At 36.0% G+C, this 72,089-nt stretch overlaps 1 pseudogene; it reads right to left on the reverse strand.

Moving 5' to 3' along the window:
• Nucleotides 1–21,305: 21,305 nt before the first annotated feature.
• Nucleotides 21,306–39,710, reverse strand: LOC122477094 (annotated as a pseudogene).
• Nucleotides 39,711–72,089: the final 32,379 nt, after the last annotated feature.

The following is a 72,089-nucleotide window of genomic DNA, read 5'->3' on the forward strand; positions in this document are numbered from 1 at the left end:
AACAAAAACTGAAGGAATTCATCACCACCAAAGCAGCCCTACAGGATATTCTAAGGGGGATTCTGTGAGTGAAATGTTGCAAGGAACACAAAGTACCAGAGACATCACTATGAGCATGAAACATACAGACATCACAATAACTCTAAACCCATATCTTTCTATAATAACACTGAATGTAAATGGAGTAAATGCTCCAACCAAAAGACATAGAGTTTCAGAATGGACAAAAAAACACAAGACCCATCTATTTTCTGTCTACAAGAGACTCATATTAGACCTGAAGACACCTTCAGATTTAAAGTGAGGGATGGAGAACTATCTATCATGCTACTAGAAGTCAAAAAAAAGCTGGAGTAGCCATACTTATATCAGACAATCTAGGCTTTAAATTAAAGGCTGCAACAAGAGATGAACAAGGCCATTATATAATAATTACAGGGTCTATCCATCAGGAAGAGCTAACAATTATACATGTCGATGTGCCGAATACAGGAGCCCCCAAATATATAAAAAAATTAATCACAAACATAAGCAACCTTATCGGTAAGAATGTGATAGTTGCAGGGAACTTTAATACTCCACTTACAACATTGGATAGATCATATAGACACAGGATCAAAAAAGAAACAATGGCCCTGAATGATACATTGGATCAGATGGACTTGACATATATATTTAGAACTCTGCATCCCAAAGCAACAGAATATACGTTCTTCTCGAGTGCACATGGAACATTCTCCAAGATAGATCACACACTGCATCACAAAACAGCCCTTCATAAGTACACAAGGATTGAGATCATACCATACACTCTTTCAGACCACAATGCTATGAAGCTTGAAATCAACCACAGGAAAAAGTCTGCAAAACCTCCAAAAGCATGGAGGTTAAAGAATACCCTACTAAAGAATGAATGGGTCAATCAAGCCATTAGAAAAGAAATTTAAAAATATAGGGAAACAAATGAAAATGAAAAGACAACAATGCAAACGCTTTGGGATGCAGCAAGGCAGTCCTGGGAGGAAAATACATTGCAATCCAGGTCTATTTCAAGAAACAAGAAAAATTCCAATAGAAAATCTAACAGCGCACCTAAAAGAAATAGAAGTAGAATGGCAAAGACACTCCAAACTGAGCAGAATAGAAATAATAAAGATCAGAGCAGAAATAAACAATATAGAATCTAAAAAAACTGTAGAGCAGATCAATGAAGCCAAGAGTTGGTGTTTTGAAAAAATAAACATAATTGATAAACCTCTAGCCATGCTTCTCAAAAAGAAAAGGGAGATGACTCAAATAGATAAAATCATGAATGAAAATGGAATTATTACAACCAATTAGTCAGAAATAAAGCAATTATCAGGGAATACTATGAAACATTATATGCCAACAAACTGGACAACCTGGAAGAAATGGACAAATTCCTAAACACCCACACACTTCCAAAACTCAAACAGGAAGAAATAGAAATCTTGAACAGACTCATAACCAATGAAGAAATTGAATCAGTTATCAAAAATCTCCCAACAAATAAGAGTCCAGGACCAGATGACTTCCCTGGGAAATTCTACCAAACATTTAAAGCATAGCTAATACCTATCCTTCTCAAGCTACTCCAAGAAATAGAAAGGGAAGGAAAACTTCCAGACTCTTTCTATGAAGCCAGTATTACTTTGATTCCCAAACCAGACAGAGAAGCCCAATAAAAAAAGAGAACTACAGGCCAATATCCCTGACGAATATGGATGCAAAGTCCTCAATAAGATACTAGCAAATCAAATTCAACAGCATATAAAAAGAATTATTCACCATGATCAAGTGGGATTCATTACTGGGCTGCAGGGCTGGTTCAACATTCGAAAATCAATCAATGTGATGCATCACATTAATAAAAGAAAAGATAAGAACCATATGATCCTGTCAATAGATGCAGAAAAAGCATTTGACAAAATTTAGCATCCTTTCTTAATAAAAACAGTCAAGAAAGTCGGGCTAGAAGGAACATACTTAAACATCATAAAAGCCATTTATGAAAAGCCCACAGCTAATATCATCCTCAATGGGGAAATACTGAGAGCTTTCCCTTGAGATCAGGAATGAAACAGAGATGTCTACTCTCACCGCTGTTGTTTAACATAGTGTTGGAAGTTCTAGCATCAGCAGACAACAAAAGGAAATCAAAGGCATCAAAATTGGCAAAGATGAAGTTAAGCTTTCACTTTTTGCAGATGACATCATAGTATAAATAGAAAACCCGATAGACTCCACCAAAAGTCTGCTAGATCTGATACATGAATTCAGCAAGTCTCAGGATACAAAATCAATGTACAGAAATCAGTTGCATTCTTCTACACTAATAATGAAGCAACAGAAAGACAAATAAAGAAACTGATCCCATTCAAAATTGCACCAAGAAGCATAAAATACCTAGGAATAAACCTAAGCAAAGATGTCAAAGATCTGTATGCTGAAAACTATAGAAAGCTTATGAAGGGAATTTTAGAAGATACAAAGAAATGGAAAATCATTCCATTCACATGGATTGGAAGAATAAATATTGTTCAAATGTCTATACTACCCAACGCTATCTACACATTCAATGCAATCCCAACAAAAATTGCACCAGCATTCTTCTCGAAGCTAGAGCAAGCAATCCTAAAATTTGTATAGAAAAACAAAAGATGCTGAATAGCCAAAGTAATTTTGAAGAAGACCAAAGCAGGAGGCATCACAATCCCAGACTTTAGCCTCTACTACAAAGCTGTAATCATCCAGTGAGCATGGTATTAGCATAAAAACAGACACATAGACCAGTGGAATAGAATAGAGACTCCAAAATTATACCTACAAAAGTATGGCCAACTAATCTTTGACAAAGCAGGAAAGAATGTCCAAAGAAAAAGACAGTCTCTTTCACAAACGGTGCTGGGAATCCTGGACAGCAACTTGCAGAAGAATTAAACTAGACCACTTTCTTATACCATTCACAAAAATAAACTCAAAATGCATAAAGTACCTGAGTATGAGACAGGAAACCATCAAAACCCTAGAGGGGAAAGCAGGAAAATCCCTCTCTGACCTCAGCACAGCAATTTCTTACTTGACACATCCAAAAGCAAGGGAATTAAAAGCAAAAACCAATTCTTGGGACCTCATGAAGATAAAAAGCTTCTGCACTGCAAAGGAAAAAATCAGCAAAACTAATAGGTAACCAACAGAATGGGAAAAGATTTTTGCAGATGACATATAGGACAAAGAGCTAGTATCCACAGTGTGTAAAGAACTCATTAAACTCTGCACCTGAAAAACAAATAATCCAGGGAAGAAATGGGCAGAAAACATGAATAGACACTTCTCTAAAGAAGACATCCAGATGGCCAACAGGCACATGAAAAAGATGCTCAACGTCACTCCTCATCAGAGAAATAGAAATCAAAACCACACTCAGATTCCACCTCATACCACTCAGAGTGGCTAAAACGAACAAATCAATGCTGGTGAGGATGTGGATAAACGGGAACCCTTGTGCACTGCTAGTGGGAATTCAAACTGTTGCAGCCACTTTGTAAATTATGTGTGGAGGTTCCTCAAAAAATTAAAAGTAGACCTACCCTATGACCCAGCAATAGCACTGCTAGGAATTTACCCAAGGGATACAGGAGTACTGATGCATAGGGACACTTGTACCCCAATGTTTATAGTAGCACTTTCAACAATAGCCAAATTATGGAAAGAGCCTAAATGTTCATCCACTGATGAATGGATAAAGAAATTGTGGTTTATGTACATAATGGAATACTACGTGGCAATGAGAAAGAATGAAATATGGCCTTTTGTAGCAACGTGGATGGAACTGGAGAGTGTGATGCTAAATGAAATAAGTCATATAATGAAAGACAGATACCATATGTTTTCACTGTTATGTGGATCCTGAGAAACATAACCAAAGACCATGGGGGAGGGAAGGAAACAAAAAGTTAGAGAAAGAGGGAGGCAAACCATAAGAGACTCTTAAAACCTGAGAACAAACTGTCGGTTGATGTGGGGTGGGAGTGAGGGGAGGGTGGGTGAGTGGTATTGAGCGGGGCACCTGTTGGGATGAGCACTGGGAGTTGTATGGAAACCAATTTGAGAATAAATTTCATCTTAAAAATAAATAAATAAATAAATAAATAAATAAATATAATTTTAAAAATAAAAAAAATTAAAGTTAAAAATATATTAAAATTAAAAACACACACGCAAAAAAATCGAATAAATCATGCTCGATTCTTGGTGTGTTTTGGTCTGGGTGTTGAATGTTGTTTGATAGATTAGAGACAAAAAGAGGGAACAAAAAGGAAATTGTTTGAGAATTTGAATAAATGAATACACTGAAGTAGACTAGGATAAAATTATGGGAGTAAAATAGAATTTGAAAAAAATATATACAAAAGTAAAGAATATATAGAAAAAATCAAATTATTTTTAATAAAAATTAAAAGTAAAAATGATTTTTATCTTTATTGAAGAAAAAAAACAAAAAGGAGAAAAAAGAAAAACAAGGAAATCAGTTGAAAATTTGAAAAAGTTAATACATTGTAGTAGACTAAAATAAAATGATGGAAGTAAAATAGAATTTGAAAAAATTACATAAAAGTAATAAATATAGTAAAAAAGAATGAAAAATATTTTTAATTAAAATTGAAAATAAAATTATTTATTTCTCTTTATGTATTCAATGAAAAGAAAGAAGGTAAAAAGAAGAAAAAAGAATGAAAGTTGAATAGGTGGACCCGATAACAGATTGAAATACGAGTGAAATTACTTCGTTTTCCCCTAAAAGTCAGAGTATGAAATGCTTTATAGTCCTTAAACTAAGCACGTGGTGAGACTTGTGTTCTTGAAGAGCGAGGTTGGCCCAGTTGGGCGGGGCTTAATGTAACGGCTCCATTCTCCACTAGATGGCGCTGCTATCCTACTGGGGTGGAGTGTTGTGGCACTCATAGGTGTGTATGCGCATGTGTGGGAGTGGTGAAAATGGCTTCACACAGCTACCCAGTCTCTAGTGTCAGAACTCTCTTCTCCCCAATCAACAATCGCACACCCGTCCTCTGTCTTCAGCTTTCATCCACTGCCCGCTTTTTCACTGTCTGTGACAAAGCCCCAGGCAGTACCTCTCTCCCGAGTTCTAAGATGTGGCTGTATTCCCCGGCCCCTTCCTTTGAAGGACTGCAGCTTTGACCCATTCGCCCCTCTGCAGCTGGGTCTCACCAAGCAATGGCCGAATGCTGGCTGCACCCAGAAACGCCTACTGGACCCTGCTGCTGCTGGTGCCCCAAGACTGCGGCCAGGTGCCAGCCCGCCCCAGAAAAAGTTTACAAGATAGTGTAGCAGTAGCATTACAGGTATTATGGAAAATCACAACACACATCTGGCACCAAGCTTCACCCTTAATGACCTTGTTCCAACACCAGCAAATGTGGCCATTCCCTGGGGTCTGCTGGGGCCTGGTGGCCTCAACAGTCTCTACCAAATGTCCTTCCATCAGTGGAACTGCTTTTCCCCGTGTGGCCCGAGAACCTCCGAGATGCCACTCTACTCCTGGGGATTCGACCTTCCCACCAGAGCACTGCCAGGTATCGAGCTACAGAGTTTCAGACTCTACACTCCACCTATTTACAGTCTTAATGGAATTTAAACCCTCTTCTTTCTACTTTCTCCCTTTTTAGTTTAGTCCCTGTGGCTGTGTCCAATTTTCCACTTTCTCTCCATCTGATTTTGGGGAGGGGTGCTTTTCCCATAACCCCATCCCCCATCTTTGTTCTCTCTCTGCCTACAAAAGTGGCTCCCTGCCTATTGCAGCTTCTCTCCCCAAGTTCACCTCTCCATGCCGTGTACCTCCTGAATTCTGTGGTTCAGTTTGTGAAAATTGTTGTGTTAATCCTCCATTCAGTTTTCTAGGTGTGCAGGATGGTTTAGCGTTGGTCTGGCTATATTTCATGGACACGAGACACTCAAAAAACTTCCGTGCTGTTCTGCCATCTTGGCTCCCCTCATAAAATGGTTTAGTTTTAACAGTCACATATACTATTTAAACACCAGTTTATTTCTACATGGAAGACTTATATTGGAGACTATTGATTATATCAAGGGGTCAAGTAGTTTTTCCCTGCAGAGCAGAATTCCATTTTAAAAATACTGGATGAAAAGAAGAATAAAAATATTTGATGTGGGAAAAACTAATAAAAGTGTCAATTTCTTCCAACTAGCCAGCAATTCTCTAGAATATCTTGACATCAACATTGTTTCTAATTATTAGATAATTTCATAAATATTTTTGATTATGCTACCATGTTACCCATCCTTAGCAGCATGTTTTAAAGAATATTCTTTTGATAAAAAGGGAAAAAGGATTTGTAATGTGTCAGTACTTCACTCAAATTATGGAGGTATATATGAGCCTGAATATCTTAAAAACTTATACCCTATAAATGTTCCATGACAATGTTTGTCTTGCCTGGGATCTGCCTGAATAAAACACGTTGGCCAAAAGCCAAGCTATAAACCATATTTCATTGAATTTAAGAATAAGGCATTGAAATGTGCCATTATATAATTTATCACTGTGAAAAAAATAAAAGCTACCAATTAAGCTAGTCCAATTCCTTTTACCCATGTGGGTAAACAATAACATCCTGATTTAACAAATTTTAAAATACAAAAATACATCTGCCTTCTCCAAACATTGAAATATTTATTTGTAAGTTTATATGGTCCCTAAGACACAGATTGTGATAATATTTTGAAAGATAAAACTAAAAAGTAACACATGTTCCTAGAGGTCATAGGTAAGTTTTCATATAGCTGAATAACAATGACTTTTGATAAGGAGGTTACTGTTTCAAATTCTGAAAATGAGTCAAGTATCATATCATATAATGCATATCATATTTTAATATTATATTTTAACTGGATATCTGGAGTTTGCAGGGTAGAATAAATGATAATTTGATTAGAAGAAAAATTCTCAAAAAATATGACCTAGAAATAATCAAACAGAAAAAGTGGTGAGGGGAAAGTTTCTAAATAATAAATGATTTCTTAGTAAAGAGTATATCTGTTTTATTTGTGTGCTTTCATGGAGAGATGGAACTTGAAAAATGAGAGAAGAAATCAGCAATAGTGGAATAAAGCTATTCTTGGCATATATTTAATAGAAACCATCATAATTTCCTTAATGTCAAGTCAAAAGTAGATACATGTGCATGTACCCCTTTTAATTAATATTTTTGAATCCTTTCAATAAATACCTAGTATCGCAATTGCTAGGTTGTAGGATAGCTCCATTTTTAACTTTTTGAGGAATGTCCATACTGTTTTTCAGAGTGGCTGCACCAGTGTGCACTCCCACTAACAGTATAAGAGAGTTCCCCTTTCTCTGTACCCTCACCAACATCTGTTGTTTCCTGTGTTAATTTTAGCCATTCTGACAGGTTTGAGATAATATCTCATTGCGGTTTTGATTTCAGTTTTCCTGATGAAGAGTGATGCTGAGCACCTTTTCATGAGTCTGTTGGCCATGTGATGTCTTCTTGGGAAAATGGCCTATTCATGACTTCTGCCCATTTCTTAACTGGATTATTTGGTTTTTTTCGGGGGGGTATTGGGTTTGATAAGTTCTTTACAGATTTTGGATACTAACCCTTTATCAGATATGTCATTTGCAGATATCTTCTCCTATTCCCTAGGCTGCCTTTTAGTTTTGTTGATTGGTCCCTTCATTGTGCAGAAGCTTTTTAGTTTGATTAAGTCCCAATAGTTTATTTTTGCTATTGATTCCCATGCCTCCAGAGATGTGTCTAGCTAGTAAGAAGTTGCTATGGCCAATGTCATAGAGGTTTAAGAAGTTACTGTGGCCAATGTCAAAGAGGTTGCTGCCTGTGTTTTCCTTCAGGATTTCGATGATGATTTCCTGTCCCACGTTTAGGTCTTCCATCCATTTGGAATTTGTTTTAGTGGATGGTGTAAGAAAGTGGTCCAGTTTCATTCTTCTGCATGTTGCTGTCCCGTTTTCCCTACACCATTTGTTGAAGAGACTGTCTCTTTTCCATTGAATATTCTTTCCTGCTTTGTCAAATATTCTTTGGATATTCTTTTCCTGATTATTTTACCATATACTTGTGGGTCCGTTTCTCAGTTTTCTATTCTGTTCCATTGATCCATGTGTTTGTATTTGTGCCATTACCATACTGTCTTGATGACTACAATGTTTTTTTTTTTAATTTTTTTTTCAACGTTTTTATTTATTTTTGGGACAGAGAGAGACAGAGCATGAACGGGGGAGGGGCAGAGAGAGAGGGAGACACAGAATCGGAAACAGGCTCCAGGCTCTGAGTCATCAGCCCAGAGCCCGACGCGGGGCTCGAACTCACGGACCACGTGATCGTGACCTGGCTGAAGTCGGACGCTCAACCGACTGCGCCACCCAGGCGCCCCGATGACTACAATGTTTTAATATAGCCTGAAGTCTAGAATTGTTATGACTCCAGCTTTTTTTTTTCAAGGTTGCTTTGGCTATTCAAGGTCTTTTTTGGTTCCATATAAATTTTAGGATTTTTTGTTGTAGCTCTGTAAAAAATGTTGGTGGCATTGTGATAAGGATTGCATTAAATGTGTAGATTGCTTTGGGTAGTATAAAGATTTTAACAATATTTGATTTTCCAATCCATGAGCATGGAATATTTTTCCATTTCTTTGTGTCATCTTCAATTTCTTTCATAAGTGCTCTAGGGGTGCCTGGGCGACTCAGTTGGTTAAGCGTCCAACTCTTGGTTTCAGCTCAGGTCATGATCTCACAGTTTTGTGAGTTTGAGCCCCACATCAGGCTCTGCACTGACAGAGCTCGCTCTCTCTCTCTCTCTCTCTGCCCCTCCCTGGCTCATGTTGTCTCTGTTTCTCTCAAAAATAAATAAACTTAAAAAAATAAGTGTTCTATAGTTTTCAGAGTACAGATCTTTTTACCTCCTTGGCTAGGTTATTTCAAGGTATTATTAAGGTTTTTGCTGTAATTGTTAATTGGATCAATTCCTTGATTTCTCTTTCTCCTGCTTCATTATTGATGTATAGAAATGCAACAGATTTCTGTATGTTGCTTTTGTATCCTGCAATTCTGCTCAATTTGTGTATTAGTACTAGCAGTGTTTTCGTGGAGTATTTCTGGTTTTGACAGAGTATCATGTAATATGTGAATAGTGAAAGTTGGACTCTTCCTTGCCCATCCGGATGCCTTTTACTTTTGTTGTTGTTGTTGTCTGATTGCTGAGGCTAGAACTTAGAGGACTGTGTTAAATAAAAATGGTGAGACTGGACATCCTTGTCTTTTTCCTGACCATAAAAGAAAATTCTGTTTTTCCCCATTGAGGACGAAATTAACTGTGGGTCTTTATATTGTTCTTTATGATGTTGAGATGAGTTCCTAATATCCCTTCTTTGTTGAGGGTTTCTATCAAGAATGGATGCTGTATTTTGTCAAATGATTTTTCTGCATCTATTGACAGGGTCATATGTTTCTTACCCTTTCTTTTATTAATGTGATGTGTCTCACTAATTGATTTGTAAATATTGAACCACCCCTTCAACCCAGAAATAAATCCCACTTGATTGTGGTGAATAATTTTTTCAATGTACTGTTGTTTTCAGTTTGCTCATATTTTGTTAAGAATGTTTGCATCCATGTTCATCAGGGATATTAGCCTGTAATTCTTCTTTACTGGGGCCTTTTTATGGTTTTTGAATCAAGGTAATTCTGGCCTCATAGAATGAGTTTGGAAGTTTTCCTTCCATTTCTATTTTTTGTAAGAGTTTGAGAAGAATAGGTATTAACTCTTTTTTATACATCTAGTAGAATTCCCCTGGGAATCCATATGATTCTAGACTTGTGTTTTTTGGGAGATTTTTGATTACTGATTCAATTTCTTTACTGGTTATGGGTCTGTTCAACTTTTCCATTTCTTCCTGTTTCAGTTTTGGTAGTGTATATGTTTCTAGGAATTTGTCCATTTCTTCCAGATTGCCCATTTTATTGGCATATAATATTCTCTTATTGTTTTTATTTCTGCTGTGTTGGTTGTGATTTCTCCCCTTTCATTTGTGATTTTATTTATTTGGGTTTTTTCTCTTTTCTTTTTGATAAGTCTGGCTAGGGGTTTATCAATTGTATTAATTCTTTCAAAGAACTAGTTTTTAGTTTTGTTGATCTGTTCTAATGAATTTTTTTTCTATATCATTTATTTCCGCTCTAATCATTATTATTTCCTGTACTCTGCTGGCTTTAAGATTTATTTGCTGTTCTTTTTTTCTACTTCCTTTAGGTGTAACATTAGTTTGTATATTTGAGACTTTTCTTGCTTCTTGAGTTAGACCTGTATTGCTATATACTTCCCCTCTTATGGCCATCTTTGCTGCAATCCAAAGGTTTTAGACTGTCGTGTTTTCATTTGCATTTGCTTCCATGTATTTTTTATTAATTTATTCTTTAATTTCCTAGTTAGCCCATTCATTTAGTGGATGGTCCTTAACCTCCATGTACTTGTAGTCTTTCCAAATTTTTTTCTTGTGGTTGACTTAAAGTTCATATGACTGTGGTCTGAACATATGTGCAGTATTATCTCTATCTTTTTTAAATCGTTTGGCCTGATTTGTGACTCAGTATGTTATCTCTTCTGGAGAATATGTGCTCTCAAAAAGAATGTGTATTGTGCTGCTTTAGAATGAAATTTTCTGAATATATCTGTTAAGTCTATCTGGTCCCATGTGTCATTCAAAGCCATTGTTTCCTTGTTGAGTTTCTACTTAGATGATCTGTCCATCGTTGTGAGCAGGGTGTTAAAGTCCATTACTATTATTTTATTGTTATCAATGAGTTTTTTCATGTTTGTTATCAATTGGTTTATGTATTTGGGTGTTTTCAAGTTGTGGGCATAAATATTTACAATTGTTAAAGTCTCTTGTTGGATAGACCCCTGGATTATAATATACTGCCCTTCTTCAGTATTTGGTTTAAAAGTTACAGTCTTTGGTTTAAAATATAGTTCCTCAAAATAAGTCTGGCCACGTTGCCTTTATTTTGATGTCCATTAGCATGACAGATGGATTTCTATCCCCTCACTCTCAATCTGCATAGATCTTTAGGTCTAAAAATGAGTCTGAGACTGTTGGGTGGCTCAGTTGGTTGAGAATCTGACTCTTGATTTCAGCTCAAGTCATGATCCCAGGGTAGTGGTATTGAGCCCTGCATCAAGCTCCATGAAAGCATAGAGCTTGGTTAAGATTCTCTCACTCTCCCTCTGTCCCTTTCCCCTGCTCATGCTCCCTCTCTCTCTTTAAAAAGAATGAAATAAAGTGAGTATGGTTTAGGCTGAATATAGATGGGTCTTGTTTTTTTATCCATTCTGACACTTTTGTTTGTAGCATTTAGTCCATTTACATTTAGAGTGATTATTGAGACGTATTAATTTAGTAGATTGTATTACCTGTAAAATCATTGTTTCTGGATATTTTCTCTGTTCCTTTCTAATATTTGTTGTCTTTTATTTTTCTTTCCCACTCAAAGAGTCCCATTTAATATTTCTTGCAGAGCTGTTTTAGTTTTCATGAACTCTTTTAGTTGTTGCTTGTCTGGGAAACTATCTCTCCCCCTATTCTGAATGACAGACTTGCTGGATAAAGTATTCTTGGCTGCATATTTTTCCCATTCAGCATATTGAATATATCATGCCCTTCTGGCCTGCCAGGTTTCTGTGGAGAGGTCTGCTACTAACCTGATTTGTCTTCCCTTGTAGTTTTGGGATTTCTTTTCCCCTGCTACTCTCAGGATTCTTTCCTTAAGTTTTTCACTTTGCAAGTTTTCCAATGATATGTGTTGGTGTCAGCCTGCTTTTGTTGATTTTGATGGGAGTTCTCTGTGACTTCTGTATATGGATATATGTTTCTTTCCCTAGATTAGGGAAGTTTTCAGCTATAATTTTCTCAAATAAACCTTCTTCCCTGTTTCCCTCTCTTCTTCTGGAACTCCTATGATACAAATGTTATGACACTGTATGTAATTGCTGAATTCCCTAAATCTATGTTTATGACCCAATATTATTCTTTCCCTCTTATTTTCAGCTTCATTATTTTCTAAATTTTATCTTCTATATTACTTATTCATATTTCTGCTACTTCCATCATTCTGGTCATTACATCCAGTTCATTTCACATCTCAGTTATAGCATTTTTTATTTCGATCTGACTAGTTTTTAGGTTTTTTTTTTCTCTGTGATAAGGGTCTTTCTGGTTTCTTCTATTCTTTTCTGAGCCCAGGTAGTATCTTTATTATTCTTGTTTTAAATTCTGATTTAGGCATATTCTTTATGTATATTGTGATTAACTCCCTAGCTGTGATCTCTTCTTGTTCTTTCTTTTGGGATGAATTTCTCCAGCTTGGCATTTTGTGTAGGTCTCTGTCTTTTGTGTGATTGTAAAGCCTGTTCCTGGTCCTATTTCCACTATAGCTGAAGTGTTGCAGCAGTCTATGATCAGTAGATCTGGTTTCTGAGGTGTGGGGGGGGGGAAGGGGGAGGTTGTGCTAATATTATGGGGGGGGCTTGCTGCTGTTCTGTTTCTTAATCACACTTGGCCTAATAAAAATGCACCATCAGAGAACGGGGAGAGCAGGGTTGGTGTAAGCCACTCAAGTCTCCACTGTATGCAATGTGTTGCTTCCTGAAGTCCATCTGTGATGAAAGGGGTGAAAACTGACATTGCTTCAATCTCTTCCCTGAGGAGAGGAGTGCCAGCCCCTGTTCGGGAAGCCCTCATAGAAGAACGAACAATCTGCCCTTGTATGTCCTAGACTTCCATCAGATCTCTGCCTTCACTCTGTGTCCAAGCCATCTGGCCATCTGGCAGTGCATGCTTCTGTGTTTTATCTCATGCGCATGCCTGGTTTTCAGAACTCCAAATTTTAGGCTCCTGGCACAGTGCAGACTCACACTGATCCTCTGGAGGTGGGTCTCACCCTGCTGTTATTAGTGCAGGTTTGTTCCAGAAGGGCACTGCATGATTCTGCAAGGTCTTGGATTTCACAGTAAAGTGTAGCAAAAAGCTGCCATCCGGGTTAGCTGCCCTCAGCAGGCATCCCTGCTCATATGCTAATGAAAGGGGTAGCCCTATAGCACCTGTCAACTCTTTTGTTCCCTGAAAAGTAGTGCCACCTCTCCCAAATATACCCCAAGAAGGGTAGAACTATTATCTCTCAGCGCAACCTGGAGATCCTCAGAGCATGCTGTCCAATCCTGAACCTCTGACTTTCTTATCCACAGGAGTACGACTATGCCTGATGGTCTTGACAGACTTTGAGCTCTGCTGCTTATAAAAACGGTGATCATCAGACCTTCTCATTTTCTCAGTCAACAGTTTTTGCATGTGTTTTTCTTGTGCAATCCCCTGCATTCTGCTCTCTCTCTCTCTCTCTGTCTCTCCTATCTCTCTGAGCAGGGCTCCCTGCCCTCAACAGCCCCCATGATTCTTTTCTCCTCCAAGTCACATCTCTGTACCTCTAGCTTCCACAATGTGGACTCCTTTCTCCCTCCAGTTGTGCAGTTTGTTCTCTCAGTCCTTAGATAGATTTCCTGTGTGTTCAGAATGATTTGATAATTATCTAGCTGTGTTTCAGGGATGAGGCAAGTATAATGTTCTCCTACTTCTCCACCATCTTAACTCCTCTTCCTCCCAGCTTTCATTTTTTAAATCAGCTAAACAAGAAGAAAAAGGTTTTGAATTTTTATACTTACCCATATTCATCTTTTCTTGGTCAAGAAAGTAGTATCGTGTATTATTAAAAACCTCAGCAGGACTTTTATGACTCTGGAGGAAGGTCCCTCTTTTTTGGAAAGACAAGTTAACATTTGTTGTAAGATACCAATATGTAATTACATATTTTTAACTGCGTATTGCCATGCAGTGAGGAAATGTTCAATGGATTTGTCATCAAAGCATGGAGTTTTCTTTAAAAGATTTATTTTTGCAATTGGGCTTTCTCTTCTCTTTGAGCTAATTACAAAGAACAGTAATAGGCAAGAACAATATCAATAAAGAAAGATTATTGATGTAGTAGATGTTTATACATGTGTTTGTATGCACTTGACAGTGTGGATACAGTAAATTAATTTGGACATGTGTCAAAAGTAATCATTGAGATTTAATAACATTTAATAAATGAAAATTGTATTTCATATAATTAAATTTTAAGTTAATATGAACATAATTACTGACAATTATCATAAGATAATGTCATTACAAGTAGAAATTCAACCCTGTGACTCCAAGGGTTTGCATCCCTCAGAGGAGTAGGGAATTTTCTGTGTTCGGAATCAAGTAATAGGAATTAATTGAACTATAGCTCTCCAATATGTCCACTTAGTATCCCAGATCACCACAATTACTATCAGTGCCATTTATAGAGTTTGGGAAGCCTTTACAAAGCTTTACAATTGATCGTTATTACAAGAAAAATAGTAACTGGGGAATAATCAGGATACAAATTTTTCAAAATAGAAAAATAGAAGGAAAGGTGATAATCATATTTCAAAAATTACATATTATAATCCAATCCTTTATCATATGGAAAATTAATTTATTTCTGTGTTCTTTTCTGAATTTAGCTAGTTTATGTAGCTCATGCTTAAATATGGGGCAGAATCCATCACTCTATTATAAGAAATCTAAGTTGTTACTTCCTGTATCCAACTTTTCAGAACAGAAAATGTCATCAAGTGTGGGTTAACGTTTATTTTATGGAATATTTTCTTGTATGTGAGAAATTCAGAAAAAGAAGAAAAACACTATTGCATTATTATGCCACTATTGCTCAATTTTATATAAAATCTCATGTACTTTGAAGTTTGGAATAGAATACTAGACATCCTGAAAGTTTATTTTCCTATATCACTCCTCTTAAATATTGAGTAGAAGCATGTAAAAGTGTCTACCTATACTTCCATGGTGGAACTAATTCATAAAGCACACTACAAAATAAAGCACACAATAAAATTAGACTGGTAAGCAGTCTTTTGAGATACTCAGGCTATTGTTCCCTGCTTCATCCCTGGGAAATATAGAGATTACTGTACAGTTTCCTTTCAAAATATGTCCAGTTGCTCCTTTGTCCCACATTGCTATAACAAATGGTGGTTAGTTGTAACCATGTTAACAGAATGGAATGTGATTTACATGATGACAAAGCAGATGGTTTAATGTTCAGCAGTCAGAAGGAAAGATCAGTAACTGATTTCTTGGCTTCAAGACTTACTTAACTCATTCAAGTTAATTTTACCTGCAATGAAATTCTTTGGAGATTATCTAAGAACAAAATTTAAAAATCTTTGTCTCCCATCTCAGAAATATAAACCTTTCTGGCATGTGTACACTATTCATTAAAATGTCCTTTATTTCTTCTTCTTTCCCAATATAATGAAGTTAGATTCCAATAGGTCTGAACAGCATAAATAGAAGGAAAAAAGCCTTCAATTAATTTATTTACTAAGTACCCCAGAACAATGTGTTAATGGATGGCAAATTTTGAGGAAATTACATTATAATGAAAATAATTTAATTGTACTGGGAATGAAAAAATACCCAGTTGTGAAAATAACTGGGTCTGCTTATGAATGTAAACTAGATATAGTCTTACTCTACTTTCTGTGATATCATAGTTCTGGCTAACTAATTCTATGTTCTAAAACGTTATCACTTTTTAAATATTCTTTTCATTATTTATGTTATAGTTATATTGAAGTTGACCTAAACTCATGGTTCAAATAATTCCCTTTCAGTGCTCTTCTTTTTTACCCAGAGAAATATGGGTGGCTCTCTGTTCTGTGAAGGAAGCCAATGCAGCTCATTTTCATATCTGTTAATTATTACAGCTCTTGTTAGGCCTTACCATCAATATATATTTGCAATTAAAGCTCATTGCCCTTTCTTTTTATTCTTTAGCATTCTACAAGAAAAAGCTTAAGTATTTATAAAGCCATGAAATCCAAATAACCCTATCTTTTGGTCTTTCTTCTACAATCTCATTTTTCTGGCCCCATTAATAGAAATTAAATATAAGTACTAAGGATGTGTAATATTAAAAAAAAAACAACTAATGCCTGGACAACTGTTTTACCAGACATCTGGTTCCACACTGGCTGATTGCATGGTAAGCCAAAAGTTAGGGAAATTACATTACTATCATTAGGTGGTTTATCACTTAAGTATTCTAAAGAGCAGGAATTTCCTCAAGTTCTTTCATAGTTATTTAAATTCAAGAATTGGTAGCTGGTTGATTTTTTATATTGACTCTGAGGTAAGTTATAGTTGTGATGGGGGACTTGAACTATTTGGACAGCTGCTTGGAAATGTCATTCTATTAATAGCAAGACATGTGTCTGACTATGCCCGCCATTCCCTTCCTTCATTACAATGTATTATGAGATGACATGGTCACTTTTTTCCAAGGCTTCTAGGTCTTCTAAATAGCTCTTTTTTGTTCAAAATTTGGACCAGAGAAACTTCCTTTCATGGTTTTCTTTTCTGAGAAATGAAATTGCCAAGAGTGCAAGTCTTCAGACTCAGGTGAAGTTTTTCTCAGGGTATGGGGATGGGAACTAAATATTTAACATATTACTTCAGAAGAAGGGTCAATAATCTTATGGGGGAGATGCCAGAAGTTTAAGAAGTTAGAACTTTTGTCTTAAAGAGCTGTTTTACAAAGTATCTCCAAACATAAATATTCTGTGAGATATAAAAATGTTGGATGAATATAAACACAATTTGCAGATGATTAAATAACTGCACTAAAATACTAGTATTTAAAGCATTTAAGCTTAATTCCTACAGAAGTAGAATTGAAGCTCATTGTGCATTAATTATAGTTCACCTTATCTTGGCTTTCTTAACAGCTTAACTTCTTTTTAAAATATAGTTTCCTCTTCCTTGGCTGTATATTCTTCCTAAATTATTTTGATTTTTTCCTCTTAGAATAAAGTTGAAAGGCAAGATATGCCAGGAGAAGATCAGGTAAGAAAATGATAGTAACAGCAACAAAATTATATTGAGGAGAACTAAGTAAAAAGTATTTGTCTTCACACTAAGAACCTAAGTATGATGAGACAGAATGTACTCAATTTAATAATTTTATGGTCCAAAGTATAGTTACTGAATTGCTTTGGAATTGCTACTATTAAGAGCTGCCTTCAATGTGGGAAAAAGTGAGTCAAGTGGGATCTTTTCTTCTCGTACACCAAATATCCAGCTGGAAACATCTGGATGACTAATTGGTTCACTTTTCCTGGGTACTATTTAATTTTGTTTCTGTAAAAGTTCTAGCACCTGATCTTTTTTGGCTCTGGGCTTTTGGATGTCACGGTAGTTGGATATATTGTCACCTTCTTTCTCTTCTGTATTGTCTAAGCTGTGTGTGTGTGTGTGTGTGTGTGTGTGAGAGAGAGAGAGAGAGAGAGAGAGAGATGGTTATATAATGTCCAAGTTATTTTTTGTTTCTGCTAGAGTATGAGTTTCTAGACAATTTTTTAAAAATTCGTTTGTTTATTTATTTATTTATTTACTTATTTATTTATTTATTTATTTTACATTTATTTTTGACAGACAGACACAGAGAATAAGTGGGGAAGGGGCAGAGAGAGAGGGAGACACAGAATCTGAAGGAGGCTCCAGGCTCTGAGCTGTCATCACAGAGCCCGACATGGGGTTGGAACTCACAAACCCTGAGATCATGACCTGAGCTAAAGTCAGATGCTTAACCAACTGAGCCACACTGGCGCCCCTAGATAATTGTTTAATGTTTATTTATTTTTGAAGGAGAGAGAGACAGATCACGAGGGGGGAGGGACAGAGAGTGAGGGAGACACAAAATCCGAAGTAAGCTCCAAGCTCTGAGCTGTTAGCACAGAGCCAGTGTGGGGCTGGAACCCACAGACCATGAGATCATGACCTGAGTAGAAATCCGACACTTAACTGACTGAGCCACCCAGGTGCCCCAAGAGTTTCTAAATAGTGGGAATTTTTTCTGTTTTTGTTCATTTTTTGTAAGGAGTATATCTCTTTACCAGGAAATTTTTTATAAGTAATTTACCATTGTCTTAAAGATGTGTTTTTGCAAGTGAGAAAAGTTTGTAAGTGAATAGACAGAAGGACTATTAAAACATGAATGTGTTTCAGCAAAGAGATACTGATTTTTTTAATTTATAGTCACAGAACTTAGAAAAGCTACAATTACTATATGAAAATATATTCTATAAGGTGTATTTTCTTTTGCAAGTTTGGCATTTCACACCAGGGAGTCAGGCTCAAGGTACACAATTTAATATATTCAAAAGATTTAGTTGAAGTAGAATCACTTGCTTACCCAATTGGCCTTCAAAGTAGAGGGCTAAACATATTTTCTGAGAACATTTTCAGGAATTCACTTAGTAGTGCTTTCTCTCTCTCACACATGCATGCACACACACATACACACCACACACAAACAAATATGGTTAGCAACAGCAGGTTTGAAATGGACACTTAGAGATTCTTTTCTAAATTCCCCTCTAGGCAATCATCTTAGTATAGATTGTTTATATACGAGTGCACAATTTATGGATTTTTAAAAATATGTCATTAAAATCCTTGGTGGGATTAAATTGGATGTGTAAACATTCAATTAGAAAGTTTGATTATCCCTTATTAGCAGACAGATATCTTGAAGATAGCCTAGTTGTAGAAATTCTCTGTTTAATTACTTTTGAGGAATGATATGAACTCTGTCATGAATTTTGACATTTGGAGAGATTCATATATCTTCTGTTTTCAATCATTTTCAACCTGCTGCTACAGTATATTTTTTTAGTGTCTAAAGTAACTCCCAACAGGATAACAGTATATTTTTTTAATGTCTATAGTAACTCCCAATAGGAAGAGACAAATATATTTACAATCGAAAACTTTTGTCAAGTTTAGAGTTCTCAAGTAAAATATTTCCAAAATGCTATTTCTTTTTTTAATTAATTTATTTTAAATTTGATTACAATTGTCATACAGTGTTACATTAGTTTCAAATACACAACATAGTGATTCAACAATTCTATACATTACTTGGTGCTAATCACATTAAGTGTACTCTTTTTTTCTTTTAATTTTTCTTTAATGTTTATTTATTCTTGAGAAAGAGACACCATGAGTGGGGGAGACAGAGAAAGAGGGAGACACAGAATCTGAAGAAGTCTCCAGGCTTTGAGCTGTCAGCACAGAGACTTGACACGGGGCTCGAACTCACAAACCGCGAGATTATGACCTGAGCCGAAGTCGAAAGTTTAACAGACTGAGCCACCCAGGTGCCCCTTGATAGGTGTACTTTTAATCCCCTTCCCTGTAACACCCATCCCCCAACCCACCTCCCCTCTGGCAACCACCAGTTTGTTCTCTATAGTTAAAAGAGTCTGGGGGATTTTGGTCTCTTTTCTTTGTTTGTTTTGTTTCTTAAATTCCACATATGAATGAAATCATGTGGTATTTGTCTATCTCTGGCTTATTTCACTTAGCATTAAAAAAATGCTATTTCAGTTAATCCTATCTTGGGCCATCCTGTTCATTTATCTACAGATACTTCTGGTTGTTAGGGATTGTTTCTTTATGTGTTTTTAACTCAAGGACACACTATTGGACATGCATTCAATTGGTTGAGGGTGTGGCACCTGGGAGCAATCCCATCTTTAAATTATTCAGAATTGGAATTTAGACTTCAGATTTAGAATTTATGCTCTAGAGTCAGTCTGGCTAGGTTTACATTCCAGATAAAAATTACTAGCTATGATGTTGCACACATTACTGTGTGGCTCAGAGCTTCTCTTGTTTTATCTGAAAAATGGAGATCACGACAATGCTAAAATTGTTGTAAATATTACCTGAGATAATTAGCTTTCGTTTTTATATATAGTGCTGAATATTAGCTGTAGTTGCTATTTCTCTCCTTCTTCCATCTCTTCTTTCCACTCCACTGGCACTGGCACCCCCTCTTCTCCTCCTCCTCCTCCTCCTCCTCCTCTTCCTCCTCTTCCTCTTCTTCCTCCTCCTCCTCCTTATTCTCCTTCTCCTTCTCCATAGTAGTATTGGCTCTAACTCACAGTCTCCTGGCTCTCTGTTCCAATCCACACTACAAAGTTTATCCATAATAATCTTTCTTTGGCATTATCCTAAAACACAACCTTGTGCAAAAACCTAACTGATTAAAATAAGACTGCTATTATTAAAGTTTCTTTATTGGGGCACCTGGGTGGCTTAGTTAAGTGGCAGACTTTGGCTCAGGTCATGATCTCATGGTTTGTGGGTTGAAGCCCCATATTGCAGTCTGTGCTGACAGCTCAGAGCCTGCTTCAGATTTGGCGTCTCCCTCTTTCTCTGCCCCTCCCCCGCTTACACTCTTTCTAAAAATGAATTAAAATGTTAAAAAGTTCTTTGTTAATTTGATGCTTCTCTTTTTTTTAAAGACTTACCTTTAATGCTAGTTCTCCAATTCATTTTCCAACATTACTGACTTTTAAATTTTTTTTTTAATGTTTACTTATTTTTGAGAGAGAGAGAGAGAGAGAGAGAGAGAGAGACAGAGTTCAAGCGGGGAGGGGCAGAAAGAGAGGGAGACACAGAATCTGAAGCAGGCTCCAGGCTCTGAGCTGTCAGCACAGAGCCTGATGCAGGGCTCGAACTCAGGGACTGCAAGATAGTGACCTGAACCAAAGTCAGACACTTAACTGACTGAATCACTCAGGCACCCTGCGGCATTCCTGACTTTTCTACTTTATTTCAGGCAATTAAATCCTCCTGCTGTTGTTGGTCAAAAACAATAGGTGTTAAGAATAAAAAGAAAAGGAGGCCGGCCATCTTGAAAAATTGTGATGGCAACAATAAAAGCAATAATATTATCAGCTTACAGATATAAGCTTTACCATCTGCAAAATACATATGTGTGTGTGTGTGCATGTGCGTGTGTGTGTGTGTGTGTGTGTGTGTGTACAGGCTTACAAAATGCTTTACAGATACTTTCCTAACTTTTCTCATTTAGACAGGGGCAAGAATTTGTCTGAAGGAATAAACATACATAAATAATATATGAATTTGTGGGTATTTGACTGGACCATGAAGAGTCTTTTTTTTTAACTAATACAATAAACCTTAGAACATATAGATAAGTATATTCAGAATTGATGACAAAGTCCCTCTAGGTATACAAGAGATAACACTCTTCAACTAGGAGTTTGTAAGGAGGGATTATCCTAAGTAAAAAAAAAAAAAAAAAGAGAGTTTGAGCAAGGAACAGAGATTGGAGAGCACTACATGTGTTTGAGAGGTACTGAAAGGCTATAATTTTTCTGGAAGGATGTAAAGAAAGGACTAGCCTGGAGTGTCATTGTAGGTGTCTGTAATGCTTTGGATTTCTATGGATAGAAGTTGTGGAGGGTTATGGTCTAATACAGAGTCCTAACCCCTTGATTCTTAAGGCCTGAACAAACTACTGTTGGGCTTTGTTTAAAAAGTCATTTTATAGATTTATCTCCCCTCATGTTTTGGTTATCACCACACTTAACAGAGAAGAAAAAAGAAACATCATTACCTTTCCTTTCATCACATGTCAAAGTATTCAAGATTCTTATTATCCTTGGATGTTGTGCCCTTTTTAGATGGCAGGGGTTTTGTATTTACTGCTTTCTGCATCTATGTACTAAAGTCTAACTGTTTTTTGTTATTTTTTGTTTCTAGTCAAGTTAGTTAACATACTTGGCTTCAGGAGCAGAACCCAACGATCTATCTCTTACATATGACACCCAGTGCTCATCCCAAAAAAGTGCCCTCCTTAGTACCCATCACCCATTTAACCCATCCTCCCACAAAGACATAAAGTCTAAATGTTTTAGCAGAATGAATGAAAATTGACTAAGCAAAATGAAATTATGAAGCAGTGTTGTGTTAGTAAATGTTCAACTATTGTTTGGAAAAACAGGCATGAAAATAATATTTAAAATAAAAATAATTTAAAATAAAAATAAAATAATTAAATGCATGGGATTCGTTATTGTAAATTCCATATAGTCAGTTGATTTCCAGAGAATACTTTTATTGATTTTTTAAAACTCTTTATTTTAATTTCAGTTAGTTAACATACAGTTTTATATTAGTTTCAGGTTTACAATATAGTGATTCAACAACTCCATGCATCACCTAGTACTCATCACAAGTGCATTCCTTAATCTGCATCATCTACTTAACATCTCTCCCCACCACCCTCTCCTCTGGTAGCCATCAGATTGTATCTATAATTAAGAATCTGTTTATTTTTTATTTTTTTTTGTTTTTTTTAATTTTTAAATAGTTTTTATTATTTTTTGTAATTTTGAATTCTCTTTAATGACAGATTCATATTATACTTACATATGGACATTAATTTTACTTATAAAATATATCTCATATTTAATTAGTTAATAGACTAATATACTAATAATACAGAGTAAATTTTATAAAGTTAGTATGTAGTAAATTTTATGAAGTTATGTCAGTTATTAACCAACTACTGTTGTGATTTTTATAATAACTAGCTTAAAAAGAACTCAAGGCTTTTAAAACTATCTGGTTGGCTAAATGGAGCAGAAGAGTATTAACAAGCACAGTATACTAGCACCATTTATTACAAGTTTACTATATACCTGACACGATCTTAAACACTATGTGTACCAGTCTTAATGAATCTTTACAACAGTCCAATGATGTAGCTTCTTTCCAGCATCTTCATATATAATGATGCTTCCCTAGTAACTATTTCTATTTATGTGTGACAATTCATGCCACACATTGTAAGGATTATACTTATCTATTTTTTCCAGGGAGTTGCTAACCAAATTGCTATTTAGTAGTACTGGAGTTGGTTGACTGAGGCCTGCATCTTGATTAAAGCACAGTAGGAATGCATCTTCCACATTATATATAGAAATAACTTATAAGCTTAGCTTCTGTAAATAAATGAATGAATGATTCCTGTTACTGTTGAAGCATGTAGGATACAGGGCTGAGTCACAAAATTTACAAGTATTTCAAATGTCAATGAGAGAGATGAATTAAATGAAATTCTTGTTGCACATGGAAATACAAACTCATTACCAATTTGAAGATTTGTACAGGTTGTAAATTCAACTTTAAATTCATAGATTGCAGTAAGGAGCAAAATCTTGCAGTGTTGTACACATTTGTTTTTTTTTTTCACTGCATAAAACATATCAGTTTTCCTATTAGTTGAACTATTGTTGTAAAATCCAGGCTGGTGATATCATGGGATTACAGATTTGATTTCAGATATTCTTTTTTTTTCCTTTTTTAGTTGTGAGAGGACTGGTTTCAACTTTGTTATTTTTTTAAATTTTTGCCAAAATTTTTACTTAAATTCCAGTTAGTTAACATACAGTGTAATGTTACTTTAAGGTGGAGAATTTAGTGATTCATCATTTATGTAAAACACCCAGTGCTCATCACAACAAGTGCCCTCCTTAATACCTGTCACGTCTTTAGCCCATCCAGCAGCCCACCTCCCCTCAAGTAACCCTCAATTCGTTCCCTATAGTTAATACTCTGTTAATTGGTTTGTTTCTCTTCCCCCCACCATGTTCATTTCTTTTATTTCTTAAATTCCACATATGAGTAAAATCATATGGTATTTGTCTTTCTCTGACTTATTTTTCTTGGCATAATATTCTGTAGCTCAATCCATATCATGGCAAATGGCAAGTTTTCATTCTTTTTTATGGCTAGTAATATTCCACAGTATATGTATGTATATAAACACTTGGGCTGTTTCCATAATTTGGCTATTATAGATAATGCTGCTAAATCATCAGGGTATATGTACCCCTTTGAATTAGCATTTTTGTATTCTTTGAGTAAATACCTAGCAGTGCAATTGCTGGATTGTAGGGTACTCCTTCATCCTTGTTAGATGCTCTGCATCTTGGAAGATGGCAACAAGCAGACTGGGGATGATGGCAATAGAGTGAGCCAGAATCACTCGAGCAAAGTGTCACCGTTTTAGGTTCAGGAATTCTTCCATGATGAACTGGCCAAAATAGGTTACTGTCATGATGGAGCTCTGTCCTGCAGCCAGGATCCCCACTGCCCAGATGTATAGTGCAGCAGACCCAAGTAACATCTCAGTACAACACCCCCTTTATAGATGCCCACAGCCAGTGTTGAGTTATCATCAGGAAAAAGGGCAGTGTGGGGATTGTCGTTATTTTTACAGACTGCAACCACCTAGTTTTTTTTTTTTTCAAAAACTGCTTCAGCAAAGACAGACAACAAAGATGTTGATGATGAAGGAAACAAAGGGAGCAATGCAAGATTAAATGAAAAAGTACATATTAGTTTCTTGAACTTCATGCTTATTGGCTTATTTTACCTTTCTGGACTTGACTAAGGCAGAATGCAGGTACATATTGTGTGCCATGATGACAGCTTTCACGATGCCCACAGCCTGCTCAATCTGTGGGAGGTGACATCCTGAATAGGAGGGCAGGAATATGCCCTTGAGTACCTGGCTCTGGCTGGGTTTAACTGTAACATATATCCAAATGTGAGGGCCATAATAGTTATTAGAAAGTCTAAAGAATGCTTATAGCTTCCATAAGCCATATTTGTCCAGAGAAATGCAAAGATATCTGCAATGGTGATGAGAACTCCACCCCATAGAGGATACCTTCCTATAGACAGAAGATTGATGGAAATGGCTGATTCAATAATTTCTTGCATATCTGAGCAAAAAATAGCCAACTCCACCATTAGCCATAGGATAATTTATAAGACCCTGAGATACTGATGGTGACACACTTCAGCAACCCCATGACCACTTTCAATCTAGCTGCAAGGTGCTGGAGCAGGAGTCCCATGATGGTGGCCAACAAAAGAACCCAGAACAACTTAAATCTAGCCACTGCTCCAGACTGCAAATCAGATTCAATGTTTCCTGGATCCAAGTAAGCAGTGCTCATGAGAAAGTTGGGTCCCATGAAAGCGCAGAGTTTATGAAAGTTAAAACAAGAATACTATTCCTCAGGAATGGTGATCTTCCCATCAAAGTAGGTGATGAATGACTCTTGTGAGTGCCTGGTGGACTGGGGAAGAAACACATTATTGTAGACATGGCTGAGGGTACCAAGACTGGCAGACACCCCATGGTCTCCAGAAGCATCATCATCAGACATCTTTTTTTTTAAGTTTGTTTGTTTGTTTGTTTGTTTGTTTGTTTTTGAGAGAGAGAGAGAGCATGCATGAGGAGGAGAGAGAGAGAATCTCAAGCAGGCTTCTCACTGTCAGTGCAGAGCCCGACTGGGCTCAAACTCACAAACCATGAGATCATGACCTGAACTGAAACCAAGACTTGGATGCTCAACTGACTGAGCCACCCAGGCACTCCCATCATCTGGCATCTTCTAATTCAGTACCTAACACCACAGTGGAAGCCTGAATTCCCAAGTTCTTAGAATAACATTCAGCTCTGCAAGCACCTGACAGGATCTCCCACAGCGCCCACTCCACATCCCGGAGCTAACACCAACTCTAGTACTATGTTGAAAAGGAAGGTCAAGAGTGGACATCATTGTCTTGTTCCTGATTTTAGAGGAAAAGCTTTCAACTTTTCAATGTTGAGTAAAATGTTAGCTGTGGGTTTTTCATATATAGCCTTTTTTAATATGGAGATATGGTCTTTCTATGCCCAAAGTTTTAAGAGCTTTTGACAAGAAATAATATTGAATTCTGTGAAAAAACTATCTGTACTTATTGGGAGGATCATATGATTTAATACTTAATTTATAACTTTGGGCTTAGTAACTTTGGGCTTAGTTTGTTCTTCTAATTCCTTGAATTATACAGTTAGAGTGTTTATTTCGTATCTTTCTTTTTTTCTTTAAAGTAGACATTTGTTACTATATGCTCCCCTCAGTACTACTTTTGCTGTATCCCAAGGATTTTAGTATATTGAGCTTTTATTTTTGTTTGTCTCAAGATACTTTCTGATTTCCCTCTTGGTTACTTCTTTGATTAATGGTTCATTCAAGAGTGTGTTTTTTAATTTACATATATTTTTAAAATTTTTCAGTTTTTCTCCTGTTACTGATTTCTAGTTTCATACCATTATAGCTAAAGATGATACTTGATATGATTTAAATCTTTTTTGAATTTGTTAATGTTTGTTCTGTGGCCAAACATATGATCTATCTTGAAGAATGTTCTGTTTATACTTGAGAATTTGTTTTCTGGTGCTGTTGGACAGAATGTTCTGTGTATGTCTGTTTAGTCCATTTGGTTTATAGTGTTATTTAGATCCCCCATTCCCTATTAGTTTTCTCTTAATGATCTGTCTAATGATCAAAGTAGGATATTGAAGTCTTTTACTATTATTCTATTGTTGTCCATTTCACCTTTTAGTTCTGTTAATATTTGCTTTAAATAGTTCAGTGCTCCAATATTGGGAGCATATATATTTATAATTTTATATTATTTTGATGAATTGATGCCTTTCTCACTATATAGTATCTTTTTTGTCTCATAAAAATTTTGACTGAAAATATTTTATCTGACATAAATATTACCATTTCTACTCTCTAGGTTACTGTTTGCATGGAATATCTTTTTTCCATCCATCCCTTTACTTTCAGGTTATTTTTAAGTATCTTAGAGGGATCAGATTTAGGAACTTGTTTTTTAATCTATTTAGCCACTCTGTCCTTTTTCCCCACTGATTATTTTTTTTTTTTATTTTTTACATCATGATTAAGTGTAATTCTTAATTCCCATCACCTATTTTACCCATCCCCCCACCCACCACCTCTCTGGTAAATATCAGTTTGTTCTATATGGTTAAGAATCTGTTTATTGATTTGTCTCTATCTCTCTTTTCCTTTGCTCCTTTGTTTCATTTAGTAAATTCCACATGAGTGAAATCATGATATTTGTCTTTGACTTATTTCACTTAGCATTATGCTCTCTAGTTCTATCCATGTTGTTGCAAATAGCAAGATTTCATTCTTTTTTGGCTGAATAATATTGCATTGTATATATGTATATATATACCACTTCTTTATCCATTCATCTATGGATGGGCACTTGGGCTGCTTCCATACATTGGCTATTGTAAATAATGCTGCAAATAAACATAGAGATGCACATATCCCTTTGCATTGGTGTTTTTGTATTTTGGGGTAAATACCCAGTAGTGCAATTACTGGATAATAGTGTAACTCTATTTTTAATTTTTTGAGTACCCTCCATATTGTTTTGCACAGTGGCTGCACCAGTTCGCATTCCTACAAGCAGTGCTAGAGGGTTCCTTTATCTTTGCATCCTTGCCAACACGTGTTTCTTTTGTAGCCACTCTGTGTCTTTTGAATGGAGAATTTAGTACATTTATATGTGAAGTAATTACTGATACGTAAAGACTTACTATTGCCATTTTGTGAACTGTTTTCTGGCTTTTTTAGTTATTTCATTTCTTTATTCCTTTCTTTCTGTCTTCCTTATAATACTATGCTTGTATTCTTGTCTTTTTATCTTTTGTGTATCCAATGTAGGTTTTTCTCTTTATGGTTACCATGAGGCTTACATAAAATATCTTACAACAGTATATTTTAATCTGATAAAAACTTACATTCAAATCACATATAAAATCGGTACACTCTTACATTTCCTCACCACATATTTTATGCTACTGATGTCACACTTTACATCTGTCTATATTCTGGCTTTAGTAAAAAAATTATCAGAGTCCAGAGTGGCTGCACCAGCTTGCATTCCCACCAACAATGCAAAAGACATCCTCTTTCTCTGCATCCTCACCAACATATGTTGTTGCCTGAGTTGTTAATGTTAGCCATTCTGACAGGTGTAAGTTGGTACCTACCTCATTGTGGTTTTGATTTGTATTTCCCTCATGATGAGTGATGTTGAGTATTTTTTCATGTGTCGGTTGGCCATCTGGATGTCTTCTTTGGAGAAGTGTCTATTCATGTCTTTTTCCCATTTCTTCACTGTATGGAGGTTCCTCAAAAAACTAAAAATAGAACTACCCTACGACCCAGCAATTGTACTACTAGGCCCTTATCCATGGGATACAGGTGTGCTGTTTCCAAGGGACACATGCAACCCCATGTTTATAGCAGCATTGTCAATAATAGCCAAAGTATGGAAAGAGCCCAAATGTCCATCAATGGATGAATGGATAAAGAAGATGTGGTATATCTATACAATGGAGTATTACTCAGCAATCAAAAAGAATGAAATCTTGCCATTTGAAACTATGTGGATGGAACTGGAGGGTATTATGCTAAGTGAAATTAGTCAGTCAGAGAAAGATAAACATCATATGACTTCACTCATATGAGGACTTTAAGAAGCAAAACAGATGAACAAAGGAAGGGAAACAAAAATAATATAAAAACAGGGAGGGGAACAAAACAGAAGAGACTCATAAATATGGAGAACAAACTGAGGGTTGCTAGAGGGGGTGTGGGAGGGGGGATGGGCTAAATGGGTAAGGGGCACTAAGGAATCTACTCCTGAAATCATTGTTGCACTATATGCTAACTAATTTGGATGTAAATTAAAAACAAATTAAAAATAAAATTAAAAAAATTAGAGTCTATAGTTGTTTTGAATATTGCTTTTTAACTTTTATACTAGAAACAAACGTGATTTACATAGCACCATTAAAGTATTATGGTATTCTGGCTATGCATTAATCCCTCTGCCTGGGTGTAGCAGAAAAACTTGGTATTGGCTTTGCTTTGAGTGTGATCAGTATAGCCTGCCTGCGTCTTGGTTGAGTACTGCTGGTTGCACAGCTTCTAGGTATTCTTGGCAGTCCTTAATAAGGCCCAAGAATCACAGTGGTTGGGGCTATGTTTCAGTTCCTTTGTGGGAACAGGATGGGGAGGAGCCACTCCAGGCAACTCCCAAATTTTTTCAAGAGGTTTTTGGGTCAGGAGGGGTCAGAATATATTCTCAGCCTTCACTATGAATGAATCTCTGCTTGGTTATAGCAAAGGAACACTCCATGCTCAGTAGGGACTGTTCTGGGGGTGATCATCTCTACCCACTCACTTCTCAGCTTGAACATTTTTGTTTACTCAGCTTTCAGGTGCTTTCACCAGTATCTTTGCCCAGATGGGTCTGGGAAACACTCTAACCATCAGATGGGGCTATGACTCAGCTCCTTGCCTGTGCATAGGCAAACCAAACTCTAGGACCAGCAAAACTCCTTGTTTGAAGACCTGAATCAGGAATATTTGCATCCCAGTGAGTTCCTTGGTCAGAGTGTGTCACTGACTTGATTCTGCAGATGCACAAAGCCGCTTGGTTGGGATTACTATTTGGGCACTGTAATTATAAACTTGATCTGTCAAGATCCATGTGATGTATACTTCAAGCCCCTCTCCTTTCTCCTTCACAGATTCACAGTGGCTGAGCCTTGAAGATTCCCCTGTAATTTCTATAGGGTGAGACTAGACTACAGGCTTCCATGAAGTTACTCAAAATGCTGAGGACACTGGTTGTCTCCTCTGGGCTCCCTTTTCCCCATGGAGAAACTAGAGGCTCAGGGGAGACCTCTCCACATGGTTCTGTGCTGGCCCGTGTGAGGCGCTCTGTGGTTACTGTGTAGCCATTTCTTTTGCCCTTCTAATGCAGTCTGTCTTGGTCTCTTGGTGAAGGGGGATGCTTCCACCTGACCCCTGTGTTCTAGGAACCTCTCAGTGGTGTCTTGTTCATGAGTAATCGTTAGTTGTTCTTGTGAGTGGGAGCAAAGTCAGGAATGACCTATGTTACCTTCTTGCTGATATCACTTCTCAATTGATAGAGTATTCTGAATTTGACTATATATTTACCTTCACCAATGAGTTTTATACTTTTATATGTTTTCATGTTGTTACTTAGCATGCTTTTATTTCAACCTGAAGGGCTCTCTGAGATTTATTTTAAGGAGGACTGTGGTGATAATCTCTCTTACCTTTTGTTTTGGAATATCTTTTTGTCTCATTCATTTATGAAGGTCAGTTTTGCCTGGTATAGTATTCTGAATTGTCAGTTTTATTTTTCATTCAGCCCTTCAAATATACTATCCAACTCTTTTCTAGCATGGAAGGTTTTTGCAGATAAACCCACTGATAACCCTATGATGGTTTCCTACTGTATTGTGTCATTTTTCTCATGCTGATCTCAAAAGTCTCCGTTGCCTTTGCCTTTTAACATTTTGATTATCATGTGTCTCAGAGTAATCTTTGTTAGACTGATCTTGCTTAGGGTTTTGAGCTTTCTGTACCTTGATGTTTTATGACTTCCAAAATTTTGGAAGTTTTCAGTTACTATTTCTTTAAAAAAGCTTTATGCCTCCACTTCTCTTGAGATTCCCATGATGTGATTCTTTATTCACTTTATGGTGTCTCATAATTCATGCAGGCTTTCTTACTCTTTTCTATTTTTTTTCTTTTTGTTTCTTTAACCAGATAATTTCAAATGGTCTGTCTTCAACTTCACTGATTCTTTTGTGTGATCATGGCTGTTAATGAAGCTGTCTGTTGAAATTTTCAGTTCTGTCTTTGTATCCTTCAGCTCTGGGATTTCTATTTGGTCCTTCTCATAGTTTATATTAATTTATGAAAATTATCAGTTTGCTTATTGGTTTCCTGATTTCATTCAGTTGTCTGTGTTCTCGTGTATTTCACTGAATTAATTTAAGATGGTTACTTTGAATTCTTTGTCACACAAATCATAGATCACTGTATCTTCAGGGTTGGTTACTGAAGTTTTATTAGTTTCTTCTAGTGGTGTCACATTTGCCTGATTGTGATCCATATAGCTTTGCATTAGTGTATTTGCATTTGAGGTATCAAACACCTTTTGCAGTTTCATTTATTTTATTTTATTTTTTATTTTTAAAAATTTACTTCAAAATTAGCATATTCTGAAACAATGATTTCAGGAGTAGATTCCTGAATGTTCTTTAACCATTTACCCCATCCCCCCTCCCACAACCCCTACAGCAACCCTCAGTTTGTTCTCCATATTTATGAGTCTCTTCTGTTTTGTCCCTCTCCCTGTTTTTATATTGTTTTTGCTTCCCTTCCCTTTTGTTCACCTGTTTTGTCTCTTAGAGTCCTCATATGAGTGAAGTCTTGTGACTTTTGTCTTTCTCTGACTAATTTCACTTAGCATAATACCCCCCAGTTCCATCCACATAGTTGCAAATGGCAAGATTTCATTCTTTTTGATTGCTGAGTAATACTGTGTATAGGTATACCACATCTTCTTTATCCATTCATCCATCGATGGACACTTGGGCTCTTTCCATACTTTGGCTATTGTTGACAATGCTGCTATAAACATGGGGGTACATGTGTCCCTTGGAAAAAGCACACCTGTATCCTGTGGATAAATACCTAGTAGTGCAATTGCTGGGTTGTAGGGGAGTTCTATTTTTAGTCTTTTGAGGAACCTCCATACTGTTTTCCAGAGTGGCTGCACCAGCTTGCATTGCCAAAACAATGCAAAATAGATCCTCTTTCTCCGCATGTTCGTCAACATCTGTTGTTGCCTAAGTCATTAATGTTAGCCATTCTGACAGGTGTAAAGTGGTATCTTATTGTGGTTTTTATTTGTATTTTCCTGATGATGAGTGATGTTGAACATTTTTTCATGTGTTGGTTGGCTATCTGGATGTCTTCTTTGGAGAAGTGTCTATTCATGTGTTTTGCCCATTTCTTCACCGGATTATTTGTTTTTTGGGTGTTGAGTTTGTCAAGTTCTTCATAGATTTTGGGTACTAACCCTTTATCTGCTATGTCATTTGCAAATATCTTCTCTTATTTTGTCGGTTGCCTTTTTGTTTTGCTGATTGTTTCCTTCACTGTACAGAAGCTTTTTATTTTGATGAGGTCCCAGTAGTTCCTTTCTGCTTTTGTTTCCCTTGCCTCTGGAGATGTGTTCAGTAAGAAGTTGCTGAGGCCAAGATCAGAGGTTTTTGCCTGCTTTCTCCTCGAGGATTTTGATGGCTTCCTGTCTCACATTGAGGTATTTCATCCATTTTGAGTTTATTTTTGTGTATGGTGTAAGAAAGTGGTCCAGGTTCATTCTTCTGTATGTCGCTGTCCAGTTTTCCCAGCACCACTTGCTGAAGAGACTGTCTTTATTCCTTTGGATATTCTTTCCTGCTTTGTCAAAGATTATTTGGCCACATGTTTGTGGGTCCATTTCTGGGTTCTCTATTCTGTTCCATTGATCTGAGTGTCTGTTTTTGTGCCAGTACCATATTGTCTTGATGATTACAGCTTTGTAGTATAGCTTGAAGTCCAGGATTGTGATGCCTCCTGCTTTGGTTTTCTTTGTCAAGATTGCTTTGGCTATTCAGGATCTCTTCTGGTTCTATACAAATTTTAGGATTATTTGTTCTAGCTCTGTGAAGAATGCTGGTGCTATTTTGATAGGGATTGAATTGAATATGTAGATTGCTTTGGGTAGTATCGACATTTTAACAATATTTGTATTTCCTCTCCAGGAGCATGAAATCTTTTTCCATTTTTTTCCGTCTTCTTCAATTTCTTTCATAAGCTTTCTATAGTTTTCAGTGTATAGATTTGTCACCTCTTTGGTTAGATTTACTCCTAAGTATTTTATGGTTTTTGGTGCAGTTGTAAATGGGATCAGTTCCTTGATTTCTCTTTCTGTCGCTTCATTGTTGGTGTATAGGAATGCAACCGATTTCTGTGCATTGATTTTTTATCCTGCAACTTTGCTGTATTCATGAATCAGTTCTAGCAGTTTTTTGTGGAATCTGTTGGGTTTCCCATATAGAGTATCATGTCATCTGCAAAGAATGAAAGTTTGACCTCCTCCTGGCTGATTTGGATGCCTTTTATTTCTTTGTGTTGTCTGATTGCAGAGGCTAAGACTTCCAATTCTATGTTGAATAACCGTGGTGAGAGGGGACATCCCTGTCTTCTTCCTAACCTTACAGGGAAAGCTCTCAGTTTTCCCCATTGAGGATGATATTAGAGTTGGGTCATTCATATATGGCTTTTATGATCTCGAGGTATGCACCTTCTATCCATACTTAATTGAGTGTTTGTATCAAGAAAGGATGCTGTATTTTGTCAAATGCTTTCTCTGCATCTATTGACAAGATCATATGGTTCTTGTCCTTTCTTTTATTGATGTGATGAATCATGTTAATTGTTTTGCAGATATTGAACCAGCCCTGCATCCCAGGTATAAATCCCGCCTAGTTGTGGTGAATAATTTTTTTTAATGTATTGTTGTATCCAGTTAGCTAATATCGTGTTGAGGATTTTTGCATCCATGTTCATCAGGGAAATTGGTCTATAGTTCTCCTTTTTAGTGGGGTCGCTGTCTGGGTTTGGAATCAAGGTAATGCTGGCTTCATAGAGTTTGGAAGTTTTCCTTCCATTTCTACTTTTGGGAACAGTTTCAAGAGAATAGGTGTTAACTCTTCTTTAAATGTTTGGTAGAATTCCTCTCGAAAAACATCTAGCCCTGGACTCTTGTTTTTTGGCAGATATTTGATTACTAATCCGATTTCCTTACTGGTTATGGTCTGTGAAAATTTTCTATTTCTTCCTGTTTCAGTTTTGGTAGTGTATATGTTTCTAGGAATTTGTCCATTTCTTTCAGGTTACCCATTTTATTGGCATATAATTTCTCATAATATTCTCTTATTATTGTTTTTATTTCTGTTGTGTTGGTTGTGATCTCTCCTCTTTCTTTCTTGATTTTATTTATTTGGATCCTTTCCTTCTTCTTTTTGATCAAACTGGCTAAGGATTTATCAATTTTGTTAATTCTTTCAAAGAACCAGCTTCTGGTTTCATTGATCTGTTCTGTTTTTGTTTTGTTTGTTTGTTTGTTTGTTTGTTTTGATAGCATTAATTTCTGCCCTACTCTTTATTATTTCCTGTCTAATTCTGCTTTTGGGTTTTATTTCCCATTCTTTTTCCAGATCCTTAAGGCATAAGGTTAGATTGTATAGCTTAGATCTTTCTTCCCTCTTTAGGAAGGCCTGGATTGCTGTATACTTTCCTCTTAGGACGGCCTTTGTTGTGTCCCAGAGGTTTTGGTTTGTAGTATTATCATTGTCATTGACTTCCATATACTTTTTAATTTCCTCTTTAACTGCTTGGCGAGTGCATTCATTCCTTAGTAGGATATTCTTCAGTCTCCAAGTATTTGTTACCTTTCCAAATTTTTTATTGTGGTTGATTTCGAGTTTCATAGTGTTGTGGTCTGAAAATATGCATGGTATGTTATCAATCTTTTTGTACTTCCTTAGGGCTCATTTGTGTCATAGTATATAGTCTATTCTGGAGAACGTTCCATGTGCACTGGAGAAGAATGTGTAATCTGCTGCTTTAGGATGAAATGTTCTGAATATATCTGTTAGGTCCATCTGGTCTAGTGTGTCATTCAACTCCATTGTTTCCTTGTTGATTTTTGATTAGATGATCTGTCCATTGCTGTGAGTGGGGTGTTGAAGTCTCCTACTATTATGGTATTACTATCAATGAATTTCTTTATGTTTGTGATTAATTGCTTCATATATTTGGGTGCTGCCACATTTGGCGCACAAATATTTACAAGTATCAGGTCTTCTTGTTCTATAGACCTCTTTATGATGATATTATGCCCTTCTGCATCACTTGATACAGTCTTTATTTTAAAGTCTAGATTGTCTGATATAAGTATGGCTACTCCAGTTTTCTTTTGTTGACCATTAGCATGATAGATGGTTCTCCATCCCCTTATTTTCAATCTGAAGGTGTCTTTAGGTATAAAGTGGGTCTCCTTTACAACAGCATATAGATGGATCTCTTTTCTTATCCATTCTGTTACCCTATGTCTTTTGATTGGAGCATTGAGTCCGTTGATGTTTAGAGTGAGTACTGAAAGATATGGATTAATTGCCATTATGATACTTGTTGAGTTTGAGTTATTGGTGGTGTTGTTTGGTCCTTTCTAATCTTTTGTTGCTTTTGGTATATACACACACACACACATGTATATATACATATATGTATACACACATATACACACACACACACACACACACACACATATATATATATATATATATATATATACATATATATATCTTTTCTCCCCTCAAAAAGTTCCCCTTAAAATTTCTTTCAGGGTTGGTTTAGTGGTCACAAACTTTTAATTTTGTTTGTCTGGGAAACTTTTCATCTCTCCTTCTATTTTGAATGACAGCCTTCTTGGATAAAGAATTCTTGGCTGCATATTTTTCTGATTCAGCACACTGTATATTTCCCAGCATTCCTTTATGGCCTGCCAAGTTTCTGTGGATAGGTCTGCTGCAAACCTGATCTGTCTTCCCTTGTAGGTTAGGGACTTTTTTTCCCTTGCTGCTTTCATGATTCTCTCCTTGCCTGAGTATTTTGTGAATTTGACTATGATATGCCTTGTTGATGGTTGGTTTTTGTTGAATCTTATGGGGGTCCTCTGTGCTTCCCAGATGGTGATGTCTGTGTCTTTCCCCAGGTTAGGAAAGTTTTCCGCTATGATTCGCTCACATAACCATTCTACCCCTATTTCTCTCTCTTCCTCATCTGGGACCCCTATGATTCTGTTTTTGTTCCTTTTTAATGAGTCACTGATTTCTCTCATTCTTAAATAGTGCTCTTTTGCTTTAATCTCCCTCCTTTTTTTTCCTGCTTCATTATTCTCCATAAGTTTGTCCTCTATATTCCTGATTCTCTGTTCTGCCTCATCCATCCTTGCCACTGCTGCATCCATCCGTGATTGCAGCTCATTTATAGCATTTTTTAATTTCATTCTAGCTATTTTTTTACTTATTTTATCTCTGCAGAAAGGGATTCTAATCTATTTTCGACTCAGCTAGTATTCTTATTATCATGATTCTAAATTCTTGTTCAGACATCTTGCTTGTATCTGTGTTGGTTAAATCCCTGACTGTCATTTCTTTGTGCTCTTTCTTTTGGGGTGAATTCCTTCATTTTGTCATTTTGAAGGGACAAAAGGATAAGTAGGTAGAAAAATTGTAATAAAAATTAAAATTAAAAAACTATTAAAATTAAAAATTAAAACACACGCATACACACAAAAGTCAAATAGATGATGCTAGATCCTAGTTGTGTTTTGGTCTGAGTGTTTAAAGTGGTTTGACAGATTAGAGAAAAAAAGAAAAAGGGGGGAAGAAAAAAAAGGAAATCGTTTGAAAATTTGAAAAAATGAATACACTGAAGTAGACTAAAATGAGATGATGGGGGTAAAATAGAATTTGAAAAAATATACACAAGTAAAGAATATAGTAGAAAGAAATTAAAGAAAAATATTTTTAATAAAAATTAAAAATAAATATGAATTTTTTCATTTTCTGTATTTAAGAAAAAAGAAAAGCAACAAAAAGAAAAACAAAGAAAAGAAAAAAAGAAATCATTTGAAAATTTGAAACAGTGAATGCACTGTAGTAGACTAAATTAAAATGATGGGAGTTAGATAGAATTTGAAAAAAAATTACATAAAAGCAAAAAATATAGTAATAAAAATTAAATAAAAATATTTTTAAAAGAGATCGAAAGTAAAAATGAATTTTTTCTCTTTCTGCATTCAAGAAAAAGAAATGAAAAAGGCAAAAAAAGAAAAAAAAGGAAATTGTTTGAAAATTTAGTCTACTCAAGTAGACTAAAATTAAATGATGGAAGTAAAGTGGAATTTGAGAAAATGTACACAAAAGTAAAAAAAAATATAGTAATAAAAATTAAAGACAGATATATTTAATAAAAATTGAAAATAAAAATGATTTTTTTTCTTTTTCTGTAGTCAAGAAAAAGCAAAGAATTGTAAAAGAGGAAAAGGAAAAAGGAAAAAAAAAGAAAAAAATTGAATAGATGAACCTGCTAACCGATTGAAGTAGGACTGAAATTGCTTTGTTTTCCCCTAGAAGTCAGTCTATGTATCCCTTTATAGTCCATAAGCTAAGCCGGCTGTGAGGCTTGTGTTCTTGAAGAGCAAAGTTGGCCCAGTTGAAGAGCAAAGTTGAAGACCAGTTGGCCCCACTGGTGGGGCTCAGTGTAACAGCTCCGCTCTCCACTAGATGGCCCTGATAGCCTACTGGGGTGGATTGTTGCAGTGCTCATAGGTGCTTATGTGCATGCGTGGGAGCAGTGAATATGGCACCACCCAGCTACCCAGTCTGTTCTCCTGGATCAGCAATCGTGCACTGGTCCTGTCTTCAGCTCTTGTCCATCCCCTGCTTTTTCACTCTCCGTGACCAGGCCCCAGGCAGTACCTCTCCCCCAAGTTTTGTCTGAGATGCAGCTGCTTTCCCTGGCCCCCTACTTCTGAAGGACTGTGGCTTTGATTCGTTCCCCCCCCCCCCTCTGTGGGAGGGTCTCACTGAGCAATGGCCAAATGAGCAATGACCAAATGTTGGCTGCACCCAGGAATGCCCGCTGGACCCTGCTGTTGCCAGTGCCCCGAGACTGTGGCCAGGTGCCAGCCCGCCCCAGCAAAAGTTCACGAGACAGTGTAGCATCAGCATTTCAGGGATTATGGAAAATCACAACACACATCTGGTACCAGGCTTCACCCTCAAAGACCTTGCCCCAGCACCAGGGAATGTGGTCGCCTTCCGGGGTCTGCTGGGACCAGGTGGCTTCAACAGTCTTTACCAAATGTCCTTCCAACAGCAGAACCGCTTGTCCCCATGTGGCCTGAGAACCTCTCAGACCCCACTCTTCCTGGGGATTTGCCCTTCCCAACAGAGCACCGCCAGGTATCGAGCTGCAGAGTTGCAGCCTTTGCACTCCCCTTGTTCACAGTCTTGATGGAATTTAAACCCTCTCCTTTCTCCTTTCTCCTCTATCCCTTTTTAGTTTAGTCCCTGTGGCTCTTTCCAATTTTCCACTTTCTCTCCAGCTGCTTTTGGGGAGGGGTGCTTTTCCGGTATGCTCCCCTCTCCAGTCTCCATCCTCTCTCTGCCCACAAAAGGGGTTCCCTACCTTTTGCAGCTTCTCATTCCCCATGTTCAGCTCTCTGCACCGCTTACCTACTGAGTTCTGTGGTTCAGGTTGTGCATATTGCTGTGTTAATCCTCCAATAACTTTCTAGGTGTGTAGGATGGTTTAGTGTTGGTCTGGCTGTATTTCATGAATGTGAGACACAACAAAAAGCTTCCATGCTGTTCTGCCATCTTGGCTCCTCCCACCTTTTGCACTTTCTAAGACTGGTCCACAGGTAAAGACCTCCTGTTAGTTCCCCCTTCTGATACCATTATCTCCAGATTCACAGTTGCACTGTATTGGAGCTAATTATGAAACTGTCTTTAGGTCTACAGTGCATTCCACAATTGATTAAGCTTGTTACCAGGGGCTCTAAATAGCATGGATTATGTCTCTGGTAGATAAGTGTACCTTTAGTACATTGTTCAGTAGGGTGGCACTGGGACAAGGATCTGCTTCAGGGTCAACAGCTGGTTCCTCAGAGAATGGGCCTATTACCAGATGTGCAGACATTTGTGACTTGTGCTAAATCCCTGGGAGGGACTCTGTTTCTGGTCATTCTATGGATACCTGCATGGGAAGCACTGGCCCTAAGCTATGGTTGAGAAGGTCTGGAACTGAGCCCTGTGGCTGTTTCAGGTTTCACAACCAATATTGAGGTTTGCAAACCTCAATATTTTTGAGACATGGGTTTGAATATTTCCCAAGGTGGGCAGGACTGTTCCCTGACTATAATTAGAGGGGCTGGAGCCTAGTAAAGGTCTGTTTCAGGTACTCCTGAGGGATGTACATGTGCATTGCCCGCCTAATCCTTATGCTATAAGGACTGCTCATAGACTGAAGCTGAGAGGGGTTGTTACTGAGTTTAGGCCCCTTTTCAGGATCTACAGGAGCATAGACAGGAGTGTCTCTCACTGGGTTCCTGAGACATTACTACTCATGAACTGTGGCTAGTAGGGGACAGAGCTGAATAGGGGACCCTTTTAGGATCCTCGGGGAAACAAACTGGTATATCTCTTGCTGGGTCCCTGGGGTAGCATGTCTGCTGGTGGACTGTGGCTGGATCCAGGTATAAGGCCCATTTTAGGATCTGGCTTGCAGACAAGATTGTCTCCCAGTGGGTCTCTGGGTTAACAGGAATGCTTGTAGATTGTGTCTGGAAGGGGGTTAGAGCCATGTATCTGGACCTTTCTAGTATCTCCAGAGTTACATACATGAGTTCTCCTGCCTGGTACCATGGCTGGCATGTCTGTTGGTAGACTGTGGTATTGATGGGGATAGAGCAAAGTATAGGGCCATTTCAAGATCTCTGGGGTTACAACTAGGAATATTTCTCACTAGGTGCTACCAGGACTGTTTGCAGACTGAAGCTAGAGGGGTCTAGAGCCATTATGGAATCTACATTTAGACTGAATTTGGTGAGCTTACCTCCAGGGCTTTCAGACTGAAGCCAAGAGGGACTGGAACTGGTTCACTAGCCACTTCAGGATCCACACCTAGGACCAACCTCTGTATACCTATTACACAAAGCACAGATGGGCATGATTCCTTCTGACCCCTTCGCATATGGTACTGTTGCCCATACCAAAGGTAAATACAGCTTTAGCCAAGTCCTCAGGGGTATAAAGCTAATTCTGTGTCTGAAGTCAGAACTATGTTTGATGAGTCCACCACCTGGGTGTGGGCCTGCCTTTTGCCTCCTCAATATGACTCTTGTAGGTCCTGGACTGACCTGGGTTTCATAATGTTCTGTCTGCATCACAAAGCTCCCATAAAGGCAATCTTGTCCGTGGATGTATATAAAATAATTGTTGATGAAGTGGTATATGAGTGAAGGACATCTTGTTCATCCATCTTGTGGATATCACTCCATCAAGGCTGTATTTTTATAAACCGAGCAGGCCCCACCACCTGACCAGACACCAGGACATTCTCAGACTCCTCGATTCTCTCTTAATCCATATCTTCTCTACGTGTTACTTTTTTTCTTACTTACATTAATCAATTATTGTCATTATATCAATTTCTTCTATAGAACATATTTGGCCTACATTTGCTCCTTAGAAATATTCTCACTCACATTTTGATGGCTGCATAGGCTCAATGCTTAGCTCTACAAACACTTCTGTTTCCTGATTAAACACCATTTGCTGATTTTTGATGGCTTTAGTACAATCCACTCTAGGAAGTTGAATGTTTTGGATTGTGTTTACTTATAGCAGTTTCCTTAATACTTGCCCTGGTTCTCAGCCCAACATTGAGTGTAAAACAATACATTGTACTTGGGCTCCCACCTACTGAATTGGAAATAAATTATATTTAAAATTCACTACGTCCTATAGACATACGTGGAAGATGTTGGGGGTTTGGTTCTAGACCACTACAATAAAGCAAATATCACAATAAAGTGAGTAAAATAGATGCTTTGGTTTCCCATTGCATATGAAAGGTATTTTGCACTATACTGTATTAAGTGTGTGATAGCATTATGTCCTAAAAACAATGTACATATTTTAATTTAAAATACTTTATTGCTAAAGAATGCTAATAATCACCAGAGCTTTCAGCAAGTCATAATCTTTTTATAAGTAGAGAATCTTGCCTCAGTTTTGAAGGCTGCTGATTGATCAACTTTTTAAGGTTGGAATGGCTGTGGCAATTTCTTAAAGTAAGACATTAATGAAGTTTGTTGCATCAATTGACTTTTCCTTTCATGAAAATTTTTTTTCTGTAGTATGCAATATCTTTGATAGCGTTTTACCCACAGAACTTCTTTCAATATTGAAGTCAATTCCCTGAAACCTTGCCACTGCTCTATCAACTAAGTTCATGTAATATTTTAAATATTTTATTGTCATTTCAACAATATTCACAGCATCACACCCAGGAGTAGATTGTAACATATTTCTGGGTACACCACATTTAAAAATTTTTGTTGTAATTCCAGTATAACTAACACTCAGTGTTATATTAGTTTTAGGTGTACAATATAGTTATTTGACAGTTCCATATATCACCCAGTGCTCATAATGGCAATTGCACTCCTCAATCCTCATCACATATTTCACACATCCCTGAACCTACCTCCTCTCTGGTAATCATCAGTTGTTTTTTTTTTTTTTTTTTATAGTTGAGTCTATTTCTCTCTCTCTCTCCCTCTCTCTCTTTTCCCCTTTGCTCCTTTGTTTTGTTCACTAAATTTCACATATGAAATTTCACATTTGGTACTTGTTTCCTTTCTCTGACTAACTTATTTCACTGAGCGTTATACACTCTAGCTCCATCATTGTAGTTGCAAATGTCAAGATTTTATTTTTTTCATGGCTGAGTAATATTCCATTGCATATATATATACCACTTCTTCTGTATCCATTCATCTATCAGTGGACCTTGGTATACTTCCATAATTTGTCTATTGTAATTAATGCTGCTGTAAATAAACATAGGGGGGATTGTATTCATTTGAATTAGGGTTTTTGCATATTATTTGTAAATACCCAGTAGGGTGATTCCTGGATCATAGGGTGCTTATATTTTTAAATTTTTGAGTAACCACCATACTGTTTTCCACAGTGGTTGCACCAGTTTGTATTCCTACAAAAGTACAAGAGAGTTCGATTTTCTCCATGTCCTTGCCAACACATGTCTTTTCTTTTCATTTTGATTTTAGCCATTCTTTTTTTTTCTTTTTTTTAAATTTTTTTTCAACATTTATTTATTTTTGGGACAGAGAGAGACAGAGCATGAACGGGGGAGGGGCAGAGAGAGAGGGAGACACAGAATCGGAAACAGGCTCCAGGCTCTGAGCCATCAGCCCAGAGCCTGACGCGGGGCTCGAACTCACGGACCACGAGATCGTGACCTGGCTGAAGTCAGACGCTTAACCGACTGCGCCACCCAGGCGCCCCGATTTTAGCCATTCTGATAGGTGTGAGGTGATATCTCATTGTAGTTTGTTTTGCATTTCCCTGATGATGAATAATACTGAGCATCTTTTCATGTTTCTGTTAGCCATCTGTATGTCTTCTTTGGAGAAATATCTCTTCATGTCTTCTGTCCATTTTGGATTATTTGTTTTCTGGGTGTTGAATTGTATCAGTTCTTTATATATTTTGGATACTAACCCTTTCTCCAATATATCATTTGCAAATATTTTCTCCAATTCCTTCGGTTGCCTTTGATTTTTATTGTTTGTTTCCTTCATTTTGCAGAAGCTTTCTATTTTAATGTAATCCCAATAGTATATTTTTGCTTTTATTTCCCTTGCCTCAGGAGATATACATAGAAAGTGTTGCTATGGTTAATGTCAAAGACATTGCTGCCTATGCTCCCTTCTAGGAGTTTTATGGTTTTAGGTCTCATATTTATGTGTTTAATCCCTTTTGAGTTTATTTTGTGGGTGGTGTAATAAAGCAGTCCAGTTTTATTATTTTGCATGTAGCTGCAGTTTTTCCAGAACCATTGATTGAAGAAACTTTTTCCCATTACCAATTTTTTACTGCTTTGTCAAATATTAATTGACCATATAGTTGTTGATTTATTTCTGGGTTTTCTATTCTATTACATTGATCTCTGGGTCTATTTTTGTGCCACTACCATACTGTTTTGGTTACTACATCTTTGTAATAGTAACTTGAAATCTAGAATTGTCATACATCCAGCTTTGCTTTTCTTTTTCAAAATCGCTTTAGCTATTCACAGTCTTTTGTGGCTCCATATAAAATTTAAGATTGTTCTAGTTCTGTGAAAAATGCTATTGATATTTTTATAAGGATTGCATTAAATGTGTGGATTGCTTTGAGTAGTATAGACATTTTAACAATATTTGTTCTTCTAATCCATGAGCATGGAATGTCTTTCCATTTCTTTGTGTCATCTTCAGTTTCTTTCCTCAATGTTATAACTTATAGCTTTCAGAGTATAAGTACTTCACCTGCTTGGTTAGGTTTATTCCTAGGTATCTTATTATTTTTGGTGCAGTTGTAAATAGTATTGTTTTCTTAATTTCTTTTTATATTCCTTCAATATTAATGTATAAGACTGCAACAAATTTCTGCATTTTGTATCCTGAGACTCACTGAATTCTATATCAGTTCTAGTAGTTTTTTGGTGAAGTGTTTCAGACATCCTATATAGAGTATCATGCCATCTGCAAAGAGTGAAAGTTTTACTTTTTCCTTACCAATTTGGACACATTTTTTTTTCATTGTCTGATTGCTGTGGATAGTACTTTCAGAACTATTATGAATAAAAGTAATGAGAGTGGACTTGCTTTTCTTGTTCCTGACCTTAGGAGGAAAGCTCTCAGTTTTTCCTATTGAGTATAATGTTTTCTGTGGGTTTTTTATATGTGGCCTCCATTATGATGAGCAGTGTTCCCTCTATATCTACTTTGTTGATGGTTTTTATCATGAATGGATGTTGTCCTATGTCAAATGCTTTTTCTGCCTCTATTGAAATGATAATATGTTTTTTCATGTTATTGATGTAATGTATGACATTTATTATTTTGTGAATACTGACCTATTCTTGCATTCCAGGATTAAATCCCACTTGATCATATTGATTGATTTTTTTAACATACCGTTGGATTTATTTTGATGGTATTTTGTTGAGTATTTTTGAGTCTATGTACATCAGAGATATTGGCCTGTAGTTCCCTTTTTTGTGTGGTTATCTTTATCTGGTTTGGTATCAGGGTTACACTGGCTTCATAGAATGTATTCAGAAGCTTTTCTTCTTCTATTTTTTTGGAATAGTTTGAGAAGAATAGGTATTAACTGTCCTTTAAATGTTTGGTAAAATTTGTCTGTGAAGCCCTCTGCTTCTGGACTTTTGTTTGTTGGGAGTTTTGTTTTGTTATGTTTTTATTGATTCAGTCTCCTTGCTGGTAATTGGTCTGTTCAAGTTTTCTATTTTTTTCCTGCTTCAATCTTGGTAGTTTACATATTTCTAGGAATTTATTGGTTTCTTCTAGGTTGTCTAATTTGTCGTTTTTCATAACATTCTCTTACAATTGTTTGTATTTCTGTGGTATTGGTTGTTATTTCTACTCTTTCATTGGTGATTTTGTTTATTTGAGTACTTTCTCTCTCTCTCCCTTTTTTCTATTTTTGATTAGTCTGGTTACAGGTTTATAAATTTTGTTTATCTTCTCAAAGAACCAGGTCCTGGCTTGATTGATGTATTCTATTTTTCTTTTAGTTTCTATACCGTTTTGTTTTGTTTTGTTTTGTTTTGTTTTTTGGTTGTTTTTTTTTTCTCTAATCTTTATTCTTTCCTTCCTTCAGCTGGTTTGGGTTTTGTTGTTCTTTCTCTAGCTCCTGTCAGTTTAAAGTTAGGTTGTTTATTTGATATTTTTATTTCTTGAGTTATTCCTGTCTTGCTATAAATTTCTGTCTTAGAACCACATTGGCTGCATCCTGAAGGGTTTGGACAGTTGTGTTTTTATTTTCACTTCTCTCCATGTAATTTTTAAAAATATTTATTTAATTATTTTGATAGAGAGAGAGGGAGAGAGAGTGCATGTGCAGGTTAGGGGAACAGAGAGAAGGAGAAAGAAAATCCCAAGCAGTCTATGCACTGTCAGCACAGAGACCAACATGGGTCTCAATCCCATGAAATATGAAATCATGACCTGAGCTGAAACCAAGAGTCAGATGCTTAACTGACTGAGCCACCCAGGTGCCCTCTCCATGTAATTTTTGATTTCTTCTTTGATTTCTTGGTTGACCCATTCATTGTTTAGTAGTATGTTATTTAAACACTTTGTATTTGCATTCTCTCCAGACTTTTTTCTTGTGGTTGATTTCTTGTTTCATAGTGTGTGGTCAGAAAAGATTCATGGTATGTATTTGATATTTTTTAATTTGTTTAGGCATCTTTTGTGGCCTAGTATGTGATCTGTTCTAGAGAATGTTCTGTGGGTACTCAAAACATTGTGTATTCTGCTGTTTTAGGGTGGAATGTTCTGAATATATCTGTTAAATCCATCTGTTCCAGTGTGTCAATTAAAGCCACTGTTCCCCTGTTGATCTTCTGTTTGGATGATATTTTCATCAGTGTAAATAGGGTGCTAAAGTCCCCTAGTATTATTGTGTTATTATCAGTTGGTTCCTTTACATTTGTTTATAACTGTTTTATGAATGTGGTTTCTCCTATTTTGAGTGCATAAATATTTACACTTGATATATCTTCTTGTTGGATTGTCCCCTGTATTATTACATGGTGTACTTCTTTGTCTACGTTTAGACTTTGTTTTAAAGTCTATCATGTCTAGTATAAGTATGGCTACTCAAGATTTCTTTTGGCATGCATTTGCATGTTAAGTAATTCTCTGTTCCTTCACATTGAATATGCAGGTGTCTTTAGGTCTGAAACGACTCTCTTGTAGACAGCATATAGATGGGTCTTGTATTTTTTTTATCCATTTTGTCACCCTATCTCTTTTGATTGGAGCATTTAGTCCATTTTAATTCAAAGTAATTATCAGTAGATATGTATTTATTTCCATTTTGTTCATTTTTTTTAGTTGTTTTGTACTTTTTCTGTCATCCTTTCTTCTCCTCTTTTTCACGGTTTGCTGGCTTTCTTTAATGATATACCTGAATTCTTTACTCTTTATATTTTGCATATTTATTACTGTCTTTTATTTAGAGTTACCATTCAGGTTGTATATAACATCTTTTGCATATAGCAGTCTATATTAAGCTGATGGTTGCTTAATTTTGAACCTATTCTTTACTCCTCTCCCCTCCTCATTTCTAATATTTGATATACTTTCATTTTTTTTCTTTTGTGCTTCTCTTGGAAGATATTTGCAAGTATATATCTTTTTTGCTTTTGTACTTTCTATTTTTCTCATGGATTTTGTTTTACACTCACAGAGTCATCCTTAACATTTCTTGTAATCCTGGTTTAGTGGTCATAAATTCTTTTAACTTTTGTTTGGGAAATTCTTTACAGGAGTAGATTATATCTTAAGAAAACACTTTCTTTGCTCATCCATAAAAAACTCCTCATCTGTCAAAGTTTTATCATGAGATTGCAGCCATTCATTGATATCTTCAGGCTCCACTTCTAATTCTACCCAATTCTCTTGCTATCTCTACCGTATCTGCAGATACTTCCTCCACTGAAGTCTTGAACCTGGCAAAGTCATTCAGGAACATTGGAATCAACTTCTTCCTAACTCCTGTTAATGTTGCTATTTGGACCTTTTCTTTTGAATCATTGATATTCTTAATGGCATCTCAAATGGTGAATCCTTTCCAGGAGGTTTTTCAATTTACTTTGCCAAGATCAATCAGAGGAAACACTATCTATGGTAGCTATGGCCTTAAAATGTGTTTCTTAAATAATAAGACTTGAAAGTCAAAATTACTCCTTAATTCATGGACTTCAGAATGGAAATTGTTTTAACAGGCATGAAAACAACATCAGTCTTGTATATCTCCATAAGAGCTCTTGATTTACCAGGTGCATAGTCAATGATCAGCAAGATTTTGAAAGGATTTTTTTTTCTGAACTGTAGTTCTCAATGGTGGGCTTAAAATAATCAGCATACCATGTTATAAACAAATATGCTGTCATCTAGACTTTGTTGTTCCATTTATAGAGCACAAGAAAAATAGATTTAGTATAATTCTTAAGAGCCTTAGGATTTTTGGAATGGTAAATGAGTCAGCATGTCCTTTGAAGCTTTGAAGCTAGGCATTGACTTCTCCTCCTAGCTATGAAAATCCTAGATGTCATCTTCCAATAGAAGGCTGTGTCACCTACATTGAAAATCTGTTTGGTGTAGCTAGCTTCGTTAATTATCTTAGCTAGATCTTCTGGATAACTCTCTGCAGCACTTGATACTTCACTTTCACTTTTATGTTATGGAGAATGCTTCTTTAATTTTCATGAACCAACCTCTTTTAGCTTCAAACTTTTTTTTTCCTAAACTTTCCTCACCTCTTTCGGCCTTCATGGAATTGAAGAATTGGGGCCTTGCTCTGTATTAGGGTTTGGTTTAAGGGTATTTGTAGCTAGTTTGATCTTTTGTCCAGACTACTAATACTTTCTCCATATCAGCAATAAAGCTGTTCTGCTTTCTTATAATTTTTGTGTTCACCGGAGTAGCACTTTTAATTCTTTTTTCAAGAAATTTTCCTTTGCATTCACAACTTGGCTAACTGGTGCAAGAGGACTTTCTTTCAAACTATCCCAGATTTTGGCATGCATTCTTCACTAAATTTAAACTTTTAAAGATTTTAAAGTAAGAGACATGCAATTCTTCTTTTCGCTTGAACACTTGGAGGCCATTGTAGTGTTATTAATTGGCCTAACATCAATATTGTTATGTTTCAAAGAATAGGAGGGCTAGATGAGAGGGAGAGAAATGGGAGAATGACTGGTTGATGGAGTGGTAAGAATACACACATTTATTAAGTTTGCTGTCCTGTGTGGGTGTGGTTCATGACCCCCTGAAACAATAGTATCAGTTAAGGTCACTGATCACAGATACCATAACAATTATGATAACAATGAAAAGGTGAAAAATTGCAAGAATAACCAAAATGCAACAGAGACATGAAGTAACCAAATGCTGTTGGAAAACTGGTGTCAATAGACTTGCTGGATGCCATAAACCTTTAATATATATTAAAAAATGCAATATCTAAAATGTGATTATAAATAAATATATAAATAGATAAAAATAAAATGTGATAAAGAGAAGCACAATATAATGAGGTATGCCTTATATTTAGATAGTTCATGTGATAGTTTTAGTTCATGTGTCTTTCAGGGAATTTGAAGTGGATACACAACTGTAATAAAGGTGACATACCCAGAAAGTGGCTTCTCAATCAACAAGAAAAAAAATACAATAATGATTATTTGTTGTAGACTCTAAGTCTAAGGTTCTCCTTTGTCCAGCAAAAGAGCAGACACAGGATTAAAGCGAAAGATGGCTAATGTCTGGGAAAAGACCAGAGCCCCAAATAAGGGTCCTTACCCCATATTTATTCAGCTCAGAAGGCTTACAAACATGATGGGTGTGTACAAAGAGACAAACTAGGATCATTAACTTGGGGACATGAGGGAAAAGGGGGATTTTGAAGATATACAGTGTGTAGGATTTGGGTCAATAGAAAACAAAATCTGGCTGCTGGGCAGATGGGTAGTTGGTTGTTAATGGCAGACAGGAGGCGCTGTGCTTATTTATCTTTGCTAGCCTAGGGGATGAGACAGATAGGGGGAATAACCTCAGGGTTAATAAGGCACCTTTTATTTGGTTAACCTTCTCTGCTTTGGGCTGCTTTGCCTGCAGCACAGAGGTCCATAGTCCACCAATTTACCTAACCTGGCCCTATTCTCCTATGAAGGGAGCTTTTCTGCTATAGTACTAAATTGGGGGTGCTTCCATCCTGAATATATAGTCTTGTTTATTTCATATACCTATGTATTGGGCACCTTTGCGCTGCTCCTATTTTAGGCCTTTGCCTCTCCCTCTCTATTCTGTGGGCTCTTCACCCCCTCTCTATTTTGGGGTACCTTTGCAACTCCTTATTCCTGGCACCTTTGTGCTTCCCTATTCTCAGGGTGTCTTTGCACCCCCCTATCTTGGAGTGCCAATCTGGTTTACCCAAACTTGGGTGTGAGCATTTTATGACTTTGTATTTCTTTATGACTTCTTAACCCATTGGTGTAAGCCCCGGGGGATTCCTAAGCTTATCCCCCACAATTATTCTCTGGGTTCACTGTTTTTTTTTTGATGTTTTCATTAAACATCCACTAAAATGGATACAAAATAATGAAAAGTTTCTTTAAGTGCTAAGAAAATGTCAAACTATAATATGTTAAGGTATGGTTCACTGGTAATTGATCAGACTACAGAATCAGAATTTGAAATGACCTATACTGAATATAAATTAAACACTCCAGTGGCATGTCACAGTGAGCTTCTGAAGAGAGTATAGGGAGACAGTTTTCAAAATCATTTTATTTTTGTTAAGTAAACTCTTATCAGAAAAGAATTATCTTTAATACATAGTGTCTCCTTTTGAATGCTACATCAAATATGGGATACAAAATATATTACAAGTAATAATGGAGATTGTATGTGCATTGTTATTATACACTATGTATTTTAAAATGATTTTCAAATATTGTTTCTTTTTCCCATTATTCCTCTACATTACGTCAATAATATTTTAGAGTTTGTTATTTCTATTTGTCAGACTGGGAAACTGAGATGCAGTGGTTAAGCCATTTGCTCAAAATTAGTATATACCACATATTATTTATAGATTCACCTATTGATGGACAGACACTTGGGCTACTTCCATAATTTGGCTGTTGTAAATAATGCAATAAACATATAGAATTGTTGAATCTCTCTATTGTGCAACCAAAACTAATATAACACCGTATGTCAACTGTGAGAAATAAGGGAGATGATTCACTTTCAGAAATACCAAATAAAAGCTGTGCTGTCTAGTTAACAATATTTCCTACTGGAAATATGTACGATTCCCACTCCCCAAGAATGGAGTTCCAGATCTTTAAATACTTCACTTCCTGGTTTTTCCCCTCGATTTCATGGGCTTATTTTTGTGGGTTTTGCAATGAGCATGCGCTGAAGAACAAAGGAGGGACTGAAAGTCTCTGCATCACCTCAGGGAATGTATATTTGTTCAAGTCAGACTACTTTTTCCCGTACATGGGCATAGGCGACATCTGGGTAAGTCTGTAACCTCTGAAGTACTCAGGCAGTGAGGAATTAGGGGAGGGACTTGCACACGAAGAGATAAATTGTTTACTATAAGTGCCCGTAGTATGCCTGTCGATCAGACACCTGCTCTTGCAAGAATGTTGATTAAAGCTTCATTTCACTGTGCTCTGAGTCTCTGCATCCCTCCTTTGATTGGGTCAGTGGGCTTATTTCTTACATTAGCTATACTGGAATTAAAATTTGAAAAATACAGAGTTAGGTAATGGAATTGGCAGTACTAGATAACGAGACTCCTGATCCTTTACGTTTACGTTAGCCTTCATTCATTCACTCAGTAAATATATTCTTTTGACTCCTTCCACATGTGAGACATTCTTCTGGATGTGGGGGATATGGTGAGACAAAAACTCATGGTTATTGACTTTATTGAATTTATACATTCTAGAAATATAAAGGCTAGTAGATAGCTACCTAAAGACTTATAAAAGACTGCACAGAGTAGAAATATTTGGTAAAATATTTAAAAATACATAGTTTGCTATAAAATGTAAAATAAAAGAATGGTTAAATGAAATGTGATATTTTTGTGAGAGATCTAACACACCAGAGATATTCATGGAAGGAAGAATTTGATTTTAAAATGTGTGTACAAAATGTGTTTAGGGACTGGTTCTTTATTCCCAGGGGAATGAAGAAATTAACATTTCTCCAGGAACTCCCTACTGTCTTAATGTTAATGACTTGCTAGAGAGAAAAACAACCTTAGCTTGACAACAGCTAGGCCTCCAGTAATCTGTAAGTCTTCTTTAACATATGAAAATCCCTTTAAGAAACTTCCTCTTTATCTCCCCCACTCCATAGTATATAAAAGAATCACCCCTCACACTTATAACACATCTCTTTCTGCCCATGGGTTGTGTCTCTGCTTTAATAAAGTCACCTTATTTTTGCACCAAAAAAAGGAAAAGGTGCATCCTCATGTCTGAAAAGGAAAACTAATGAGATGGCATTATTTACTACTAAGAGATGAAAGAAATTTTAAAACAGAAGCATAAAATTGTAGCCAGTAATTTTATCATAAAGGCAATATATGAAAGAGAAAAAAGTGGATAAATGGTAAGGTATGCACATTTTTAGAAGTTAATGATCATGTGTAAATGACTAGATCTTACAAGTAATCTGTGCTAGAAAAGGAAGAAAATAAATACCATGTAATAATATTTTCATTAATTTTTTTCTTTCCAACTTTGTATTTAAATTACAGTTGGTTAGCCTACAGTGTAATATTAGTTTCAGGTGTACAATATAGTGATTCATTATTTCCATACAACACCTGGTGCTTATCACAAGCAAACTCCTTAATCCCCATCACTTATTGAACCCTTCCTCTCTCCCACCTTTCTAGTAATCATCAGTTTATTCTCTATAGTTGAGTCTGTTTCTTGGTTTGTCTCTCTCTTTATAAATATTTTTGTTTTAGAACTTTAATCATGAAACATTTTGGTTACTTTTTGGTGATTTGTGATTATTACTCTCATAATTATTAATAAAGGCAGTCATGAAAAGAATAAATTACAGTTTAAAGAGTTATTTCATATCAATTCATTTTATCCTCAAGTATAACTTAATGTTTTTAACCTTCAATCTTTGGCTACAACCTAGAGTTTTCATGAAGAATCACATTTTGTAAATAAGATAATTAGGATTTCCTGGGTGGCTCACTTGGTTAAGTGTCTGACTCTTTATTTCACCTCTTTATTTGCACTGACAGCACAAAGCCTGCTTGGGATTCTGCTTGGGAATCTCTCTCTGCCCCTCTCCCACTTGTGTGCACATGCTCTCTCTCTCTCTCTCTTTCTCTCTCTCAAAATAAATAAACATTTAAAAAATTAAAAATAAGATAATTAAATTCTAAGTGGAACAATTATGTGGTTAGTAAATTGTAATGATCTCTGACTATAAGTCCAGTGCTAGAAAAGAGTATCTGAGTGCTTGGGAATGATTTTATACTGTTTATACTTCTATTAATGAAGGTCATAAATATTGCTTTTGGAAAATACAAGTGTTGTGAATGTTTTCTTTTTTTAAACATTAGGAGCTTTTGTCAGGTAATCACTAAGCAATATAGAAACTTTTAATCAGAATCTTCCATTTACTAGTATCATATAGATATGACTTTGGAGGAAATTGTCCTATATAATTCCATTTGCATCATAGTACGAGACTTTAAAAATGATATGTTTTTCTTTGTATGTTACTACCTATTCTACATGGTCCTAGAAACAAAATATTTCTCCATGTTTTGACTTTAATTTTTGTGTATTCATGGTTGATTTTAGGCAAATTGTAAAATAGGTGGATGCTTCCACTCAATGAATAACAGAAAAATTAAGCAGAAAGTATAAACAAATATTCTGTCTTATGTGTAATATATGTAAGACCAGGTATGAAGATATGTAGATCTTATTTATGATGCAAGATATAAACAAATATATATTGGAGCCTTACTTTAGAAATAAGCAATGTTCACAGTATGGAATTTAAAATGGTTCCTCTACCTTTCTACAAGACTATGGTATGTAAATAAAGGAAATTATTTGGTGTAATATTTAGCCTATTTTCAATCACACAAATTCCCATTGCCTTTTGCATAAACCCTTGAGAAAATTCCCATATTGTAGGTATCACTTATATACACATAATATACAGATGGTGTATATACTCTAAATTGATCTGTTCCATTCTCAAATTCTGACTGTGCATACTACAATAAAATTATTCAGCTGTTATTCTTACACCACAAACATTGGGCAGAATAGTGTTAGAACATGCAGCACACATAATGAATCCACTAAAATTATCAAAAGTATTTGGAGGAAGGTGGTGGTACATAGAGAATAAACTCCTCTGCCAGCTTCGATGGGATAAAATGTGTTTCTGAAACATTTATTTCTACTGCTACTACTGTCATCAGTTCATGAAAGCTGTGTAAAACTAATGAAGATTATATACAAACAAAAAGTAATTAAATGTCAAATGGAAAACAAATGGATTTATTTAATTTCATGAGTCATAATGGAATCTGAAAAGCCTGTAATTTAAATTTTAATGGAAAGATGAGGGGTTCTTTTTTGGCTGTCATCATGCTTATAGTATCATAAAGGGGTTGATGTAAATAAATATGTCTTTTGGCACATTATGACCTTCATAGTTTCAGAAGAAATTCAAGGGGTGCTTGGCTGGATCAGTCAGTAGAGCATGTGACTCTTAATTGTGGAGTTGTGAGTTCAAGCTTCACGCTTGGGATAGAGATTACCTAAAATTCAAAAAAATAAGAAATTCAATATCAAGGGCAAACTAACACTTGAGGAACACTTTTGGTTGGACACCTTTGTGACTTCATTGGTATATGTAATTAATAATGAAACTTTCCCATTACTATGTTAATATAAATGGCTTTAAAAAATTTCAACAAGGCTCCCTTTTTTTACAGTTTAAATAACATTATTTGTTATTAGTTATTCATGCTAAAATAATCACCATTGTGGCACTCCTGGGTTTTCATTTCTCTTTTCTAAATATTCCCAAAGTGTAAGTTACTTGACCTAGTTGTTTTTGAGTTTACTGAAAGGAATATTTGCTTTCTGCAAAATGTTTTTAAAACAAAAAGTAAAAAAAAAAGAGAAGACATATATCTTATTTTCACTCTTTAAAGAAGGTCTAGTGAAGTATACACCAAAACAAGGATAGTATTTATCAATTGTTTAATCTTAACAGAATTTTCAAAAGCTACATTAGAAAGTCAATTCAAATTTATAATATCAGACGGTCTATTTAATTTCCTTGAAGATTTTTTAAGACTGTGAAGAGATTGCCCACCGTATAGAGTCTGGTAGTTAAGAATTATGTAAAAATTTATATGTTTTTGGTATATATTAATTATATATAAATAATAACAGCTCTTATTTGTATAGCATTTAATATCTATAACAATCCTATGCATGGATAAAACAGGTGTTAGTATCTACATTTTAGAGATAAATAAAACAAGCCAAGGCTCTGATATGTTTAAGTGATCTGTGAAAATTCAGATCTCACACTGTATACCTAAATGTCTTTCCATTTCACCACACTGACAGTAGCATGGCATACATCAAAAAATTCCCATATTTCCCTATCACTCTAGGGGCTAATACATTTAATAATGTAGTAGAAAGGACAGTGAGTATCAAGAGGCTTCTGTTCCCAGGATAAGATCTTCTAATAATTAGCTGTGTGATCTTGGGAAACCATTTATGTGAGTTGGCAACTGAAAAATGTTCTTAAGTCTATAAACTCAGCAGATGTATTACCTATTAATTCCTTAAAATTACTGGAAGATGTACTTCAGGTGACTAAAGAATGAATACAAATAAATAATTCAAGGACAGGTATGTTGTAGTATAAAAGAACCAGCAATGAGCAATGAAAGTAGTAAAGCATAGTTTTTCAAAATAATCTTTGTTAATATGGTTATATACTTAACACAAAATTTTGAAAAACTCTGGAAAGTTAAAGTATATAGCCCAATAATATTAATTTATTTTAATATTAATGATAATTTGTATCTGAAATCCCAGATTATATCAATAAATGCTGGAAAATGCTGGGAAGCCAAAGATGGAAATAAAAACATACTAATGTTTATATCTTAAATTCTGGCAATGACAATTTCATTATGACATCTATAAGAAAAGTAGATTTCATCATTTTGAACTACTTTCTTTTTCTTATTCTAAAACCACTTAAAAGAAGGAAAAATGCCCAAATATACATCTTACTTTTCTAATCAGCAAATGTAAAGCAAGCTTATTTGCAGGAGGTGGATGCTACCAAAACAAAGCTATTCATCAGAAATCTTAAAGGGCCTATTTTTAGGTTGATTTATCATTTTTTAAAAAAAAACTTAACATTTATTTATTTTTGAGAGACAGAGACAGAGCATAAACAGATGAGGGGCAGAGAGAGAGATATACAGAATCCAAAGCAGGCTCCAGGCTCTAAGCTGTCAACACCGAGCTGACACAGGGCTTGCACTCATGAACTGCAAGTTCATGACCTGAGCCAAAGTTGGGTGCTTAACTGACTGAGCCACCCAGGCACCCCGATTTATCATTTAAAAATTTTTTTTTTCAACGTTTATTTATTTTTGGGACAGAGAGAGACAGAGCATGAACGGGGGAGGGGCAGAGAGAGAGGGAGACACAGAATCGGAAACAGGCTCCAGGCTCTGAGCCATCAGCCCAGAGCCTGACGCGGGGCTTGAACTCACGGACCACGAGATCGTGACCTGGCTGAAGTTGGACGCTTAACCGACTGCGCCACCCAGGCGCCCCCCGATTTATCATTTTTAAAGTGAAACACTAAGAGTGAACATCTGAACACATCACGTAATAGATATTATATTAGGAAGAAGTAATTATTGAAGAAATGTGGTCTTGGTTCTCTGGTTTCATGGAAGTCATTAATATGGTCTTTTCACATATCTTATTGGACCTAGGCTAAAAATAATCATAAACTCATTTCTAGCATAATTAAATAAAATTCCCTGCACCTCAGAATTTCAAAAACTAAAAAAGGGCATGTCCTTTTTCAGTAGGTTTCTTTACTACTTAGTAAATCACATTCACTGATCATTAAACCAGGAAGCTAGAGTAACTTCTTCCGAAGAGGAAGAATTCATTATTGCAACCCTGTGGTTAATCCTAATAACCATTTGATGAGGCTTTGGACAAAAGCATGATGAATGGGAATGTGTGTACACATGTTCATGCAAAGATAAAACACATATATGTAGGGCGCCTGGGTATCTCAGTTGGTTAAGTGACTGACTCTTGATCTCAGCTCAGGTCAAGATCTCCTGGTTTGGGAGTTCAAGCCCTGCATCAGGTTCTGTTCATGGAGCCTGCTTTGGATTCTCTGTCTCCTTTTCTCTCTGCCCCTTCCCTGCTCTCTTGCTCTCTCAAAAATAAATAAACATTTAAAAAAGAGAAAACACATATGTGAGATAAGTGTCAAATCACTTGAAGTGGTACATTTAATGTTTATTTTTGAGAGAGAGAGTGCACATGAGAGAGTGCAAGTGGGGGTGGGGCAGAGAGAGAGAGAGGGAGACACAGGATCTGAAGCAGGCACCAGGCTCTGAGCTGTCAGCACAGAGCCTGACATGAGGCCTTGAACTCACAAACTGCGGGATCATGACCTGAGCTGAAGTTAGACGCTTAACCGACTGAGCCACCCAGGTGCCCCAAAGTGGTACATTTAAATACCAGTGCCAATTAATATTTGTATGTTTCATGTATATTTAAATTGCCAGCTCTCAGAAAGGACTATATATAGTTAGCAGGGCTCTGAGATAAATTAAAAGTAAGAATCTCCTTTCCTGTCTCTTAAATCTATACCCATTTCTGTTCAGAATACAAAGTAATATAGAGTTTTCCATCAGTAGACTATACTTTAATAAGGAAATGAGATAGGTATACTAATAAGGCAGTACCAGAATTAACATGTGCTAACTGTAGGCAAATGGTTGTTGCCACATTAATAAAATTACTCCCCTCAATATTCACGTGACTGAACCTCATTGCTTTCACATCTTTATGTAACTACTACCATGAATGGTATAAGTATTACCAAAAGCAATATGTAAAGTATGAAAAGTGTTTGGTGGTAATTTTGCATCCCTTTTATGTTACTTTGGCTAAATGGTGTTGCTGTTGAATATATTTATAGTGTGTTAGATAAGTGTGTTAGATAATTGCTGCCTCATTTCTTACCCCAAACTCTCACTTTAATTTCAGAATGACAAAAAGATGCCTACAAGATTCAAAAAACAAAGTGAACATCTTGAGCATGCTATTGATTGTGTTCTTGTCATGATATCGGAAAGAAGAAGGGCCCGTATTCTACATGGCATTAATGAACAATCACCTCATAACATTCTAACAGCTACTCTTGAACTGATAAATGTGGTCAAGATGATACTAAACATTCTGGAAAGGTAATTCCTAACATCTGATCTGTAAAGCCTTAAGATGCATTTTTTCTTTTTTTTTCCCTCTTCAGAAAACTTATGTATAGATTAGATTTTATTTCTACAATATCTTTCAAATACAATTACAGATTTTTATTGATACTCTGAATATCTCCCTAGAGTGAAAAAATATATTTATAAAACTAGCTTTAAATGAAATATTTGATAATCTTACTTTTTACAGAAATAAAACAATTTACAAGTAATATTTGTTTTACCAAGGACTTTCTTTGGGCTTCCTTTATAGATCAAACTCTGCTGCTGTATTAGAAACACTTGTTTTTCTGTAGTCCTTTAGGAATGTACAAAAGTTAACACCAAAGCCCTAAAATACTTTCTCTGGACTATTTACAGCAACAAAATAATGCTTTTTTATATATTTATTATATTAGGATAAACAAGAGTCAATAGTGCTTTTAAAACTCTGTGTTGCTCAGAGAAAGGTTTAGAAATCAAAGGCTAATGATTTCTAATTTTATTCTGGTAATAACCTTTAGGTAACATTAATATTTCAGTTTCCTAAAAAAAATCAGTTTCCTAATTGTTACCTTGATCAAAGACTACATAGTCAACTCTATATTCTACACACAAATGAAGCATTATACGGATATTTATTCTTATGCCTTTTGCTTCTGCTATCAGAAAGTATTATACCCCAAAGATAGACAGGTTAAGTAGTGAGAGAGGGAAGCATGTGTTTATGATCAATGAGAGAAGAGGAGAAGTCACAATAGTTTCCCTCTTTGTTATTCCCTTATTGGATTCTTTTTCATCTTTCATTTCAATTGATGCTTGAGTGACAAGCCCATTTTGTTCACATGAACAGATAAAGTGGGATGAAATGACTGACCTGCTTTTTCAAATAAATTTCAAATTGGATGTTAGATAAAACATAAGAAATTCATAAATTCCACTACTTCCTCTCGTCTGAGCCCCTTACAGATATCTGTCTGGCAACAAGTTGAAACGGAAAATAATTGAAATCCTTGGAATTAGCTCAAGTTAAGGAAAATAGGGAAAGGAATAATGGCCACTCAACAGAGATAGCCACAGGAATGAGTAGTGGCAACAGAAGACCCCCAAAATGAATATAATTTCCTTCATTGATAGCTGATTATTCATAGTATTAAATTGTCTTGTATTATTAAAGTAGTCTCATTACAAAACTCAAATCATGGCTGCATTATTGAGAAGGATGCTTTGGACATGTTCATTATATAACTAATTTGAGGGCCCCTTAGCTCTCTGAACAGTGAAACTATGCAAGATTAAAAGGGGCTTATATTGTTCTTACAGTATTTTGTTGTAAGTAGTCCTTAATATTTTGTAGTAGCAGATTCCTCTTTAAAAATGATATAATCTATGTAAAATGACCTCATATAACAGCTTTTGAATATGGCAAACTTATGGTTCATCTTAGCACCTTCTTTCCTAACAGCTTGAATATTTTAAACTTTATTTTTTTCCCAATTACACCTTTATTGCATTTATAGTCTTATACAACCTGTAATCTCAACAAGTAATTTCTCCTAATAGTGATAGTATTGTTCATGGTACCGAAGTCTCTCTTCAGCTCAAGCTAAATGGGTAGTAATTGCATTCAAAATATTTCCAGACCTTTGGATACTGTCTGACATTTTTATGTATTCAACATATCTCTATTATCAGCTAAATCATTGAAACAAATTTATTGAAATGTCATATTAGTTTTCCCAATTTTCTTAATTTTTATTCCCCTTCAACCCTATTTTACAAATGTCAAGACAGTTTTAGACGTAACAATTTTTTTTTAAAAAACTGAAAAATTTGTCATAGTTTTACTCTTGTCACTAAAACAAATATTTTCATATAATTAGCTTTTCCCTTAAATTAATTTTATTTTGTTTTATATCAAATTTATGATTATTCTTGATTTTATAACAGCTCTTGCTCCACTTTTGTAGTTTCCTTTACTTATTTTTATATAGTTTTATTCTATAATCTGTGAGCTTATCGAATCTGAAATATCTTTTCTTTTTTTTTAAGAAGTCTGGCTATTAAACTTTAGTTTAAAACATTACAGATTCTCATAGTCCTTGCATAAGAAGTAGTGGCAATTGAGTCAAAAAACACACTGCATACCTTGCACTGGACATAGTTGCTATTAAACATCTAGGCACTTTTAAATTTCTTAGCTTTAGGTGCTTCTGATTTTTCAAAGACCTCCTAGTAAAGACCATGTCTTGAAAGTTGTGTCAGAGACTCATTTGCCCCATTTCTTTTCATATAGTAACATGGGTTTTAAGAATGTTTGGGGCTCAAAAGCAAAATAATGTTTAGGGCTCAGGCTAATTGAATTTCCTATAAAAAAATTAAATTTCTTTTACCAGATATCTGTTTAGTGTGCTAATTGGAAGAATTGCTTCTTATTTTCTCTCTGAAATTAAATAATTGTGTTGCCAGGAAAATTATTTCTATGGTTTATCCTAAAATTGGCCTTATGTCTATGCTTCTAAAATACAACGTGGGAAAGATGCTATAAAAATGTAAATTTTCCATTATTAGTTTTAATATTGATTTTTTTTGTCAAATTGTGATTCAAACAATTATTTGACTTGGTTTAATCAAATCTATGATTTCAGGACTAAAAATTATTTTTACTTTATTAAAAAGAAGAATATAAATCTAGTGAGTCACCTTGGTAATAGAGATAATAAGTACTTTTGAGATAGAATTGATGTTAATTCAAGATTTTAATTCAATATGTCATCATGGCAAAAAAGGGAAAAGTTGGTTATATAACCTCCTCCCAAGAAGTTTCCTCTTCTTTTTTTGTATTTTTCTAAAAGACTTAGACTTTTTAGTGAGTTATTTGAACATTTTTCAATGGAACTACAGTATACAAAAGATTGGCTTTGCCAACATTATAAGCTTAGATATGTATGATAGAGCTTTATTTGTCACTTTATTAGTAATGGAAGTAACATATTAAGATTTACTGTGGACATTGTGGGTTTTAAAAAGCTCTTAATTATAATAATAGAAATCTTAGAGTCTGTTGACAATGGCTTCTCTGACTATATTATATTTCTATTAGTCATTAAAATATTAATTGGCTTACTGATTTGAAGTAGAATTTATGACAAAACTCATTGAGGAGGGCAATATAGTAACTCAAGACCACTTACCCAAGCATAACTACCCAATACACTACTTGTAAGGAAACATATATTGAGCATGTTTCATGTTGAGAATTAAGGGAGAGGGTAGGATGAAGTAATAGGCTTTATGTTAACCCCATGTTTTCCTGCCTATTGCTCATGTTTTTTTAGTCTAGAAATGGATGAGAAGGGGAAAAATGCATAATTTTGTTCATATGTGCTTCAGAAATAGGTTTACAGAAAATGGCACTTTCATGTAAACATCAGGGATAGTAGTCTAGGAATTGGGGGTAGTCTTATAAATTACTTTTTATTGCTGATTCTTAAAACTAAAACTTCATTTTTCATGTGAGAATAAATATGTTTTCAGTACTACTATGCTTGTGAATTTATTTTACAAGTTACATCCTGAAAATTGTTCTCCATTTTTGGAATATAATAAAATAGATGAAGTGGATGATTATGTTACAACAATGCTATGTAGGATTCATCACCTAATTCAAATTACTACTTGTGATTATAGGTCTCCGAAACCACAGAAGCATAAGAGCTATGCTAGATAAAAATAATAAATCGAACTTTTCAAGTGCCTGTAGTGTACTAAGAAAATTACATCTTTTTTTTCATTTGTGCAAATAAAATTAATTACCAGTTACAGCCAATCTTTATTTTTCAAGGAATGAATAATCTACTTGTGGATTATATACTTAGTTAATATTTGATACGTTTTCTTTCCCTCTTTTCCTTTCATGTAATAATTTCTACAGTAAGCTAGCCAAGGAAAAAGAAAGTAAAAAAATTAAAAAGTTCCCTACTCTGTCTTCCACCTTTTTATAGTAACTTGAAAATGGGGATAACTATTGTAAATTGTGTACCTACCATCTTAACAGTTTATTGACACTGTAGATACATTACATTGATCAGCTTCCATATAAGCTTTCTGTTATTATTTGTATAACTTTGTGATGTCTAGAATTTAGCTGACCCTTGGCACTTTTTCAAAGTGATCTAAAGCTCTATATATTGCGAGTTATAATTTTCAATTTCCTAAGGTATAAAGCTATGACATTCAATGAAACTGAGATTGACAGAATCTCTTCTCATCTTTCCTGGCAGGCCTCCATTTGATTGTATGTCAGAATTTTCCAGTTTGAAAAGCCAACTAATTAAATGCATCACATTACTGAAGCATTTCTCTGAGCAGGTAACACATGGTTTTGTTGTGATGTTCTCCATACTTTCTCATATGTATTTATTTACCAAATACTGTAAATTATTTTCAATAACATCTATATAGCCAGTTTCTTTACCATATCCAATACCAACACTGAAATTCAGGTCCATATTTGGTTATATACAGATAGAATATTTGTATAACTATGCAATGGATTTCTCAACTCAAAGATATTTTTCATTCAATTGGAATTTACCCTTATTGCTGCCTTCTTCTAAAACAACTATTGAGCTGAATAGAAACCTTCAAATGCTTACCATTATCCAGTGAACATGGTCTAAAATTGTTAAACTATTATTCAAAACCCTCCTTAGTCCATAATGACCTGTCATTTTTCCATTCTATGTGACCCCTATATTATCCTCAAGATTTTTTTTTTGGAGTCAAATAACTAGTTGGATTTGCTACAAAAGTTGAGGCAGTAAAATTACATATTTAAAGTTGGTTCTAAGAGTTCCCCCTTCTCCACATCCTCACCAACATCTGTTTACTGTGTTGTTAATTTTAACCACTCTGACAGGTGTGAGGTGGTATCTCATCGTGGTTTTGATTTGTATTTTTCCCTGATAATGAGTGATGACAAGCATCTTTTCATGTGTCTATTGACCATCTGGATGTCTTCTTTGGAAAAATGTCTATTCATGTCTTCTGCCTATTTTTTTTTCACTTTTCTCTGATTTTATTTTTTATTATTTTTTTTAAATTTACATCCAAATTAGTTAGCATACAGTGCAACAATGATTTCAGGAGTAGATTCCTTAATGCCCCTTACCCATTTAGCCCATCCCCCCTCCCACAACCCCTCCAGTAACCCTCAGTTTGTTCTCCATATTTATGAGTCTCTTCTGTTTTGTCCCCCTCCCTGTTTTTATATTATTTTTGTTTCCCTTCCCTTATGTTCATCCGTTTTGTCTGTTAAAATCCTCATATGAGTGAAGTCATATGATTTTTGTCTTACTCTGACTGACTAATTTCACTTAGCATAATACCCTCCAGTTCCATCCATGTAGTTGCAAATGGCAAGACCTTCTGCCTATTTCTTAATGGGATTATTAGGTCTTGGGGTGTTCAGTTTGATATGTTCTTTATAGACTTGGGATGCTAACCCTTTACCACATAAGTCATTTGTAAATATCTCCACCCATTCTGTAGGCTGCCTTTTAATTTTATTGATTGTTTCCTTTACTCTTCAGAAGGCTTTTGTCTTGATGAAGTCCCGATAGTCCCCATTTCTGCTTTTGTTTCCCTTGCCTCCAGAGACATGTCTAGCAAGTAAGAAGTTGCTACAACCAATGTCAAAGAGGTTTCTGCTTGTGTTTTGCTTTAGGATTTTGATTGATTCATGTTTCACATTTAGGTCTTTCATCCACTTTGAATTTTTTTGTGTGTGTATGGTGTAAGAAAGTGAGCAGTTTCATTCTTTTGTATGTTGCTGTCCAGTTCTCCCAAAACCACTTGTTGAAGAGACTTTTTTTCCATCAGATATTCTTTCCTGCCTTGTTGAAAATTAGTTGCCCATATAGTTGTGCGTCCATTTCTGGGTTTTATATTCTGTTCCATTGATTTATGTGATTGTTATTGTGCCATTATCATACCATATTGATGTCTACAGCTTTGTAATGTAGCCTAATGTCTGGAATTGTGATGCCTCCGGGTTCGCTTTTTTTTTTTCCAGGATACTTTAGCTCCCCAGGGTCTATTGTGGTTCCATAAAAAGGTTAGGATAGTTTGTTTTAGCTCTGTGAAAAATGCTGGTGCTATTCTGCCAGGGATTGCATTAAATGTGCAGATTACTTTGGGTAGTATAGAGATTTTAATAATATTTGTCCTTCTAATCCATGAGCACAGAATGTTTTCCGTTTCTTTGTGTCATTTTTGGTTTCTTTCATAAGTGTTCCATAATTTTCAGAGTACAGATTATCTGTTTGGTTAGGTTTATTCCTAGGTATCTTATGGCTTTTGATGTAATTGTAAATGGGACTGGTTCATTAATTTCTCTTTCTGCTGCTTCATTATTAGTGTATAGATACACAATAGATTTCTGTAAGTTTATTGTATATCCTGTGACTTTGCTGAATTCGTGTATCAGTTCTGGCTTTTTTTTGTGGTATCTTTCAGGTTTTCTACATGGAGTATCATGTCATCTGCATATATTGAAAGTTTCACTTTTTCGTTGCTGATTTGGATTTGTTTCATTTCTTTTTGTTGTCTTCAACTGAGGCTATGACTTCCAGTACTATGTTTAATAACAGTGGTGAGAGTAGGCATCCCTGTCCTGTTCCTGAATATAGAGGAAAAGCTCTCAGCTATTCCCCATTGAGGGTGATCTTAGCTGTGAGTCTACTATATATGGCCTTTATGATGTTGAGGTATGTTCCCTCTACCTTACTTTGTTAAAGGTTTTTTTTTTTTTATCAAGAATGGATGCTTTACTTTTTCAAATTATTTTTCTGCACTTATTGAGAGAATAACATTGCTCTTATCCTTTCTTTTATTAATGTGGTATATCCCATTCATTGATTTGCAAATATTGAACCACCCCTACACCCAGGAATAAATCCCACTAAATTGTGCTGATTAATTCTCTGTGCTGTTGGATTCGAATTGCTAGTATCTAGTTGAGAATTTTTGCATCCATGTTAAAAGGGATATTGACCTTTAATTCTCCTTTTTGGTAGGATCTTTGTCTGGTTTTAGAATCAAGGTAATGCTGGCCCTGTAGAATAAGTTTGGAAGTTTTCCTTCCATTTTTATTTTTTGGAACAGTTTGAGAATAAGTATTAACTCGTCTTTAAATGTTTGATAGATTTCCCATCAGAAGCCATGCAGCCCTGGATTTGGTTATTGGGAGATTTTTTATTACTGTTTCAATTTTTTTCCTGGCTATGGGTCTGTTCAAATTTTCTAATTCTTCCTGTTTCAGTTTTGGTAGGTTTTATATTTCTAGGAATTTATCCATTTCTTCCAGAATGCCCAATTTGTTGCCATATCATTTCTCATAATATTCTTTTATAATTGTATTTCTGTGGTGTCATTTATGATCTCTTCTTTTTCATTTATGATTTCATATATTTGATTCTTTCTCTTTTCTTTTTGATATGTTTGGCTAGGAGTTTGTCAACTTTATTAGTTCTTTCAAAGAAACAGATCTTAGTTTCATTGATGTGTTCTCCAGTATTTTTTGTTTGTTTCTATATCATTTATGTCTGCTCTAATCTTTATTATTTTCATTCTTCTGCTGATTTCAGGATTTATTTGCTGTTCCTTTCTGAGCTCCTTCAGGTGTAAGGTTAGGTAGTGTATTTTAGACTTTTTTCTTCTTGAGATAAGCCTATATTGCTATATACTTCCCTCTTATGACCGCTTTTGCTGCATCCCAAAGGTTCTAGATTATAGTGCTTTCATTTTCATTGGCTTTCATGTATTTTTTATTTTTTTTCTTTAATTTACTGGTTAAACCATTAATTCTTTAGTAGGATGTTCTTTTACCTCCATGTATTTGTGGTCTTCCCCAATTTTTTCTTCTGGTTGACTTCAAGTTTCCTAGTGTTGTGGTCTGAAAATATGTATAGTATGATCTCAGTCTTTTTATACTTGTTGAGGCCTGATTTGTGACCCAGTATGTGATCTATTCTTGAGAATGTGGCATGTGTATTTGAAAAGAATGTATATTCTGCTTTAGAATGAAATGTTCTGAATATATCTGTTAAGTCCATCTGGTCCTGAGTGTCATTCAAAGCCATTGTTTCCTTCTTCCATTTTCTGCTTGGATGATCAGTCAATTGTTGTAAGTGGGGTATTAAAGTCCCCTATTACTTCTGTATTATTATCAATGACTTTCTTTATGTGTGTTATTAATTGATTTACATATTTGGGTGGCTCCAAGATGGGAACATAAGTAGTTACAGTTGTTGGATCTTCTTGTTTGATAGACAACTTTATTATGCTATAGTGCCCTTCTTCATCTCTTATTACATTCTTTTGTTTAAAAATTTTTAAATGTTTATTTTTGAGAGACAGAGAGAGTGAAAGCAGGGAAGAGGCAGAAAGAGAGGGACACACAGAATCTGAAGCAGGCTCCAGGCTCTGAGCTGTCAGCACAGAGCCCAATGCAGGGCTCAAACCCATGAAGTGCAGGATCATGACCTGGGCTGAAGTCAGACACTTAACCGACTGAGCCACCCAGGTGCCTCTACATTCTTTCGTTTAAAATCGAATTTATCTGATATAAGTATGGCTACTCTGGCTTTCTTTTAATGTCCATTAGCATGATAGAGGGTCCTCCATCCCCTCACTTTCAATCTGCAGGTGTCTTTAGTTCTAAAATAATTTTCTGTAAGTAGCATATAGATGGATCTTGTTTTTTTTTTATCCATTCTCAGATCGTATGTCTTTTGACTAGATCATTTAATCTATTTAAAATCAAAGTGATTATTGAGAGATATAATATAGTGCCATTGTATTACCTGTAAAATAGTTGTTTCTGGAGATGTTCTCTGTTCCTTTCTAGTCTTTCTTGCTTTTGGACTTTCTCAAATAATCCCTGTTAATATTTCTTGTAGGGCTGGTTTAGTGGTTATGAACTCCTTTAGTTTTTTTCTGGGAAACTATCTCTCCTTCTAATGTTAATGACAGCCTACCTGGATAAAGTATTATTGGCTGCATATTTTTCCCAGATCACCGCCTTCTTCCTGTCTGTGTCTGAGGCATCTGCCTTTCTGGTGGTTCAGTGCTCCTGTGTTTTAACTCAGTTGTGTGGCTGGGTTTCTAAACTCCATTTTTAGGGACCTAGTGCATTGTGAACCCGAACTGATCCTTTGAGGGAGGGTCTCACCAAGCTGTGGCTGGTACCAGTTTGTCTGAGAAAAGCAGTGCCACAAATGTGCAGGAACTTAGAGTTTATGATAAGGCACAACAAAAAACAGACATCCAAGTTAGCTGTCTTCAGCAGGCATCTCTGCTTATATGGTAGTAAACAGGGCAGCTCCATGGTGCCAACAAGCTCTTTTGCCACTGAGACCATCTGCCGCTTCTCCTAAATGCACTTTGAGAAGGGGAACTGTCTCTTTGAGCAGGACCAGGGGTTCCCCAGAGCATGTAGTCTTCTCCTGGGCCTCTACCCTCCTTATGCACAGGAGCACCACTATCCATGCCAGGTTGGACCCTGGTGATGGCATGGACATCTAAAATTTCAGACTTTCAGCCATGCTACTTGTGAAAGCTTGGGATAATCAACCCCTCTGGTTTACAAGTCAATACTTTGGGGAAGTATTTTTTAGTTTATTTATTTATTTTGAAAGAGAGCAGGGGAGGGGAAGCAAGAGGAGGGGCTAAAACGGGCTCTGTGCTGATAGCAGAGAGCCTGATGTGGGTCTCAACTCACGAACCATGAGATCATGATCTGAGCCAGAGTCAGACACTTAAATGACTGAGCCACCAGGTGCCCTGGGAAGTATTTTTCTTGTGCAATCCGCTGCATGATGCTTTATCTCTCCCTCCCTCCCTCCTCCCTCTCTCCCTGATCAGGGCTCCCTCCCTTCCACATCACCTGTGACTCTTTTCTCTCCCAAATCACATCTCTGCATCTCCTACCTTCCAGTATGTAGCCTCTTATCCCCCTCTAGTTGTGCAGTTTGTTGCCTCAGTCCTTAGATCAATTTCCTGGGTGTTCAGAATACTTTTATAATTATCTAGCTGTGTTCGAGGGAAGAGGCAAGGATAAAGTCCTCCTCCAATCTGCCGTCTTAATGCTCACCCTTAAGATGTTTTACTCATTCATCTTTAAATGATTGTGTACAATTCTACCTTTATATTTTTTATCATATTATTTCTCTACCTAGAATTTACTCCTATGACTTCTTTCTTTAAGTAGTACATTTATTGTATTTTTAATGAGTTGACAAGTTAATTTTCTTTGGTTACATTTTTTTCTTTTTAAAACATTATTTAAATTCAAGTTAGCTACCTTATGACCCAGCAATAGCACTGCTAGGAATTTATCCAAGGGATACAGGAGCACTGATGCATAGGGCCACTTGTACCCCAATGTTCATAGCAGCACTCTCAACAATAGCCAAATTATGGAAAGAGCCTAAATGTCCATCAACTGATGAATGGATAAAGAAATTGTGGTTTATATACACAATGGAATATTACGTGGCAATGAGAAAAAATGAAATATGGCCTTTTGTAGCAACGTGGATGGAACTGGAGAGTGTGAGGCTAAGTGAAATAAGCCATACAGAGAAAGACAGATACCATATGGTTTCACTCTTATGTGGATCCTGAGAAACTTAACAGGAACCCATGGGGGAGGGGAAGGAAAAAAAAAAAGAGGTTAGAATGGGAGAGAGCCAAAGCATAAGAGACTGTTAAAAACTGAGAACAAACTGAGGGTTGATGGGGGGTGGGAGGGAGGAGAGGGTGGGTGATGGGTATTGAGGAGGGCACCTTTTGGGATGAGCACTGGGTGTTGTATGGAAACCAATTTGTCAATAAATTTCAGAAAAAAAAATAAAACAAAAACAAAAACAAAAAAAATAAATAAATAAATAAATAAATTCAAGTTAGTTAACCTACAGTGTCATATTACTTTCAGATGTCATAGAGAGTCAACACTTCCATAGAACACCTGTTGCTCATCACACCAAATGCACTCTTTAATCCTCACTACCTATTTTAACCACCCCCCACCCACATCCCCTTCGTTGAACATCAATTTTTCTCTATAGTTAAAAATCTGTTTCTTGGAGAAAAAATTATCACAAGATGGCAGAGTAACATGGAAGTTCTCGGCTTCTCTCATCCCTGAAATGTAGCTAGATCAGCACCAAACAATTTTGCACACTTAGAAAATTAATCTGAAGATTAACACAAAAATCTGCATAACTTGAGCCACAAAGCTCAGTAGGAATTCACCCCAAAAGAAAGAACAGGAAAGAATAACAGCCAGGGACTTAACACAGATAGAAACAAGGTGTCTGAGCTAGAATTTAGAATCACGATAATAAGAATACTAGCTGGTGTTGAAAAAAAAATAGAATTCCTTTATGCAGAGATAAAAGAAGTAAAATCTAGTCAGGACGAAATTAGAAATGCTATCACCAAAACACAGTCTCAAATATATGCCAAGATGGCAAGGGTGGACAAAGCACCCTTATAGCAGTAAATTAGCTATATAGAAGATAGAAGTATGGAGAATAAATAAGCAGAATAAAAGAGGGGGAAAAAGGCAAAAGAGAATGATACAAGAATTAGAGAATTCAATGACTTATTAAAAATGAATAATATCTCAATCGTAGGAGTCCCAGAAGATGAAGAGAAAGAAAAAGGGGCTTATGTAAGCAAATTGTACCAGAAAACTTTTTTAATATGCAGAAAGACACAGACATCAAAACTAACTAGCACAGAGAACTCCCATTAGATTCAATAAAAACTGACCATCACCAAGGCATATCATAGTCAAATACACAAAATACACAAAGAAATAATTATGAAAGCAGCAAGAGAAAAAATTCCCTTAACCTATAAGGGAAGATAGATCAGGTTTATAGCTGACCTATACACAGAAACTTAGCAGACTAAAAAGGAGTGGCAGGATATATTCAACATGCTGAATTGGAAAAATATGCAGCGAAGAATTCTTTATCAAGCAAGGCTGTCATTCAAAATAAAGGAGAGATAAAAGAGTTTCCCAGACAAACAAAAACTAAGGAGTTTGTGACCACTAAACCAGCCCTGTGAAAAATTTTAAGGGGAGTTCTCTGAGGGGAGGAAATATGAAACAAAATAAAAAAGATAAAAGCAACAAAGACTAGAAAGGACCAGAGAACACCACCAGAAACTCCAACTCTACAGCAAGTTAGGCCTAGAAAGTCTCTACATTCTTTGTCAGTGTCTTATGACATAAAATAGACTTTAAATTAAAGGTTGTAACAAGAAATTAAGAAGGGTATTATATCATAATTAAGGGGTATTTCCACCAAGAAGATCTAACAATTGTAAATATTTATGCCCCCAATGTGAGAGAACCCAAATAGATAAATTAATTCATCTCAAATACAAAGAAACTCATTGATAATATCATAATAGTAGAGTACTTGAACCGTACTTACAGCAATGGAAGGTCATGTAAGTGGAAAATCAACAAGATAAAAATAACTTTGAATGACACTGGACCAGATGGACTTAACAGATATATTCAGAATATTTTATCTCAAAGCAGGAGAATACACATTCTTCTTGAGTACACATGGAACAGTTTCCAGAATAGATCACATACTGGGACACAAATCAGCTCTCAACAAGTACAAAAAGATTGAGATCATACCATGCATATTTTCAGATCACAACACTATGAAAGTCAAAATCAACCACAAGAAAAAAAAATTGTAAAGACCATGAATACTTGGAGATTAAAGAACATCCTACTGAAGAATGGATGGGCTAACCAAGAAATTAAAGAGGAAATTAAAAAGTACATGGAAGCCAATGAAAATGGTAACACCACAACCTAAAACCTCTGGAATGCAGCAAAGATGGTCATAAGAGGGAATTATATAGCAATCTAGGTCTTCCTAAAGAAGGAAGAAAGAGCGCCATCTCCCCCGCCCATCCCCCAGCCAAAATCCAAAAGAGAACCAGTTCCTGCCAGGGAACTTGCTCACTCCGCTCAAACACCCAACTCTGCGCTTCTGCGGAGCCAAACCTCTAGCAGCGGATCTGACTCCCTCCCGCTGCCACAGGGCCCCTCCTGAAGTGGATCACCTAAGGAGAAGCGAGCTAAGCCTGCCCCTCCTGCCCCTGTGCACCTTGCCTACCCACCCCAGCTAATACGCCAGATCCCCAGCATCACAAGCCTGGCAGGGTGCAAGTAGCCCAGATGAGCCACACCACCCCACCGTGAATCTCGCCCCTAGGAGAGGGGAAGAGAAGGCACACACCAGTCTGACTGTGGCCCCAGCGGTGGGCTGGGGGCAGACATCAGGTCTGACTGCGGCCCCGCTCACCAACTCCAGTTATACACCACAGCACAGGGGAAGTGCCCTGCAGGTCCTCACCACGCCAGGGACTATCCAAAATGACCAAGCGGAAGAATTCCCCTCAGAAGAATCTCCAGGAAATAACAGCTAATGAGCTGATCAAAAAGGATTTAAATAATATAACAGAAAGTGAATTTAGAATAATAGTCATAAAATTAATCGCTGGGCTTGAAAACAGTATACAGGACAGCAGAGAATCTCTTGCTACAGAGATCAAGGGACTAAGGAACAGTCAAGAGGAGCTGAAAAACGCTTTAAACGAAATGCATAACAAAATGGAAACCACCACAGCTCGGCTTGAAGAGGCAGAGGAGAGAATAGGTGAACTAGAAGATAAAGTTATGGAAAAAGAGGAAGCTGAGAAAAAGAGAGAGAAAAAAATCCAGGAGTATGAGGGGAAAATTAGAGAACTAAGTGATACACTAAAAAGAAATAATATACGCATAATTGGTATCCCAGAGGAGGAAGAGAGAGGGAAAGGTGCTGAAGGGGTACTTGAAGAAATCATAGCTGAGAACTTCCCTGAACTGGGGAAGGAAAAAGGCATTGAAATCCAAGAGGCACAGAGAACTCCCTTCAGACGTAACTTGAATCGATCTTCTGCACGACATATCATAGTGAAACTGGCAAAATACAAGGATAAAGAGAAAATTCTGAAAGCAGCGAGGGGTAAACGTGCCCTCACATATAAAGGGAGACCTATAAGACTCGTGACTGATCTCTCTTTTGAAACTTGGCAGGCCAGAAAGAATTGGCACGAGATTTTCAGGGTGCTAGACAGAAAAAATATGCAGCCGAGAATCCTTTATCCAGCAAGTCTGTCATTTAGAATAGAAGGAGAGATAAAGGTCTTTCCAAACAAACAAAAACTGAAGGAATTTGTCACCACTAAACCAGCCCTACGAGAGATCCTAAGGGGGACCCTGTGAGACAAAGTCCCAGAGACATCACTATAAGCATAAAACATACAGACATCACAATGACTCTAAACCCGTATCTTTCTATAATAACACTGAATGTAAATGGATTAAAAGCGCCAACCAAAAGACATAGGGTATCAGAATGGATAAAAAAACAAGACCCATCTATTTGCTGTCTACAAGAGACTCATTTTAGACCTGAGGACACCTTTAGATTGAGAGTGAGGGGATGGAGAACTATTTATCATGCGACTGGAAGCCAAAAGAAAGCTGGAGTAGCCATACTTATATCAGACAAACTAGACTTTAAATTAAAGGCTGTAACAAGAGATGAAGAAGGACATTATATAAGAGTTACAGGGTCTATCCATCAGGAAGAGCTAACAATTATAAATGTCTATGCACCGAATACCAGAGCCCCCAAATATATAAAACAATTACTCATAAACATAAGCAACCTTATTGATAAGAATGTGGTAATTGCAGGGGACTTTAATACACCACTTACAGAAATGGATAGATCATCTAGACACACGGTCAATAAAGAAACAAGGGCCCTGAATGAGACATTGGATCAGATGGACTTGACAGATATATTTAGAACTCTGCATCCCAAAGCAACAGAATATACTTTCTTCTCGAGTGCACATGGAACATTCTCCAAGATAGATCATATACTGGGTCACAAAACAGCCCTTCATAAGTTTACAAGAATTGAAATTATACCATGCTTACTTTCAGACCACAATGCTATGAAGCTTGAAATCAACCACAGAAAAAAGTCTGGAAAACCTCCAAAAGCATGGAGGTTAAAGA

This window comes from Prionailurus bengalensis, chromosome X, assembly GCF_016509475.1.
Source record: "Prionailurus bengalensis isolate Pbe53 chromosome X, Fcat_Pben_1.1_paternal_pri, whole genome shotgun sequence".
NCBI lineage: Eukaryota > Metazoa > Chordata > Mammalia > Carnivora > Felidae > Prionailurus > Prionailurus bengalensis.